This window comes from Heteronotia binoei, chromosome 8 (genome assembly GCF_032191835.1).
Source record: "Heteronotia binoei isolate CCM8104 ecotype False Entrance Well chromosome 8, APGP_CSIRO_Hbin_v1, whole genome shotgun sequence".
NCBI classification, from domain to species: domain Eukaryota; kingdom Metazoa; phylum Chordata; class Lepidosauria; order Squamata; family Gekkonidae; genus Heteronotia; species Heteronotia binoei.
This window is the reverse complement of record NC_083230.1, coordinates 125,873,341-125,944,106: the sequence shown is the minus strand read 5'-3', so window position 1 is coordinate 125,944,106 and position 70,766 is coordinate 125,873,341. Positions and strand designations below refer to the sequence as shown.

The 70,766-nt window shown below is 51.6% G+C and overlaps 3 protein-coding genes across 3 annotated transcripts; all 3 read right to left on the bottom strand.

Annotated features, from left to right (window-relative positions):
* Positions 1-1,744: 1,744 nt before the first annotated feature.
* LOC132576655 (calmodulin-like) lies at positions 1,745-2,066 on the bottom strand. The gene has a single exon (XM_060246024.1). The coding sequence runs from the start codon at positions 1,994-1,996 to the stop codon at positions 1,745-1,747; it is 252 nt and encodes an 83-aa protein (XP_060102007.1). The 5' UTR covers positions 1,997-2,066.
* A 9,627-nt stretch (positions 2,067-11,693) lies between these two features.
* LOC132576654 (calmodulin-A-like) lies at positions 11,694-12,231 on the bottom strand. The gene has a single exon (XM_060246023.1). The coding sequence runs from the start codon at positions 12,153-12,155 to the stop codon at positions 11,706-11,708; it is 450 nt and encodes a 149-aa protein (XP_060102006.1). The 5' UTR covers positions 12,156-12,231; the 3' UTR covers positions 11,694-11,705.
* A 9,641-nt stretch (positions 12,232-21,872) lies between these two features.
* NET1 (neuroepithelial cell transforming 1) lies at positions 21,873-61,532 on the bottom strand. The gene is given in 11 exon segments (XM_060246028.1): positions 21,873-24,212; positions 25,125-25,311; positions 30,190-30,360; positions 32,416-32,673; positions 34,142-34,218; positions 36,113-36,209; positions 39,816-39,878; positions 45,175-45,342; positions 50,549-50,589; positions 50,592-50,655; positions 61,440-61,532. Coding segments are annotated over 11 exon segments (1,617 nt in total). The 3' UTR covers positions 21,873-23,814.
* Positions 61,533-70,766: the final 9,234 nt, after the last annotated feature.

Sequence of the window (70,766 nt, the reverse complement as noted above, 5' to 3'; positions counted from 1 at the left end):
TCCCGCCCTCCACTCTGAAGAGTCTCAGAGCGGTTCACAATCTCCTTTCCCTTCCTCCCCCACAACAGACACCCTGTGAGATAGATGAAGATACTGGATTTATATCCTGCCCTTCACTCCAAAGAGTCTCAAAGCGGCTCACAATCTCCTTTACCTTCCCCCCCCCCACAACAGACACCCTGTGAGGTAGATGAAGATATTGGATTTATATCCCGCCCTCCACTCTGAAGAGTCTCAGAGCGGTTCACAATCTCCTTTCCCTTCCTCCCCCACAACAGACACCCTGTGAGATAGATGAAGATACTGGATTTATATCCTGCCCTTCACTCCAAAGAGTCTCAGAGCGGCTCACAATCTCCTTTACCTCCCCCCCCCCCACAACAGACACCCTGTGAGGTAGATGAAGATATTGGATTTATATCCCGCCCTCCACTCTGAAGAGTCTCAGAGCGGTTCACAATCTCCTTTCCCTTCCTCCCCCACAACAGACACCCTGTGAGATAGATGAAGATACTGGATTTATATCCTGCCCTTCACTCCAAAGAGTCTCAGAGCGGCTCACAATCTCCTTTACCTTCCCCCCCCCCAACAACAGACACCCTGTGAGGTAGATGAAGATATTGGATTTATATCCCGCCCTCCACTCCGAAGAGTCTCAGAGCGGCTCACAATCTCCTTTCCCTTCCCCCCGCACAACAGACACCCTGTGAAGTAGATGAAGATACTGGATTTATATCCCGCCCTTCACTCCGAAGAGTCTCAGAGCGGCTCACAATCTCCTTTCCCTTCCTCCCTCACAACAGACACCCTGTGAGGTAGATGAAGATATTGGATTTATATCCTGCCCTCCACTCCGAAGATTCTCAGAGCGGCTCACAATCTCCTTTCCCTTCCTCCCCCACAACAGACACCCTGTGAGGTAGATGAAGATACTGGATTTATATCCCGCCCTCCACTCTGAAGAGTCTCAGAGCGGCTCACAATCTCCTTTCCCTTCCTCCCCCACAACAAACACCCTGTGAGGTGGGTGGGACTGGAGAGGGCTCTCACAGCAGCTGCCCTTTCAAGGACAACCTCTGCCAGAGCTCTGGCTGACCCAAGGCCATGCTAGCAGGTGAAAGTGGAGGAGTGGGGAATCAAACCCGGTTCTCCCAGATAAGAGTCCGCACACTTAACCATTATCACCAAACTGGCTCTCCAAACAAATATCACACGCACATTTTTGTTAGGATTCTTTATACTCTCTTTGCACAGAAAGATAAAATATATATGTATGCACATTACAACATGACTGTGCTAGAAGGAGAGTTTAAAAAAAAAAAAAAGAATAACAAAAGCTGGGAATAACAGTTCCCATAAAACTGGCATAGGGAAAGATTAGGGAATTATTTTTTCGCACCAGTGGGAGAAGGAAACACACATGTACTTTATAAATCACCGGCCACCATTTGCATCAAAGATCAGTTTCCCTGGAGAAAATGGCCACTTTGGAAGGAAGACTCCAAGGCATTGTAGTTCGCTGAGTTCTCTCTCCTCTCCGGATCCTGCACTCCTCAAGTCTCATCCCCCAAATCCCACAAATTCCCCATTCCAGATTTGGCAACCAGACTCTGTCTGCTCTCCATATTCTCCTCCCTCTGTCTGTTCCCTCTGTTCTTTCCCCCACACTCTGGATCAAAAGTTTCCTGGGAATGGAGTTTGTGTCTCCTGTACAGTTGCCAAGTACCTCAACGTGTCTTGGCCTTCACAGCTCCGTCATCAGCCTCAGGAACTCCTGGTAGTTCACTTTCCCGTTCCCGTCCGCATCGACTTCCTCGATCATGGCCTCCATCTTCTCGTCCGTGAACTTCTCCCCGAGATGGATCAGAACGTGCTCGAGGGAGCGCAAGGCCTTCCCCAGCTCCTCCGGGGTAATGTTCCCGTCGCCGTCTTTGTCGAAGTGCGAGAAGGCCTCTTTGAGGACGGCGATTTGTTCTTCAGAGAGCTCGTGAGCCATGCTGCCTTCCCAAGTCCCTCACCTGGCTTTGTTCTTCTTCAGAACATCACAGACTCATCCCCGGGAAAACAGGAAGGACTCGCACGTGGCGGGGAAGGGACGCATGAACATTCCACGCCCTTTGTGGCTTCAGGCTTGGATTTGGTTCCTTTGAGGAGAAGCTGCTCGAAGAAGAGAAGCCATGACGTAAGCTGGGCTGGAATGGCCTTGGGTCAGCCATAGCTCTGGCAGAAGTTGTCCTTGAAAGGGCAGCTGCTGTGAGAGCCCTCTCCAGCCCCACCCACCTCACAGGGTGTCTGTTGTGGGGGAGGAAGGGAAAGGAGATTGTGAGCCGCTCTGAGACTCTGTCCTTGAAAGGGCAGCTGCTGTGAGAGCCCTCTCAGCCCCACCTACCTCACAGGGTGTCTGTTGTGGGGGAGGAAGGGAAAGGAGATTGTGAGCCGCTCTGAGACTCTTTGGAGTGGAGAGCGGGATATAAATCCAATATCTTCATCTACCTCACAGGGTGTCTGTTCTGAGGGAGGAAGGTCAAGGAGATTGTGAGTCGCTCTGAGACTCTTCGGAGTGGAGGGCGGGATATAAATCCAATATCTTCATCTACCTCACAGGGTGTCTGTTGTTGGGGGGGGGGAAGGTAAAGGAGATTGTGAGCCGCTCTGAGACTCTTCGGAGTGGAGGGCGGGATATAAATCCAATATCTTCTATCTTCTTCTTCTTCTTCTTGCAGGGTTGCCTGGAAAGCTCCAGGATCTGTCTTCAGCCTCTCTACAGCCTCAGAACCATCTAGCAGGTGGAATCACCCGTTGGTTGAAGCTTCCGTCTCAAAGTCTGTCTGATTTTGTGGCGTGAGGACCTCACTGTGTGCTGAGCACGGTTGTTGTTTTGTAGGGTCAATGTGCTGTTTGTTTTGCAGATCTTGCCACTTAACCCAGTGCAAATAAAAAAGTCAGATTCCAGTCCAATAACACCATCATGTTTTGGGACTAGAATGTTCCTGGGAGTTCTACCAGAGACTATGCTGAACTCGAGGCTCCAAAGCAAAAGCCACCTAGAGGTGGCCAATCAGGAGTCAATGGGCCAGTACTGCACCTAGAGTTAAGAGTTGTTGGGTTTTGAGGAGGGGGGCACAACCTAGACTGGGTCACAAAATCTCCTCTCGATCTAGGGTTGCCAAGTCCAATTTAAGAAATATCTGGGGACGTTGGGGGTGGAGCCAGGAGACTTTGGGGGTGGAGCCAGGAGACATTAGGGGTGGAGCCAAGATCAAGGCTGTGACAAGCATCATTGAACTCCAAAGGGAGTTCTGGCCCTCACATTTAAAGGGACGGCACACCTTTTCAATGCCTGCCTTCCATAGGAAATAATGAAGGATACAGGGACCTTTTGGGGCTCATAGAATTGGACCCCCTGGTCCAATCGTTTTAAAACTTGGGGGATATTTTGGGAAGAGGCACTAGATGCTGTACTGAAAATTTGGTGCCTCTACCTCAAAAAACATGCCCCCCAGAGTCCAAGATACCCGCGGATCAATTCTCCATTATTTTCTATGGGAACAAATCTCCATAGGGAATAATAGAGTTCCCAGCAGACATTCCCCTCCCCTCCCCCCGCTTTCTGACGACCCTGAAGCGAGGGGAGGGCCTCCAAACCGGGGGATCCCCTGCCCCCACCTGGGGATTGGCAACCCTATCTCGATCCCCGGCCCTAAGGAGGCCAGGCTCATGATAACTAGAGCCAGGGCCTTTTCTGTAGCGGCCCCACGCTGGTGGAAGGAGTTGCCGGAAGAAGTTAGGGCCCTGCGAGAGCTCATGCAGTTCCGCACGGTCTGTAAGATGGCACTCTTCCACCAGGCATTTGCAAACTAGATGACTGGCCACTACAGTCCTCGAGAAACATCCGGCCCACCTCTTGCAGAGGAGAGGCAGTTTGGTGTAGTGGTTAAGCGTGCGGACTCTTATCTGGGAGAACCGGGTTTGATTCCCCACTCCTCCACTTGCACCTGCTGGCATGGCCTTGGGTGAGCCATAGCTCTGGCAGAGGTTGCCCTTGAAAGGGCAGGTGTGGTGAGAGCCCTCTCCAGCCCCACCCACCTCACAGGGTGTCTGTTGTGGGGGAGGAAGGTAAAGGAGATTGTGAGCCGCTCTGAGACTCTTCGGAGTGGAGGGCGGGATATAAATCCAATATCTTCATCTACCTCACAGGGTGTCTGTTGTGGGGAGAAGGTAAAGGAGATTGTGAGCCGCTCTGAGACTCTTCAGAGTGGAGGGCGGGATATAAATTCAATATCTTCATCTACCTCACAGGGTGTCTGTTGTGGGGGAGGAAGGGAAAGGAGATTGTGAGCCGCTCTGAGACTCTTTGGAGTGGAGGGTGGGATATAAATCCAATATCTTCTTCTTCTTCTTCTTCTTGCAAGCTGTTCTATAGCAGCATTGGAAAGGACCCTCTAAGACTCGCCTATAGAGAACAGAAATCTTGGTTGAAGGAGGTGGGGATGTTTAGCCTGTAGAGGAGGTGGCTGAGAGGTGATATGATCACCATCTTCAAGTACTTGAAGGGCTGTCATATAGAGGATGGTGTGGAATTGTTTTCTGTGGCCCCGGAAGGTAGGACCAGAACCAAGGGGTTGAAATTAAATCAAAAGAGTTTCCGGCTCAGCATTAGGAGAAACTTTTTGACCGTTAGAGTGGTTCCTCAGTGGAACAGGCTTCCTCCTTGGGAGGTGGTGGGCTCTCCTTCCTTGGAGGTTTTTAAGCAGAGGCTAGAGGGCCATCTGACAGCAGTGAAGATCCTGTGACTTTAGGGGGAGGGGTTTGTGAGTTTCCTGCATTGTGCAGGGGGTTGGACTAGATGACCCTAGAGGTCCCTTCCAACTCTATGATTCTATGATTCCAAGTCTGATTGTAAGATCATAGCATCGAAATGTTAATTTTTATGTTTTTAAATTGTTTTATGGTGTTTATGCCCTACGTCAGGGGTGGCCAACGGTATATCTCCAGATGTTTTTTTGCCTACAACTCCCATCAGCCCCAGCCAGCATGGCCGATGCCTGGGGCTGATGGGAGTTGTAGGCAAAAAACATCTGGAGAGCTACCATTGGCCACCCCGTCCTATGTTATACCCATGCATACGCATGAGCATGTGAGCCGCCCTGAGCCCGTTTCGGCGGGGAGGGCGGGATATAAATGGAAGTAAATAAATCTGGAGGGAGGGAGGAAGGACGTTGGCCCTGGGTTTCAGTCTTGTTGCTGATTTCACTAAATAAAGCAGAGCTGTTTTACTGCATTGTGTCTTGAACCCAGCACTTAATAAACACCTTAGAGACCAACAAAATTTGGGGGGGGGGGGGATATGAGTTTTTAAGAGTGCTGTGAAGAGGAAAAGGACTTCCCCATAGGATTGCCAGGGTCTGACTCAAGAAATATCTGGGGAGTTTGGGGGTGGAGCCAGGAGACTTTGGGGGTGGAGCCAGGAGCAAGGGTGTGACAAGCACGATTGAACTCCAAAGCAAATTCTGGCAATCGTTTTTAAAGGAACTGCATGCCTTTTAAATTCCTTCCCTCTGTTTAGTAATAATGAAGGATAGGGTGACCTTCTTCTGGAGTTCACAGAATTGGACCCCCGGTTCCAATCTTTTTGAAACTTGGGGGGTATTTTGGGGAGAGGCACCAAATTTTCAGCGTTGCTTCTGGTGCCTCAGACGCAATGCTGAAAATTTGGTGCCTCTACCTCATCAAACAGCCCCCCTAGAGCCCCAGATCATTTCTCCATTATACTGTATGGGAATCTGTCTCCACAGGGAATAACGGAGCGCCTAACAAACATTTCCCTTCCCCCCCAATTTCTGATGACCCTGAAGTGAGGGGGGCCTTCAAACCAGGGAGGGAGGGAGGGAGGGAGGAAGTGTGGAGAAACGCCATCTGAGTTAATGGTGGTGCTTGGTTGCAAGGGAACATGAAACTGCTAAGGCAGGCTTTGTGGCCTAGCCTTCCCTTCACTCCCTCCTCCCTTCCGGAGTTAAACCATCAACTCTAGGGGGAAAGCCTCCTAGAGGGGCAGGAAGTTCTTTTTTTTTATTGGAGTGAGGCGGGAAAAGTTCAGTTCTCGGCTGGCCCTCAAGGAGAGAGGTTGTCAGTCTGTGGGCTCCTGACTGTGGGAGAGGCCTTCTCAAGAGGGAGAGGAGGTGTGGACTCCAGGCAGTCAAACCGAGGAAGTCACCCACAAGGCAGGGCAAGTTTAAACCAGGGACGGGAGGATGCATTTAAATCCACCTTTTATTTGTCCTTCTGGTTGCTGTTCAGGTGCTGTGCTAAACTTTTACATGCAACTGCTTTTGTTTTTTTCTTTTCTTTTTCTCTTCTAATTAAATATTTTTACTGTTTTGAATGCTGGCAGTCAAACTTTGTACCACATAGATCCCCAACACGCTGCTTTATGAAGGAGGCCCCAGGGAAAGGGGGAAGGCCTGTAGGATAAGGTGCCAATCCTCCAGGGGTTCCCCGAAGAAGTGCTGTGTTCTCTGTGATACCCAAGTACAGGGTGGCAAAAAACCTTGAGGCCTGGCCTCAGAGCTGGCGAGGGGGATTGGGAGTCCTGTTCCTCTCAATCCGAACCCCTAGACTGAGCAGGTGCTGGCAGCGAGCCCAAGTGGCCGGAGGAGAAATAGCTCCCTCCAAAAAGGGGAACGGGGTCTGGTAGGCAAACCAGGGCCGTTCCGTCACAGGAAGGAAGGAAGGAAGGAAGGAAGGAAGGAAGGAAGGAAGGAAGGAAGGAAGGAAGGAAGGAAGGAAGGAAGGAAGGAAGGAAGGAAGGAAGGAAGGAAGACTAATAGATGGGAGGACGGAGAGGTGGAAGGAAAGCAACCTTAAATTCATTCTCCAAGCCACCAGCTGGCTTGGCTAGGAGAAGTGATTTAAAGAGAGTAATGCCTTCTTCTTCAAGCCAGCCGATGGGGTGGTGGAGGCTTCAAGAGCCACACAATAAGTGTGAAGGAGCCACATGTAACTCCCGAGCCACAGTTAGGTAGGCTACCCCTGCCATATATCTATGTATAATATGGTCTTCTACTAAATCAGACCAGGGGTTTTTTTGTAGCAGGACCTCCTTTGCATATTGGGCCACACACCCCTGATGCAGCCAATCTTCCTGGAGCTTCCAGCAGGCCCTGTACGAAGAGCCCTGTAAGGAATTCTAGCAGGACCTCCTTTGCATATTAGGCCCCACCCCCTGATGTAGCCAATCCTCCTGGAGCTCTCAGCAGGCCCTGTACGAAGAGCCCTGTAAGGAATTCTAGCAGGACCTCCTTTGCCTATTAGGCCCCACCCCCCTGATGCAGCCAATCCTCCTGGAGCTTACAGCAGGCCCTGTACGAAGAGCCCTGTAAGGAATTCTAGCAGGACCTCCTTTGCCTATTAGGCCACACACCCCTGATGCAGCCAATCCTCCTGGAGCTTACAGCAGGCCCTGTACGAAGAGCCCTGTAAGGAATTCTAGCAGGACCTCCTTTGCATATTAGGCCCCACCCCCTGATGTAGCCAATCCTCCTGGAGCTCTCAGCAGGCCCTGTACGAAGAGCCCTGTAAGGAATTCTAGCAGGACCTCCTTTGCCTATTAGGCCCCACCCCCCTGATGCAGCCAATCCTCCTGGAGCTTACAGCAGGCCCTGTACGAAGAGCCCTGTAAGGAATTCTAGCAGGACCTCCTTTGCCTATTAGGCCACACACCCCTGATGCAGCCAATCCTCCTGGAGCTTCCAGCAGGCCCTGTACGAAGAGCCCTGTAAGGAATTCTAGCAGGACCTCCTTTGCCTATTAGGCCACACACCCCTGATGCAGCCAATCCTCCTGGAGCTCTCAGTAGGCCCTGTACGAAGATTCCTGTAAGGAATTCTAGCAGGACCTCCTTTGCCTATTAGGCCACGCCCCCTGATGCAGCCAATCCTCCTGGAGCTTCCAGCAGGCCCTGTACGAAGATTCCTGTAAGGAATTCTAGCAGGACCTCCTTTGCCTATTAGGCCACGCCCCCTGATGCAGCCAATCCTCCTGGAGCTTACAGCAGGCCCTGTACGAAGATTCCTGTAAGGAATTCTAGCAGGACCCCCTTTGCCTATTAGGCCACACCCCCCTGATGCAGCCAATCCTCCTGGAGCTTCCAGCAGGCCCTGTACGAAGATTCCTGTAAGGAATTCTAGCAGGACCTCCTTTGCCTATTAGGCCACACCCCCTTGATGCAGCCAATCCTCCTGGAGCTCTCAGTAGGCCCTGTACGAAAAGCCCTGTAAGCTCCAGGAGGATTGGCTACATCAGGGGGTGTGTGGCCTGATATGCAAAGGAGTCCCTGCCATAAAAAAAGCCAGAATCAGACCATTAGTCCATCAAGGTTAGTATTGCCTACTCAGGCTGGCAGCAGCTCTCCAGGGTCTCAGGCAGAGGTCTTCCTCAACACTTCCTACTTGGTCTTTTTTACTGGAGATTCCAGGGATTGAACCTGGGACCTTCTGCACGCCAAGTGGAGGCTCTGCCACTCCGCCATGGCCCATTCCCCTGAGCGACAGTTCCTTCTGTCTGACCCCACAGGTTCTTTACTTACTCAGACATGCCCCTGGCAAACACCAGGTGGAATGTGGTTCTGCCAGTGTCACCGATCTGGGAACTCGCTGCCCAGAACCTTCTGAAACCTGCTTGACTTGCTGTCACATCAGGAGTAATTAGCAGGTGGAATTCATTGCTGCAGGAAGCGGCAGCAGCCACAAGCATAGACAGCTTCAAGAGGGGATTGGAGAATCTTCTGGAGCAGAGGTCTATCCGTGGCTATTAGCCACAAGGTGTAGATGGAATTCAGTCTGAGGCAGGGATGCTCTGTCTTCTTGGTGCTTGGGAGGCAACAGTGGGAGGGATTCTGGAGTTCTGGCCCTACTGGTGGACCTCCTGATGACACCTGGCTTTGGCCACTGTGTGACACTGAGTGTTGGACTGGATGGGCCACTGGCTTCTATCATGTTCTTATAGATGGAACACTCTGTCTGGAGCAATGATGCTCTGTCTTCCTGGTGCTTGGAGAGAGGCACAGTGGAAGGGCTTTTGGAGTTCTGATATTGCTGGTGGAGCTCTTAAAGGCCCCCTGGGTTTTGGTTTCTGTGTGACATGGAGCGTTGGACTGGAAAGGTCATTGGCCTGATCCAACATGGCTTCTCTTATGTTCTTATGTGACACAGAGTGTTGGACTAGATGGGCCATTGGCCTGACCCAACGTGGCTTCTCTTATGATCTTATGTGACACAGAGTGTTGGACTGGAGGGGCCATTGGCCTGATCCAACATGGTTTCTCTTATGTTCTTATGTGATAAGGAGTGTTGGACTGGATGGGCCATTGGCCTGACCCAACATGGCTTCTCTTATGATCTTATGTGACACAGAGTGTTGGACTGGAGGGGCCATTGGCCTGATCCAACATGGCTTCTCTTATGTGATAAGGAGTGTTGGACTGGATGGGCCATTGGCCTGACCCAACGTGGCTTCTCTTATGATCTTATGTGACACAGAGTGTTGGACTAGAGGGGCCATTGGCCTGATCCAACATGGTTTCTCTTATGTTCTTATGTGACACAGAGTGTTGGACTGGATGGGCCATTGGCCTGATCCAACATGGCTTCTCTAATGTTCTTATGTGACACAGAGTGATGGACTGGATGGGACATTGGCTTCATCCAACATGGCTTCTCTTATGTTCTTATGTGACACAGAGTGATGGGACTGGATGGGCCATTGGCCTGATCCAACATGGCTTCTCTTATGTTCTTATGTGACACAGAGTGTTGGACTGGATGGGCCACTGGCCTGATCCAACATGGCCTCTCTTATGTTCTTATGTGACACAGTGTTGGACTGGATGGGCCACTTGCCTGATCCAACATGGCTTCCCTTCTGTTCTTATGTGACACAGAGTGTTGGACTGGATGGGCCTAATATGCAAAGGAGTTCCTGCTGCACAAAAAGCCCTGCTGAGGAGGGGAAGATTTGGAGAGGGGAGAGACTTCAACGGGGTATCCTTAGGGTTGCCAGATTCTTCCCAGACACTGGTGGGGGATGGGATGTAGAGTTGCCAGATCCAGATTGGAAAACTCTATAGTGTATTGGCTTAACACTGCACTAAACAGTGATCAGGGGTCGATTTTCCTCTACTGAAACCAATTTGCTCCATACCCTTGATTTTCCAGACATCCATAAATTGAGTTTATTGGCCTGAAGTTGCCCTTTCAAGGACAGCTCTGTGAAAGCTGTGGCTGACCCAAGGCCATTCCAGCAGCTGCAGATAGAGGAGTGGGAAATCAAACCCGGTTCTCCCAGATAAGAGTCCTTGCACGTAACTGCTACACCAACGGGGTTGTTGTGAGAATAAAAAAAAGAAAGGGAAAAGCATGTATTCCACTATTAGAGGAAGCGTGGGATTCAAACGTGCTAGATAAGTAAGTTAGGAGACTGTGCTTTGAGCTGGGAAGTTGCCGCTTCAAATCTCATCTCAGCCACAATCTCACACATTAGCCTTAGACCTTTTCTTTCAGCCTCATGATTCTTATCCATCAGCCACACGTCAGGATAACAATTCCAGCCTCTACACTGCCTCTTTTCCCTCCCTCCGCGATTCGCTGGCTTCCCTCCTTTGCCACTGCCTCTCCCTGCCTCCTTCCCCTCCCTCCACAATTCGCTGGCTTCCCTCCTTTGCCACTGCCTCTCCCTGCCTCCTTCCCCTCCCTCCACAATTCGCTGGCTTCCCTCCTTTGCCACTGCCTCTCCCTGCCTCCTTCCCCTCCCTCCACAATTCGCGGGCTTCCTCCCTTTGCCACTGCCTCTCCCCACCTCCTACTCCTCTCTGCGATTCACTGCCTTCCCCCCATGGCCACTGCTTCTCCCTGCTGCTGGACATGAGAGCAGGCAGGGCTGTGAAGGGGCTGCAGGAAGAGTGGCTTGATAAAATTTGTGAAGCATGTGTTGAACAAGAAAATAACGACATAAATGCAAAGAATATAAGAAGTCTTGCAGGGCTCCTATTCAACCCAGCTTGTCTGTCTCCAAAATGGACAACCGATTCGACAAGGATGTAACATCTGTTACTCATCCTTCATCTCTTATGACCTCAGAATTGTTCATTCCTTTATTCTCCTCGGTCAAATTTTGGATTGTAACTGCTTCGGGGGGTCGACGAGTTGCAAACTTTGCAATGTTTGCCACTTTGCAAGGGCGAAGTTGATTTTGCAAAGCCCCACAGACTTTAATGGCACAGGGCTCATAAGTAATAGCAATTTATTCCACACTATTTCATCAGGCAATCAGTTAGATCCCTTTCGTTTGACCCACTCAAAGCTTGCCTCTAATTAACCGGGTTTTTCATTTTTTGCTTTTCCCCCCCTTAAAATGATATCAAATTGGTGGGTAGCAAACCTCTTCTTTGAAGAGGGCTTTTCTCCTGGAAGAATTGGGTAGGAATACCTCTCCCTGGAGGATACCAGCTTTGACCCATGAACCAAAAAGCCCGCCCAGGTTTTGAACAATTATTTTACCTACATGCAAATCGATGCAGATTTAATCAAAGCGTGAACCGACTGACTGATGCAAATGCAACGGGTTAACTTTGTCAGAAGGAAGGAAAGCCCCCCCCCCCCAAGAAATTTTTAAAAATTGGTACCTAGATGACATGACACTAGGAGGGTCCTCTACTTCTCCGTCATTACCCTCACGAACTCTTCGTAGTTCACTTTCCCATCCTTATCCACATCGGCCTCCTTGATCATCTCGTCCACCTCTTCATCCGTCAGTTTCTCCCCGAGGTTGGTCATAACGTGTCTCAGCTCTGCTGCGCAGATGTAACCATTCCCGTCCTTGTCGAACACCCGGAAAGCCTCGCGGATTTCCTCCTCGCTGTCCGACTCTCGCGTCCTCTTGGCCATCAGGGCCAGGAATTCCGGGAAGTCAACGGTGCCATTGCCGTTGGCATCGATCTCACTTATCAGGCTCTGCAGTTCGGCCTCGGTTGGGTTGTGCCCGAGAGACCGCATGACGGTGCCCAGTTCCTTAGTGGTGATGGCCCCGTCGCCATCCTTGTCAAAGAGAGAGAAGGCCTCTTTGAACTCTGCGAGCTGTTCCTCTGATAGATGGCGAGCCATGTTGCCGTCTCCGATCTCTCGCACCGCTCCGTTTGTCTCGAGAACACCGCAGCCTCGTTATCCCTGCCAAAACAGGAAAAACTGGCAGGGAAAGAGAAAGGATTGGAGGCCGCCAACCCACACCCTCTTCATGGCCTAAGGCCTGGAGATGAAACCTCCTCTGTGGTGATGAAATAGGGGAGAGGATTAGACTTGATTGTTGTTGGGTTCCCAGAGGCAGGGAGCGCCCCTTAGACAATATGTGGCTCTTCTGGAGCCCTAGAAAGGGATAGAAAGATGGGTGGGTTCATCACGCTCTGTGTCTGTGTTGAGTGACATGACAACACGGTGTTGCACCATGGGTGGTTTCTTCATGCGACAAATGCACGTTTCAGCAAGTTTCGTTTGTTGCGCAGGATCTAGAGGTCAGAGGCTTTATGCTTCTGTGGAAAAGTTTCTTGGCACCTTTATTTTACCATTTTGGGGAGGGAATCGTTTCCCCCAGCTGCTAATGCAGGTGTGGCTACGGAGCAGTGTTCCCTCCAAGCTGAGTTAGTGTGAGAGCTAGCTCACAGTTTTTTAACTTAACATAAGTGAAGACATGTTGGATCAGGCCAACTGCCCCTCCAGTCCAGCACTGTGTCACATAAGAGAAGCCATGTTGGATCAAGCCAATGGCCCATCCAGTCCAATACTCTGAGTCACATAAGAGAGTCATGTTGGATCAGGCCAATGGCCCATCCAGTCCAACATTCTGTGTCACATAAGAACATAAGAGAAGCCATGTTGGATCAAACCAATGGCCCATCCAGTCCAACATTCTGTGTCACACAGTGGCGAAAAACCCAGGCGCCATCACGTCTCCAGCTACGTTCTCTTAATGATGACTCACAATTTCTATTATTGAGACAGACTTTCATAAGGACTTTTGCTAGGAACTTCATTATATTTGGTATAACTGTTGCAATATGTTAGTCAATTTGTCACTATAACCTGTGGGTTGTGTTTATAGATTCTCTCATTTTAATTACCTGGAAGTTGGCAACCTTAAGTCCCTCTCTTCCCCAAACCCTGCTTGGGGAGAGCCAGTTTGGTGTAGAGGTGAAGTGCGAGGACTCTTATCTGGGAGAACCGGGTTTGATTCTCCACTCCTCCACTTGCAGCTGCTGGAATGGCCTTTGGTCAGCCAGAGCTCTCTTATCTTGGAGAACCGGGTTTGATTCCCCACTCATCCACTTGCAGCTGCTGGAATGGCCTTGGGTCAGCCAGAGCTCTCACAGGAGTTGTCCTTGGAAGGGCAGCTTCTGTCAGAGCTCCCTCAGCCCCACCCACCTCACAGGGTGTCTGTTGTGGGGGGAGAAGCTATAGGGGGTTGTAAGCCACTTTGAGTCTCTGATTCAGAGAGAAGGGCAGGGTACAAATCTGCAGTCTTCTTCTTCTTTGTCCAGGATCCACCCCCATCCCCAAGTCTCCAGGTGTTTCCCAACCAGTGGCAACCTGCAGAGTAGAAATCACAGGGCTACAATCTGCCATTTCCATTTCTCTCCTGGTGGCCCTTCCCATGGGCCACAGCATCCTGGTTTATGTTCACTCTAAGCCAGGGGTGGGGAAAAGTGGCTCTCAGGTGTTTTGTGTCTACAACTCCCATCAGCCCCAGCCATTGGCCATGCTGGCTGGGGCTGATGGGAGTTTTAGGCAAAAAACACCTGGCGAGCCACTAGAAGAAGAAGAAGAAGAAATTGGATTTATATCCCGCCCTCCACTCCGAAGAGTCTCAGAGCGGCTCACAATCTCCTTTCCCTTCCTCCCCCACAACAGACACCCTGTGAGGTAGATGAAGAAATTGGATTTATACCCCGCCCTCCACTCCGAAGAGTCTCAGAGCGGCTCACAATCTCCTTTATCTCCCTCCCCCACAACAGACACCCTGTGAGGTAGATGAAGATATTGGATTTATACCCCGCCCTGCACTCCGAAGAGTCTCAGAGCGGCTCACAATCTCCTTTACCTTCCCCCCCCCACCACAGACACCCTGTGAGGTAGATGAAGATATTGGATTTATACCCCGCCCTGCACTCCGAAGAGTCTCAGAGCGGCTCACAATCTCCTTTACCTTCCTCCCCCACAACAGACACCCTGAGAGGTAGATGAAGAAATTGGATTTATACCCCGCCCTCCACTCCGAAGAGTCTCAGAGCGGCTCACAATCTCCTTTATCTCCCTCCCCCACAACAGACACCCTGTGAGGTAGATGAAGATATTGGATTTATATCCCGCCCTCCACTCCAAAGAGTCTCAGAGCGGCTCACAATCTCCTTTATCTCCCTCCCCCACAACAGACACCCTGTGAGGTAGATGAAGATATTGGATTTATATCCCGCCCTCCACTCAAGAGTCTCAGAGCGGCTCACAATCGCCTTTATCTCCCTCCCCCACAACAGACACCCTGTGAGGTAGATGAAGATATTGGATTTATATCCTGCCCTCCACTCTGAAGAGTCTCAGAGCGGCTCACAATCTCCTTTACCTTCCTCCCCCACAACAGAAACCCTGTGAGGTAGATGAAGATACTGGATTTATACCCCGCCCTCCACTCCGAAGAGTCTCAGAGCGGCTCACAGTCTCCTTTCCCTTCCTCCCCCACAACAGACACCCTGTGAGGTAGATGAAGATATTGGATTTATATCCTGCCCTCCACTCCAAAGAGTCTCAGAGCGGCTCACAGTCTCCTTTCCCTTCCTCCCCCACAACAGACACCCTGTGAGGCAGATGAAGATATTGGATTTATACCCCACCCTCCACTCCGAAGAGTCTCAGAGGGGCTCACAATCTCCTTTACCTCCCCCCACCACAACAGACACCCTGTGAGGTAGATGAACATACTGGATGTATATCCCGCCCTCCACTCCAAAGAGTCTCAGAGCGGCTCACAATCTCCTTTATCTCCCTCCCCCACAACAGACACCCTGTGAGGTAGATGAAGGTATTGGATTTATATCGCGCCCTCCACTCCGAAGAGTCTCAGAGCGGCTCACAATCTCCTTTACCTCCCCACCCCCGCAACAGACACCCTGTGAGGTAGATGAAGATATTGGATTTATATTCCGCCCTCCACTCAAGAGTCTCAGAGCGGCTCACAATCTCCTTTATCTTCTTCCCCCACAACAGACACCCTGTGAGGTAGATGAAGGTATTGGATTTATATCCCGCCCTCCACTCCGAAGAGTCTCAGAGCGGCTCACAATCTCCTTTACCTCCCCACCCCCGCAACAGACACCCTGTGAGGTAGATGAAGATATTGGATTTATACCCCGCCCTCCACTCCGAAGAGTCTCAGAGCGCTCACAATCTCCTTTACCTCCCCACCCCCGCAACAGACACCCTGTGAGGTAGATGAAGATATTGGATTTATACCCCGCCCTCCACTCCGAAGAGTCTCAGAGCGGCTCACAATCTCCTTTACCTCCCCCCCCCCACAACAGACACCCTGTGAGGTAGATGAAGATATTGAATTTATACCCCGCCCTCCACTCCGAAGAGTCTCAGAGCGGCTCACAATCTCCTTTACCTCCCCACCCCCCACAACAGACACCCTGTGAGGTAGATGAAGATATTGGATTTATATCCCGCCCTCCACTCCGAAGAGTCTCAGAGGGGCTCACAATCTCCTTTCCCTTCCTCCCCCACAACAGACACCCTGTGAGGTGGGTGGGGCTGGAGAGGGCTCTCACAGCAGCTGCCCTTTCAAGGACAACCTCTGCCAGAGCTATGGCTGACCCAAGGCCATTCCAGCAGCTGCAAGTGGAGGAGTGGGGAATCAAACCCGGTTCTTCCAGTTAAGAGAGCTCTGGCTGACCCAAGGCCATTCCAATAGGTGCAAGTGGAGGAGTGGGGAATCAAACCCGGTTCTCCCAGATAAGAGTCCGCACACTTAACCACTATACCAAATTGTTCCCCACCCCAAGCCATGGAGTCTTGTCAGCAAGAATCCCACTTTGTGAGCTACCGGCCTTAAAGGCGTGAGCTGTTGCGTCAATCAGTTTGCTCCGAGTGCCGACATTAGCTACTGCATCGATTGATTTGCTGCATCAATTAGTTTTTTTTTCCTGAGCTGAGACAAAAAATGTGTGAGCTGGAGGTTAAAAAAGGATGATCTAGCTCCCACTAACTCAGCTGCGAAGGAACACTGGTCCTGACCAAGGGATTCTCCAAGGCAGGAGAGAGCCTGGCAAAGCAAGCCATCCCTTCCCCAAACTAGAATGCTTCAAGGGTTGGAACACGTTCCCTATGAAGAAAGGTTGAAACGCTTGGGGCTCTTGAGCTTGGAGAAACGCCGACTGCGGGGTGACATGAGAGAGGTTGACAAGACTGTGCATGGGATGGAGAAAGTACAGAAAGAAGTCCTTTTCTCCCTTTCTCACAATACAAGAACTCGTGGGTGCTCAATGAAATTGCTGAGCAGTCGGGTTAGAACAGATAAAAGGAGGTACTTCTTCACCCAAAGGGGGATTAACACATGGAATTCACTGCCACAGGTGGTGGTGGTGACTGCAAGCATAGATAGCTTCAAGAGGGGAATGAATAAGCATATAGAGCAGAGGTCCATCAGTGGCTACTAGCCACAGCATACTGTTGCATACTGGGGCAGTGATGCTCTGTATTCTTGGTGTTGGGGGGTGGAACAGGGAGGGCTTCTAGCCCCACTGGTGGACTCCCTGATGGTTTCTGGGTTTTTGGCCACTGTGTGACACAGCGTGTTGGACTGGATGGGACATTGGCCTGATCCAACATGGCTTCTCTTATGTTCTTAACCTGGGTTTGTGCTACTATGTGACACAGATGGATGGGCCACTGGCCTGGTCCAACATGGCTTCTCTTCTGTTCTTATGTGACACAGAGCGTTGGACTGGATGGACTGTTGGCCTGATCCAACATGGCTTCTCTTCTGCTCTTATGTGACACAGAGCGTTGCACTGGACGGACTGTTGGCCTGATCCAACATGGCTTCTCTTCTGCTCTTATGTGACACAGAGTGTTGGACTGGATGGGCCACTGGCCTGATCCAACGTGGCTTCTCTTATGTTCTTGTGTGACACAGAGTGTTGGACTGGACGGGCCATTGGCCTGATCCAATATGGCTTCTCTTATGTTCTTATGTGACACAGAGCGTTGGACTGGACGGGCCATTGGCCTGATCCAACATGGCTTCTCTTATGTTCTTAACCTGGGTTTGTGCTACTGTGTGACACAGATGGATGGGCCACTAGCTTGGTCTAACATGGGCTCTTTTCTGTTCTTATGTGACACAATGTTGGACTGGATGGGCTGTTGGCCTGATCCAACATGGCTTCTCTTCTGTTCTTATGAGCTTCAGAGTGTCAGAGCCCCCTCTTTGTCAGATGTAAAAGGTCCTGCCCCCCAAAATCTTGTTGACCCCTCAAAATCTGTTCTATTACAGAACATAACTATCCTTTTAAAAACTCCCAAAAGCTCATAACACCCCCCCCAAAAAAAAATTATTTAAAAACCCTCTTCAGGCGCTACTGGACTCAAATCAAAGAAAATCTGCGCTTTGCCTCTAATGAACATCAGAGATGTTCCGTTCTCCCCGAGGCTAAGTCGGGTCAGGGCCCAGCTAAAACCAAAAGCTGCTAATGATTACCAAAAGTGTGGGGAGAGATATCCCCTTTATGGGATCCACTGGTGTCTTACATACTGTCTGAAAAGCTGATGGCAATCTCAGCAGCTGAGTATGATTAGGCTTCCATTATCCACCCCCACCCCCCACCTTTCGTTATTGTACAATTTTATCCTTGCCAGATGTTTCAAGAGGCGCTTGAGACAGCAGGCCTGAAAAGCCAGATGTCACTTGGAAAAGAACACGCTGGTCGCAATGTTTAAGCAGACAGGATTAAGTTGCGAGCAGTATGCTCCTAGGACGTTTGAAGGTCTACAAGATTATGCATGGGATGGAGAAGGTAGAGAAAGAAGTACTTTTCTCCCTTTCTGACAATTCAAGACCTTGTGGGCATTCAATGAAATTGCTGAGCAGTCAGGTTAGAACGGATAAAAGGAGGTACTTCTTCACCCAAAGGGTGATTAACATGTGGAATTCACTGCCACAGGAGGTGGTGGCGGCTACAAGCATAGCCAGCTTCAAGAGGGGTTTGGATAAAAATATGGAGCAGAGGTGCATCAGTGGCTTTTAGCCGCAGTGTGTGTATGTATCAAAGATTCTACAAACCCTAATGTGTGTGTGTGTATATATATATATACACACACACACACACACATATAAATTATTGGCCACTGTGTGATAGAGTTTTGGACTGGATGGGCCGTTAGCCTGATCCAACATAGCTCCTCTTATGTTCTTGTGTGACACAGAGTGTTGGACTGGATGGGCTGTTGGCCTGATCCAACATGGCTTCTCTTATGTTCTTATGGTCCCCTGTGCCAGCACCAGTCGTTTCCGACTCTGGGGTGACGTTGCTTTCACAACGTTTTCACGGCAGACTTTTTACAGGGTCCTTTGCCCTTGCCTTCCCCAGTCATCTACGCTTCCCCCCCAGCAAGCTGGGGACTCCTTTGACCGACCTCGGAAGGATGGAAGCCTGAGTCAACCTCAGGCCGGCTACCTGAACCCAGCTTCCGTTGGGATCGAACTCAGGTCGTGAGCAGAGAGTTCAGATCACAGTACTGCTGCTTTACCCCTCTGCGCCACGGGACCTTCATGGAAAGGTCGTTAAATTAGAAATTGCTCTTCAAACACCGCTTGAAGGGAAAGCCGAAGCGAAACTGAGTATTCCTACTAAGCTAGGGGGCAGCTGTGCTCAATCGAAACAATTGTCTACCCAGCCCACTACCCCAGCTCTCACAATGGCCAGCAAGAGATCCTCAACTCAGTCATGGGTAGGGTTGCCAAGAAATCTGGGGACTTTGGGGGCGGAGCCAGGAGACATTGGGGTGGAGCCAAGAGCAAGGGTGGGACAACCAAAACTGAACTCCAAAGGGAGTTCTGACCACCCCATTTAAAGGGACTGCACACCTTTTAAATGCTGTCCCTCCACTGGAAATAATGAAGGATAGGGGCACCTTCTTTGGGGGATCATAGAACTGGACCCGCTGGTCCATTCTTTTGGAAACTTGCGGGGGGTGTTTAGAAAAGAGGCACCGGATGCTACGTTACAAATTTGGTGCCTCGACCTCAAGAAAACAGCCCTCCCAGATACCCACAGGTCAATATTCCATTATACCCTATAGGAATTGGGCCCCATAGGGAATAATGGAGTGCCCAGCAGACATTTCTCTTCCCCCTCCCCCCGCTTTCTGATGACCTTGAAGAGGGGGGAGGGCCTCCAAAGCAGGGGATCCCCTGCTCCCACCAGGGAACCCTTGTTAAGGGTGACCTCAGTCCAGCCACTCGGCTCTTTGACGGCACAACAATGCTGCAAGGATAAGCCAGAGAAGACTGCAGATTTATAAACCGCCCTTCTCTCTGAATCAGTCTCAGAGTGGCTTACAATCTTCTTTATCTTCCTCCCCAACAGAAACTCTGTGAAAGAACTCTCATAGCAGCTGCCCTTTCAACCTCTGCCAGAGCTCTGGCTGACCCAAGGCCATTCCAGCAGCAGCAAGTGGAGCAGTGGGGAATCAAACCCGGTTCTCCCAGATAAGAGAGCTCTGGCTGACCCAAGACCATTCCAGCAGCTGTAAGTGGAGGAGTGGGGAATCCAACCCAGTTCTCCCAAATAAGAGAGCTATGGCTGACCCAAAGCCATTCCAGCAGCTGCAAGTGGAGGAGTGGGGAATCAAACCCGGTTCTCCCAGATAAGAGAGCTCTGGCTGACCCAAGGCCATTCCAGCAGCTGCAAGTGAAGGAGCGGGGAATCAAACCTGGTTCTCCCAGATAAGAGAGCTCTGGCTGACCCAAGGCCATTCCAGCAGCTGCAAGTGGAGGAGGGGGGAATCAAACCTGGTTCTCCCAGATAAGAGAGCTCTGGCTGACCCAAGGCCATTCCAGCAGCTGCAAGTGGAGGAGGGGGGAATCAAACCCGGTTCTCCCAGATAAGAGAGCTCTGGCTGACTCAAGGCCATTCCAGCAGGTGCAAGTGGAGGAGGGGGGAACAAAACCCGGTTCTCCCAGATAAGAGAGCTATGGCTGACCCGAGGCCACTCCAGCAGCTGCAAGTGGAGGAGTGGGGAATCAAACCCGGTTCTCCCAGATAAGAGAGCTCTGGCTGACCCAAGGCCATTCCAGCAGCTGCAAGTGGAGGAGGGGGGAATCAAACCCGGTTCTCCCAGATAAGAGAGCTTTGGCTGACCCAAGGCCATTCCAGCAGCTGCAAGTGGAGGAGGGGAGAATCGAACCTGGTTCTCCCAGATAAGAGAGCTCTGGCTGACCCAAGAGAGCTCTGGCTGACCCAGTAGCTGGAATTGAGTGGGGAATGAAACCCAATTCTCCCAGATAGGAGTCCGCACACTTAACTCCTACACCAAACTGGCTCTCTAGAGAGGAGGAGTCCCTTGAAGGCAGCTTGAGATCAGAAGAAACCCATTCGGAGATCCTCAGGGGAAACCCCAAATTGAGAGCGGTCAGGAATAACTGGGATGAAAGCTAGGAGATCCACAAAAGGGTCTCTCACATCCATGGAGAAGCAGCTATGGTCCACAGATTTATTTCCTTCATTTATATTCCACCTCTCTCCCTGAAGTGACTCAAGAATGGGGGGACATCTGATCCTGGTGGTGGACCTTCTGATGGCCCGTATGATCAGAGCAGTGAACCTCCTGAACGTCATAGTTGTGATAGAGAGCGTTGGCCTAGATGGGCCATTGGCCCACCAAAGGGTGATTAACTCATGGAATTCACTGCCACAGGTGTGGCAACTACAAGCATAAACAGCTTCAAGAGATTAGCCACGCAGTATAGATGGAACTGTCTGAGGCAGTGATGCTCTATATTCTTGGTGCCTGGTGGTGATGGGAGGCAACAATCAGAGGGCTTCTAGTGTCCTGGCCCCACTGATGGAATCTGGTTTTTTTGGCCACTGTGTGACACAGACTGGATGAGCCATTGGCCTGATCCAACATGGCTTCTCTTATGTTCTTGTGACACAAAGTGTTGGACTGGATGAGCCATTGGCCTGATCCAACATGGCTTCTCTTATGTTCTTGTGACACAAAGTGTTGGACTGGATGAGCCATTGGCCTGATCCAACATGGCTTCTCTCATGTTCTTATGTGACACAGAGTGTTGGACTGGATGAGCCATTGGCCTGATCCAACATGGCTTCTCTTATGTTCTTGTGACACAAAGTGTTGGACTGGATGGGCCATTGGCCTGACCCAACATGGCTTCTCTTCTGTTCTTATGTGACACAGAGTGTTGGACTGGATGAGCCATTGCCTGATCCAACATGGCTTCTCTTATGTTCTTCTGCGACACAGAGTGTTGGACTGGATGAGCCATTGGCCTGATCCAACATGGCTTCTCTCATGTTCTTCTGCGACACAGAGTGTTGGACTGGATGAGCCATTGGCCTGATCCAACATGGCTTCTCTTATGTTCTTATCCAACACGGCTTCTCTTGTGTTCATAGATCTTGAGTAAGGATATCTTCTGTCTGGGGCTGTGGTTAAATTTAAGTTTTGCAAGTTTCCCTTGTGGGAACTAAATGCCGAACCCAACCCCAGTTGTAATCCCAGTCTCCGCATTAAGAAAACACCACACGAACATTTGCTGACAAGTGTTTAATTGTACTCCGGTATGGACACTGTACAGATCTTTACAGAGAACGAACCACTTTGCTTTGGTTGTCGTCTATTTACATTCGCTTTCCAGAACCGCACCGCGCCACCATCTCAACGTGCCGTCTTTCCCCTGGGGACAATTTTGGTTGCGCTTGAGGGGTTCCCCTTCTTAGGTTCTGGCGTTAACTAGCTCAGGGCCATTTGCTGCTATTTCACCCCATCGAGAGAAGCGGCCCTTCCCTAAGCATGGGCTTCCCCTCACAAAAACTGCAAGTAAATAGACTTTTACCGTTTCCCTCTCCCCGCTCATCTTTCACTACCTCCTCCCACACACCCTTCTTACGACATACCTCTGGGCTTTCCTCTCTGGCTCCCAACAGCATAGGCCATGCCACGGCCTACCCAACAACTTTTCATCCCTTTACGCTCTCCATGATCTGGTTTCTCTCTGCCTAAGCCTTCCGCGACGTTCCTAGAACCTCTCTGCCCTGTCCACCGCTGTTCACTTTCAGTAGTTCAGAGGACGCAAGCCCGCTCTAAGCAGGCTGGCTGTGGTCATCTCCAATGCTACAAACGGTAGAGCCTCCCGTTGGCTCGACTGTTAAAAATTGCCACTTGCCGATCCGAAGGTTTCCCCTGTGCCTTTAGAGAGGGGAGGTCTCATGAATTGGCTCCTCCCTCTCACATGGCACAGTCGCTCTGGACCAATGGGAAAAGGGGGACTTGGCTCTACCGTTTCTCACTGGCTCAGGAGTTTTATGGCTTTGTTTCACTCGGTGAAAGTTTGGAATTGGCTTTTAAATATACACAACAAACTGGCATACACACACCATCAAGTACTTAAAGGGGAAGGAGGGGGGGAAAGAGATCCCACACAGAGAAATATACTGACAAAGTACAAAAAGGAAATGGCCACAAACTTATTCAAATAATAGTAATAATAATAATAATAATAATAAAAAAAAGATTACATACCAGGCAGGTAGTCACAATTCACACAAGGAATGTACAACAACAAATTTTTTTTTTTTAAAAAGGAGATTCAGAATTCCAGTCAATAAAACAGAAAACCTGCTGAACGTAGGAGTCTCCTCTGAAGAAAATACAGGCTGCAAGCCTTCAGGCCACTTCCTCTAGAGTAATCATATTGGCTTTCATTAGACTGCTCCAGATGAAGCAGTTCATTAGCCATCTTATGGTCACGCTACCTTATTCTGGGAGCTACAGAATACTCAAATTTTAAATACTCAAAGCCTGGGCTTTTTTTTTGGTAACAGGAACTCCTTTGCATATTAGGCCACACCCTCCTGACGTAGCCAATCCTCCTGGAGCTTACAGGGCTCGTCTTACGGGGCCTACTGTAAGCTCCAAGAGGATTGGCTACGCCGGGGCTGTGTGACCTCATATGCAAAGGAGTACCTGCTACCAAAAAAAGCCTTGCTCAAAACTGATTGGGGATGGGGTGGGGGAGAATCGGTTTTCTTCCGATGCTCTGCCATCTTTGCAAAACTAACATGGGAAGCGTGGCTGTTTCTTGGGGTCACGTGACCACCGAAGCCTGCTCCAAAACGCTCCCCCCCCCCTCCCCGAAATAATACCGTTTGACACTTCGAAGAACTCTGTCCGGAATCTTCGGCTACAATGCGATTTAACTCCTCCAAAGGGGGAGGGGGAAGGGAAAAAAGAATCACGATCCTTAATTCTTTTTTTTTCTCTACCAGAATCAGACTCCAGTTCAACAACGGTCGCGGAGAACCGTAGCTGCCGTAAAAAGAAAAAACAAAACAAAACAAAAATACACGGGAAACCCCAAAAACAAAAATAACGTGTTTGCAGAAGAGCAGTCCCTGCCGTTCTCACATTACAGGAAAGAAAATGTACACTTTTATTTATAAATAAACAGTGGGGCGGAGGCCTCCGGAGGGGCTCACACCAGAGTCTCTTTCCGTTTCCCACTCATCTGGGCCTTCTCCCTCGTCCTCCGGAGGCCCGAGTGTATCCGGAAGGGCCTGGCAGGCTTGGGCTCCTCGGCTGTGTCCATTCCGGAGACGCACTCTGCGCCGTTCTCGTCCAGCTCCATGTGGGAGAGCGAGGACTGCCGCCTCTGGATTTTGGCACTGGACACGGCGGGGCCGTTCTCTTCCGCCTCCTCGCTGAGCTCCGGCAGCTCTTTGAGCTCCGCAGGGGCCACAGCTGACTGGTAGGGGGCGATGGCTGAGCGGACGCAGTTCAGCCACTGCTGCTTGTGGAAGATGTCGTTGGCCTGGAGCGTGTGGGACTGGCCCGGGGAAGGGTCTCGGATGCGGACCCGGAAGATGTTCTTGGCTGCGAGCAGGAGACACAATGTCAACGTAAGTGAAGGTTGATTTTAGCTAGAAGTTTTCATGTAAGCCTCCGAGTTTCATTCACATCATCTGAACATAAAGAGCCCTGCTGGATCAGACCAGTGAAGGTCCATCTAGTTCAGCCTCCTGTCTCACACAGGGGCCAACCAGTTCCTCTGGAGGGCCAACAACAGGGCAGAGAGGCTGAGGCCTACATAAGAACATCAGAAGAGCCCTGCTGAGTCAGACCAGGGAGGGTCCATCTAGTCCAGCCTCCTGTCTCACACAGGGGCCAACCAGTTCCTCTGGAGGGCCAACAACAGGGCAGAGGCCAAGGCCTTCAGAAGAACATCAGAAGAGCCCTGCTGGATCAGACCAGTGAGGGTCCATCTAGTCCAGCCTCCTGTCTCACACAGGGGCCAACCAGTTCCTCTGGAGGGCCAACAACAGGGCAGAGAGGCTGAGGCCTACATAAGAACATCAGAAGAGCCCTGCTGGATCAGACCAAGGAGGGTGCATCTATTTCCTCTGGAAGGCCAGTGTCGGAGAAGAGAGGATAAGGCCTTCCCCCTGACTTTGCCTCCTGGCTCTGGGATTCAGAGGCTAAATGCCTCTGTAGAGGTTCCCTTTAGTCACAACCCATTTGCTGTTAGCTGTAGGACGGCAGGCCCGATCTTATCAGATCTAAGCAGGGTTTCGCTGTGGTCAGCATTTGGAAGGGAGGCCACCAGGGAATCCCAGGGTCACGATGCAGGCAACGGCAAGCCCCCTCTGAAACGTCTCCTGCGTTGAAATGCAACTTGACAGCGAGAGAAAGAGATGGAGAAGAAGAGACGGACCCTTCTCAGTCTTCGGCTCCAGCACAGGGAAACCGAAGGGAGGGGAGAGAGAGGGAGGCGGATTTGCTTCCTACCTTTATCGGAATTGCCAAACGCGCCCCGGAAGGAGCCTCCCATCTTCACATCGCCGTCTTGCAAGTCCTCCAGCACTAGGTCCTGGACAGGTAACGGCTGGCGGTACACCTGGTAAGAGTGGCGCTCGTTGCGGGTGACGGGCCGAGTCAAAACTAAGATGTCTTGGAAGAGGAAGACGTAGAGTTTCTAGAGGGGGAAAAGAGAGAGAGAGAGAGAGATCTGGGTGAGCACCTGACTCAGTGACTCTGGCCAGTGAACAGGTAACCTGGTGTTGTGACCAGCATTCCGAATAATGGGATTTGCAATAGAGCAACTGATTATCTGCCAGATGCTGAAGCTCGAATCCTTTGGCCACCCAATGAGAAGGGAACGCTCACTGAAGAAGATCCTGGTGCTGGCAAAGACCAAAGGCAAAAGAAGAAGGGGACGGCAAAGGATGAGACGGCTGGACAGCGTTACAGATGTAACAAAGACGAATTTGAGCAGACTTTGGAGGGTGGTGGAAGACAGGGGGGCCTGGCGTGACTTGGTCCAGGGGGTCGCCAAGAGTCGGACTCGACTCTGCGACTGAAGAACAACGATTAAGTGCATACCAGAACCGATGTTCCCTCTAAGCTGCAGAGTCTTGTGAGCAAAAATTCTACTTTGTGAGCTACTGACATTAAAGTTGTGAGCGACTGGCACTGTTAGCTCTTGCATAAATTATTGTGCTCTGGGGGCCATTTTTCCTGAGCTAAGACAAAAACGTGTGAGCTGCAGGCTAAAAACCTGTGAGCTAGCTCACGCTAACTCAGCTTCGAGGAAACACCGACCAGATGGTATTGTAGGCAAGAAGATGATGATATTGGATTTATATCCCACCCTCCACTCCAAAGAGTCTCAGAGCGGCTCACAATCTCCTTTACCTCCCCCCCACCCCCACAACAGACACCCTGTGAGGTAGATGAAGATATTGAATTTATATCCCGCCCTCCACTCCAAAGGGCCTCTGAGCGGCTAATAATCTCCTTTACCTTTCCTCCCCACAACGGACACCCTGTGAGGTAGATGAAGATATTGGATTTATATCCCTCCCTCCACTCTGAAGAGTCTCAGAGCGGCTCACAATCTCCTTTCCCTTCCTCCCCCACAACAGACACCCTGTGAGGTGGGTGGGGCTGCAGAGGGCTCTCACACCACCTGCCCTTTCAAGGACAACCTCTGCCAGAGCTATGGCTGACCCAAGGCCATTCCAGCAGCTGCAAGTGGAGGAGTGGGGAATCAAACCCGGTTCTCCCAGATAAGAGTCCGCACACTTAACCACTACACCAAACTGGCTCTCCAGTTTGGCAAAAACCATTTGGAGAGCTACCGTTGGCCACCCCTGGCTTAGAGTACACGGAGACTGGGGACAGCTGAGCCCCAAAGCTTTTAGGCCAAGTCTCCCCAGTGCACAATAACATGAATTCATCTATATTATGCCCCTTGGTGCTACTGAAAGGTGGACGAAAATGAACACCCCCTCTGGACTTCAAACAGGGAGGGGGGCAAAGCTGCTACAACAGGGTCCCCCCAAGCATTTTTGAGCCTGGGGGCATTTCAGAAATTCTGACAAAGAATAACGCCACAAAATGGCCGCTGCAGGAGGCAGAACCAGCCACAACATGGCTGCCGGAGGAGGAGCCAGCCAGCCACACGACAGCCTTGTTCGCGCAGTGAAGATCCTCTCGGCTGTTGCCCGAACAAGGCTTTTAAAGCCTGCACAGTCAATCAAATCCACCAACGGCCAATCAGAAGCCTTACTGAGCAAAAGCCCCACCTGGCCCCTCCCACTTCGGCGGGCCCTAGGAAAGGGGATGGCTGGCGCCATGGCGTCCACGGGCACCATGCTGAGGACCCTGGTATTACACAGCCTAGCCAGGCAAGACTGCGACCATTCCTATGCGAACGTCTTCTATTGTCAGGTTGTGCCAGAATTTCTATTGGGGGCGATTCTCTTTATGAAAATGGCCATATTGGATCAAGCTAGTGGCCCATCCAGTCCAACACTCTGTGTCACATAAGAGAAGCCATATTGGGTCAGGCCAATGGCCCATCCAGTCCAACACTCTGTGTCACATAAGAACATAAGAGAAGCCATGTTGGGTCAGGCCAGTGGCCGATCCAGTCCAACACTCTGTGTCACAGAAGAACAGAAGAGAAGCCATGTTGGATCAGGCCAATGGCCCATCCAATCCAACACTCTGTGTCACAGAAGAACAGAAGAGAAGCCATGTTGGGTCAGGCCAGTGGCCGATCCAGTCCAACACTCTGTGTCACAGAAGAACAGAAGAGAAGCCCTGTTGGATCAGGCCAATGGCCCATCCAGTCCAACACTCTGTGTCACAGAAGAACAGAAGAGAAGCCATGTTGGGTCAGGCCAGTGGCCCATCCAGTCCAACACTCTGTGTCACAGAAGAACAGAAGAGAAGCCCTGTTGGATCAGGCCAATGGCCCATCCAGTCCAACACTCTGTGTCACAGAAGAACAGAAGAGAAGCCATGTTGGGTCAGGCCAGTGGCCCATCCAGTCGAACACTCTGTGACACAGAAGAACAGAAGAGAAGCCATGTTGGATCACGCCAACAGCCCATCCAGTCCTTCATTCTGTGTCGCATAAGAACATAAGAGAAGCCATGTTGGGTCAGGCCAATGGCCCATCCAGTCCAACACTCTGTGTCACATAAGAACAGAAGAGAAGCCATGTTGGGTCAGGCCAGTGGCCCCTCCAGTCCAACACTCTGTGTCACATAAGAACAGAAGAGAAGCCATGTTGGGTCAGGCCAGTGGCCCATCTAGTCCAACACTCCGTGTCACACAGTGGCCAATATGTGTGTGTGTATACACACACACACACATATATACACACTATGGCTAATAGCCACTGATGGACCTCTGCTCAATATTTTTATCCAATCCCCTCTTAAAACTGTCTGAGTTTCCAGCTTCTACGTTCTGAGCGGCAGCACCAGCCCAGCCCTTTGAGCGCGGCTGCGTCAAGACTTCAAACCGCCGACGGTTGGCTTTGGCTCCAGGAGGTTGCGTGCCTGGAAGACTTCAGCGCCTGCATTACATCACCGGGAATGCTCAGGAAATCCTTTCCGAACAACTGCGCAACGCATGTCATGCTCGCCACGGTAATTTTAAGCTCGTTATTTCACAACCTCCCGAAACCTGGACGGAGGCCAGCCCTGCTTTTAAGTCTCCAAAGGGGCTGTCTGGTCCAGGGGCTTTTCTTAATGGGTTCCTTCAAACCCCAGCCCCAAAGCAGGCGCCAGGAGGCTGTGAAGAGAGAGGAACTCCGAATCAGACCTTTCTCTTTAAAACAAAATCGGAGGAAGAAGAAGATGATATTGGATTTATAGCCTGCCCTATACTCCGAATCTCAGAGCGGCTCACAATCTCCTTTCCCTTCCTCCGCCACAACAGATGCCCTGTGAGGTGGGTGGGGCTGCAGAGGGCTCTCACAGCAGCTGCCCTTTCAAGGACAACCTCTGCCAGAGCTCTGGCTGACCCAAGGCCGTTCCAGCAGCTGCAATGGAGGAATGGGGAATGAAACCCGGTTCTCCCAGATAAGAGAGCTCTGGCTGACCCAAGGCCATTCCAGCAGCTGCAAGTGGAGGAGTGGGGAATCAAACCCGGTTCTCCCAGATAAGAGAGCTCTGGCTGACCCAAGGCCATTCCAGCAGCTGCAAGTGCAGGAGTGGGGAATCAAACCCGGTTCTCCCAGATAAGAGAGCTCTGGCTGACCCAAGGCCATTCCAGCAACTGCAAGTGGAGCAGTGGGGAATCAAACCCGGTTCTCCCAGATAAGAGAGCTCTGGCTGACCCAAGGCCATTCCAGCAGCTGTAAGTGGAGGAGTGGGGAATCCAACCCAGTTCTCCCAAATAAGAGAGCTATGGCTGACCCAAAGCCATTGCAGCAGGTGCAAGTGGCTGACCCAAGGCCATTCCAGCAGCTGCAAGGGGAGAAGTGGGGATTCAAACCCGGTTCTCCCAGATAAGAGAGCTCTGGCTGACCCAAGGCCATTCCAGCAACTGCAAGTGGAGCAGTGGGGAATCAAACCCGGTTCTCCCAGATAAGAGAGCTCTGGCTGACCCAAGGCCATTCCAGCAGCTGTAAGTGGAGGAGTGGGGAATCCAACCCAGTTCTCCCAAATAAGAGAGCTATGGCTGACCCAAAGCCATTGCAGCAGGTGCAAGTGGAGGAGTGGGGAATCAAACCCGGTTCTCCCAGATAAGAGAACTCTGGCTGACCCAAGGCCATTCCAGCAGCTGCGAGTGGGAGTGGGGTATCAAATCCGGTTCTCCCAGATAAGAGAGCTCTGGCTGACCCAAGGCCATTCCAGCAGGTGCAAGTGGAGGAGTGGGGAATCAAACCCGGTTCTCCCACATAAGAGAGCTCTGGCTGACCCAAGGCCATTCCAGCAGCTGCAAGGGGAGAAGTGGGGAATCAAACCCAGAGAAGAGTCCACGCACTTCACTGCTACCCCAAACTGGCTCTCCAAGAAGTAAGTAAAGGTATTTAGGGGGAAGTATTTGTGAAGTCCCTGCATTGTGCAGGGGAGTTGGACCAGATGACCCTGGAGGTCCCTTCCAATTCTATGGTGCAGGATCTTAATATACGAAGGTCACTCTTTCCCAAGAAGTGGTATCGGAACATGTTCTCGAGCATTTCAACCTTCCACCAGGGGCTGCCTTAACTGGGTCACTAGGTTCCCCCCACCCACACACAACTGGTGTGTGTGTGTGTGTTGGGGGGGAACTTAACAGCAACAAGGGGAGGCCCACTCCGAAACTGGCAGCAACATAACTTCTGGCACGCAACGGAAGTTATGTCGCTGGCAATGCTGGCCTAGGTCCCCCCCCACCCCGCTGCCATGAAGGCCCTGCCCCCTGCCGGTCAGCTGACCGGCAGCAGGGGGCGTGGTCTGGGGGATCCCCGCCCCCACCCCCAGCGAGAGGCTAACCATTCTGAGCTCCGACCGCCTCGGGAAGCCTTGATGTAGAGAGGGCAGGGCTGGCGTCACCGAAAAGAGAAACTTACGTGGCCGTTCTTGTTCTTCAGCTCCCCGTGGCACAGAAGCACCTTGCTGGATTCAATCCGCGGGTCTTTCTGCTTCTCGTCGAGGTATTCCAGCTTGTCGACGTAGTACTGGCACTCCGACTCCCCTTTCTTCAAGTTGATGTCAGACAGGACCCCCTGGATTATGGAGATCTACAGAGGACGGAAGCCACGAGTCAAAACCGCTGGAAGGTTTCCCCGCCTCTCACTGTTCAGATGGTAAACGCGGCATGCAGTCTCAGATCGCAATAAAGGCAAGGAAAAGAGTACCGCTTGGCTGAATGCCACACGTTTAATATGGTTTCCAAACCTCGCTGCTCTGAATCAAGTCGGCTCGGCCCGCCATCTTTCAGAGCACCACCTCTTGCCACCATCACTGACGCGCAACCCAACGAAAGCTCTCCTATGGAAAAGCGATGCCGTGCACTTGCCCAGCTCGCACTGATTTAAAGGAGGGTGTGCAAAAGTACTTCTTGGCGGGTTATGACTGCATATCCAGATGTGCCGGCCTCCCACTCTAACGCCCTTGTCTGTGACATCTGAAATCAGCTGCCTCGCTGGTGAATGAAGTCAACATCAAGAAGAGCCCTGCTGTATCAGACCAGGGAGGGTCCATCTAGTCCAGCCTCATGTCTCACACAGAGGCCAGCCAGTTCCTCTGGAGGGCCAACAACAGGGCAGGGAGGCCGAGCCTTCATAAGAGCATCAGAAGAGCCCTGCTGGATCAGACCAGGGAGGGTCCATCTAGTCCAGCCTCATGTCTCACACAGAGGCCAGCCAGTTCCTCTGGAGGGCCAACTGGGTATGGAGGTCGAGGCCTTCCCCTGAGAAGAACATCAAAAGAGCCCTGCTGGATCAGACCAGTGAAGGTCTATCTAGTACAGCCTCCTGTCTCACACAGTGGCCAGCCAGTTCCTCTGGAGGGCCAACAACAGGGCAGAGAGGCCGAGGCCTTCATAAGGACATCAGAAGAGCCCTGCTGGATCAGACCAGGGAGGGTCCATCTAGTCCAGCCTCCTGTCCCACACAGGGGCCAACCAGCTCCTCTGGAGGGCCAACAACAGGGCAGAGAGGCCGAGGCCTTCATAAGAACATCAGAGGAGCCCTGCTGGATCAGACCAAGGAGGGTCCATCTAGTCCAGTCTCCTGTCTCACACAGAGGCCAGCCAGTTCCTCTGGAGGGCCAACAACAGGGCAGAGAGCCGAGGCCTTCATAAGAACATCAGAAGAGCCCTGCTGGATCAAACCAGTGAAGGCCCATCTAGTACAGCCTCATGTCTCACACAGTGGCCAGCCAGTTCCTCTGGAGGGCCAACTGGGCATGGAGGCCGAGGCCTTCCCCTGAGAAGAACATCAGAAGAGCCCTGCTGGATCAGACCAGTAAGGGTCCATCTAGTCCAACATCCTGTCTCACACAATGGCCAACCAGTTCTTCTGGGGCTCCAGCAACAGGGCACAGACACCGAGATCTTTCCCAGATGTTGCCTCCTGTAACTGAGCTTCAGGGGTTTACTGCCCGTGAATGTGGAGTATTCTCTTAGCCCCCATGGCTAGAAGTCACTCAGACATCTCCTCCTCTGTAAATCTGTCTAAGTCCCTTTTAAAGCTGGCTATTCTTTTGGCCATCACTACATCCTCCATGCTATACAACCACCACACCATGTGAGCGGAGGGCATTTCCATTTACAGTCTGCCCATTTCAGTGATCAAATAAACTTAATGAAGAACAAACCTGTAGATTTATATCCCGCCCTTCCGCCTGAAGTAGAGTCTCAGAGTGGTTTACAATCTTCTTTATCTTCTTCCCCCAACAGACACCCTATGAGGTGGGTGGGGCTGAGAGGGCTGTCACAGCAGCTGCCCTTTCAAGGACAACTCCTGCGAGAGCTATGGCTGACCCAAGGCCATTCCAGCAGGTGCAAGTGGAGGAGTGGGGAATCAAACCCGGTTCTCCCAGATAAGAGAGCTCTGGCTGACCCAAGGCCATTCCAGCAGCTGCAAGTGGAGGAGTGGGGAATCAAACCCCGTTCTTCCAGATAAGAGTGCACACACTTAACCACTGCACCAAACCGGCTCTCTTAATGACTCCCTTGAGAACTGCTATTTCATAGAGAAGGCTCACCAGTAGATTTGAGACCCCTTAATTTCAAAGCATTTATATCCACACCCTTGAAGTTCACGATGGATAAAACCCAGAGAGCCACTTACGGCTTCTTCCAGAATCTGGACATCCAGGTGGTCGTTGGGCGTGTGCCTGAGGATCTCTTTCAAGAGCAGGGGGTATTTCACCAGACGACTCCGCGGGATGTCCAGAAAGCTCCACAGGTCCAGCTTGCGGCTGAAGGGAGACTCGAGGCAGCGCTGGAGGAAATCCTGGACTCTCCGATCTTGCTTCTTCTGGTCCAGCAGGGCCTTTGCTGCCAACTGATTGCTGCAGTAGGCTTTGTAGGCGTTCAAACCTGGGAGCTGCAAAAAAAACCAACCCCAAAACATCTGTTCATGGCTCCCTTGGAAGAAGAAGAAGAAATTGGATTTATATCCCACCCTCCACTCCAAAGAGTCTCAGAGCGGCTCACAATCTCCTTTCCCTTCCCCCCCGCCCCACAACAGACACCCTGTGAGGTAGATGAAGATATTGGATTTATATCCTGCCCTCCACTCCGAAGAGTCTCAGAGCAGCTCACAATCTCCTTTGCCTTCCTCCCCCCCCCCCCACAACAGACACCTTGTGAGGTGGGTGGGGCTGGAGAGGGCTCTCACAGCAGCTGCCCTTTCAAGGACAACCTCTGCCAAAGCTCCGGCTGACCCTAGGCCATTCCAGCAGCTGCAAGGGGAGGAGTGGGGAATCAAACCTGGTTCTCCCAGATAAGATAGCTCTGGCTGACCCAAGGCCATTCCAGCAGCCGCAAGTGGAGGAGTGCGGAATCAAACCCAGTTATCCCAGATAAGAGTTCACACACTTCACCACAACACCAAACTGGCTCTTTCTGGTAGCAATGAATGAGTCAGGCAGTTTCCTTTTTCCTGAATGGGGTGCGCTTTACAGTCTTACGGGTGAGGTTTTTGAGGAACTGCGCTCATTCAGCTGGGGGAAACGGTAGTGGGAAGATGGAAGAAAGCACAACTGGAGAAGTAAATATACACACATATATAAGTCACTGTGTGACACAGCGTATTGGACTGGATGGGCCATTGGCCTGATCCAACATGGCTTCTCTTCTGTTCTTATGTGACACAGAGTGTTGGACTGGAGGGGCCATTGGCCTGATCCAACATGGCTTCTCTTCTGTTCTTATGTGACACAGAGTGCTGGACTGGATGGGCCATTGGCCTGATCCAACATGGCTTCTCTTCTGTTCTTATGTGACACAGAGTGCTGGACTGGATGAGCCATTGGCCTGATCCAACAGGGCTTCTCTTCTGCTCTTATGTGACACAGAGTGTTGGACTGGATGAGCCACTGGCCTGATCCAACGTGGCTTCTCTTATGTTCTTATGTGACACAGAGTGTTGGACTGGATGGGCCATTGGCCTGATCCAACAGGGCTTCTCTTCTGTTCTTATGTGACACAGAGTGCTGGACGGGATGAGCCATTGGCCTGATCCAACAGGGCTTCTCTTCTGTTCTTATGTGACACAGAGTGTTGGACTGGATGGGCCACTGGCCTGATCCAACATGGCTTCTCTTCTGTTCTTCTGTGACACAGAGTGTTGGACTGGATGGGCCACTGGCCTGATCCAACATGGCTTCTCTTCTGTTCTTAAGCACCTGATGCTCAAGTTCTCAAATTATTAGGCAGCGCAGAGCCTTACATACAGCAGAAGTGGTTTAGGCCTGAAATTATCAAGTCTGCGACACAAACCCAACTTGGGCAGCCTGCACCAGGCTCCCCCCGAACAGGCGAGAGAGAAGCAGCCCCCAGGAATGACTCACCCACTTCACAAGAATGGGTCCGATCTGCTCCACCGTCCCGTCCGGTCTCGTCGCTTCGGCCAACCTTGCCAGAAAGTCTGCAAGGTAAAAACGGAGGGGGGGTGTTGGCTTGAGTTACAAACCGCTTGAGTTACAAACCAAGAATTCTGCGTTCCCAAAGGCAAGGCCTGCCGATCCAAAGCCCCACAGAAGGACCCCGAAAGCTCTACCTACAGGATCCCGGGACTGCAAACCTCAAAGAACCCCCTACCCTGTCTATCATTTATTTATTTTAGTACATTTCTATTCCGCCCATTCCCCGTAGGGCTCAGGGCGGAAGACAACATATAATAAAACAATACAAATACAATACAAACATTTTATAAACAGGCAACTCGCCAGCACGCAGATGCCCATGACATCATGAGATTATGCATGGGATGGAGAGAGTAGAGAGAGAAGTCCTTTTCTCCCCTTCTCACAATACAAGAACTCGGTGGGCATTCGATGAAATCACTGAGCAGTCAGGTTAGAACGGATAAAAGGAAGTCCTTCTTCACACGAAGGGTGATTAACATGTGGAATTCACTGCCACAGGAGGTGGTGGCGGCTACAAGCATAGCCAGCTTCAAGAGGGGATTGGATAAAAACATAGAGCAGAGGTCCATCAGTGGCTATTAGCAACATGCCTTCTCTTATGTTCTTATGTGACACAGAATATTGGGCTGGAAGGGCCATTGGTCTGATCCAAGATGGCTTCTCTTATGTCCTTATGTGACACAGAATGCTGGACTGGAAGGGCTGCTGGCCTGATCCAACATGCCTTCTATTATGTGACACAGAGTGTTGGACTGGATGGGCCATTGGCCTGACCCAACATGGCTTCTCTTATGTTCTTATGTGACACAGAGTGTTGGACTGGAAGGGCCACTGGCTTGATCCAACATGGCTTCTCTTATGTTCTTATGTGACACAGAGTGTTGGACTGGAAGGGCCACTGGCCTGATCCAACATGGCTTCTCTTTTGTGACACAGAGTGTTGGACTGGATGGGCCACTGGCCTGATCCAACATGGCTTCTTTTGTGTTCTTATGTGACACAGGGCGTTGGACTGGATGCGCCATTGGCCTGATCCAACATGACTTCTCTTATGTTCTTATGTGACACAGAGTGTTGGACTGGAAGGGCCACTGGCTTGATCCAACATGGCTTCTCTTATGTTCTTATGTGACACAGAGTGTTGGACTGGAAGGGCCACTGGCCTGATCCAACATGGCTTCTCTTTTGTGACACAGAGTGTTGGACTGGATGGGCCACTGGCCTGATCCAACATGGCTTCTTTTGTGTTCTTATGTGACACAGGGCGTTGGACTGGATGCGCCATTGGCCTGATCCAACATGGCTTCTCTTATGTTCTTATGTGACACAGAGTGTTGGACTGGAAGGGCCACTGGCTTGATCCAACATGGCTTCTCTTATGTTCTTATGTGACACAGAGTGTTGGACTGGAAGGGCCACTGGCCTGATCCAACATGGCTTCTCTTTTGTGACACAGAGTGTTGGACTGGATGGGCCACTGGCCTGATCCAACATGGCTTCTTTTGTGTTCTTATGTGACACAGAGCGTTGGACTGGATGGGCCACTGGCCTGATCCAACATGGCTTCTCTTATGTGACACAGAGTGCTGGACTGGATGGGCCACTGGCCTGATCCAACATGGCTTCTCTTATGTTCTTAAGCGACACAGAGTGTTGGAGTGGATGGGCCATTGGCCTGATCCAACATGGCTTCTCTTATGTTCTTAAACCTGTTCGGGGACCTGATGTGGGCCAAGCACTCTTCCCGAGTGTAGCCTACCTCTCAGAGATGTTGTGAAGATAAAATGAGGCACGCAGAACTGTGTATTAACCCGAAGAATGTCCAAGATAGGTAGGAAGGCGTTCTTTACAGTATTGTTTGCGACACAACAAAACAAAATGCCCAAGCCTTACCTTCGTGCAGAGGGATGTAGGAATCCAAGTCACCGAAAATGTGGGTGAGCTCTTCCTCGGACATGATGGATAGCTTCAGCATGGGATCGTGGTAGGCCTGTCGAACGAAGAGCGACAAAACGTCAAGGATGGGACATGGCAGTGCAGCCGCACAGGCTGGATGCTGTTTTGTGCGCCGCAGTTTCCGCCTCCAAAGACCAGCTGATGCCTCTGAGGGAATCAAACGGTACAGCTTCCTCGGGGCTGCATGAGGAATGTTGGTGAAGGGCGTTTGTGGAAACGGCTTGTATCGCTGGTAGCTACGATCCCTCCAGGATGAACAGCATGGAAAGATCCCGGGGACATGTGAAGCTGCCTCACACTGAATCAGACCCCTCTTGGTCCATCGAAGTCAGTCTTGTCTACTCAGACTGGCAGCGGCTCTCCAGAGTCTCAAGCTGAGGTTCTTCACGCCTGCTTGCCTGGACCCTTTTCAGTTGGAGATGCCGGGGCTTGAACCTAGGACCTTCTGCTTACCAAGTGGATGCTCTACCACTGAGCCACTGTCCCTCCCCTGACTGGCAGCGGCTCTCCAGGGTCTCAAGCTGAGGTTTTTCACATCTATTTGCCTGGACCCTTTTTAGTTGGAGATGCCGGGGATTGAACCTGGGACCTTCTGCTTACCAAGCAGAGGCTCTACCACTGAGCCACTGTCCCTCCCCTGCTGTCCAGGGTCTCAAGCTGAGGTTTTTCATGCCTGCTTGCCTGGACCCTTTTGAGTTGGAGATGCCGAGGATTGAACCTGGGACCTTCTGCTCACCAAGCAGATGCTCTTCCACTGAGCCACTGTCCCTCCCCTGACTGGCAGCGGCTCTACAGTGTCTCAAGCTGAGGTTTTTCACACCAATTTGCCTGGACCCTTTTCAGTCGGAGATGGCAGGAATTGAACCTGGGACCTTCTGCTTACCAAGCAGAGGCTCTACCACTGAGCCACTGTCCCTCCCCTGCTGTCCAGGGTCTCAAGCTGAGGTTTTTCACGTCTATTTGCCTGGACCCTTTTTAGTTGGAGATGCCGGGGCTTGAACCTGGGACCTTCTGCTTACCAAGCAGGTGCTCTACCACTGAGCCACCATCCCTCCCTTGACTGGCAGCGGCTCTCCAGGGTCTCAAGCTGAGGTTTTTCACACCTATTTGCCTAGACCCTTTTCAGTTGGAGATGCCGGGGCTTGAACCTGGGACCTTCTGCTTACCAAGCAGAGGCTCTACCACTGAGCTACTGTCCCTCCCCTGCTCTCCAGGGTCTCAAGCTGAGGTTTTTCACACCTATTTGCCTAGACCCTTTTCAGTTGGAGATGCCGGGGATTGAACCTGGGACCTTTTGCTTACCAAGCAGAGGCTCTACCACTGAGCTACTGTCCCTCCCCTGCTCTCCAGGGTCTCAAGCTGAGGTTTTTCACACCTATTTGCCTGGACCCTTTTCAGTTGGAGATGCCGGGGCTTGAACCTGGGACCTTCTGCTTACCAAGCAGAGGCTCTACCACTGAGCTACTGTCCCTCCCCTGCTCTCCATGGTCTCAAGGTGAGGTTTTTCATGCCTATTTGCCTAGACCCTTTTCAGTTGGAGATGCCGGGGATTGAACCTGGGACCTTTTGCTTACCAAGCGGATGCTCTACCACTGAGCCACTGTCCCTCCCCTGACTGGCAGTGGCTCTCCAGGGTCTCAAGCTGAGATTTTTCACATCTACTTGCCTGGACCCTTTTCAGTTGGAGATGCCGGGGATTGAACCTGGGACCTTCTGCTTACCAAGCAGCTGCTCTACCACTGAGCCACCGTCCCTCCCCGGGAGAAACGATGATCGAAAGGAAACAACCAGAAAAAGGTCCTCCTGCAAGGTAGTTTCAGAGGGCCACCCTGCCGGTGTAGAACAGCTGGGTTCAACTCCGACAAGATTTTGGAAGGACAAGCTTTCAAGAGACGAAGCTATCCGATGAAGGGAGCTATTACTCTCAAAAGCTTACGCCTCAAAACCCTTGCTGGTTTCTAATGTGCTGCTGGACTCGAATCCAGCACTTCGAAGTATGCCGACTTGGGAGTTCTCAGGAGTCTTCAGAGAGGATACAGCGAGGGTGCCAAACGTACAGGCGTAGGGGGCCGAATCAGGCCCCCGGAGGGCCCCTATCAGGCTCGCAAGGAAATCTGCTTCCTTCTCCCTCTCTCTCGCTTCCTTCAGTTATCAAAGGCTGTTAAATAAAATACTGCAAGACTGCTAATCTTTTAAACATGTTTTCTTTAGGGTTTTTTTTTAAAAGTCTTTAATTGTGTTTGTCTGTGTCTTTTATAAAGTTTCTCTCTCTGCTACCTGGCATTACATTTCATGACACGCGTGCCCTGGCCTGACAAGGTCTCGTTTATGTCAAATCCGGCCCGAGTTCGACACCCCTGGGTTACAGGACTCTAAACCAGCTGTCAAATATGGAGCACATTTTCCCACAAACACACCTCGGGAGGTGGCGGGCTCTCCTTCCTTGGAGGTTTTGAAACAGAGGCGGGATGGCCATCTGACAGCAATGCGGATCCTGTGAATTTAGGGGGAGGGGTTTGTGAGTTTCCTGCACTGTGCAGGGGGTTGGACTAGATGACCCTGGAGGTCCCTTCCAGCTCTATGGAGAGCCAGTTTGGTGTAGTGGTTAAGTGTGCGGACTCTTATCTGGGAGAACCGGGTTTGATTCCCCACTTCTCTACTTGTACCTGCTAGCATGGCCTTGGGTCAGCCTTAGCTCTGGCAGAGGTTGTCCTTGAAAGGGCAGTTGGTGTGAGAGCCCTCTCCAGCCCCACCCGCCTCACAGGGTGTCTGTTGTGGGGGAGGAAGGGAAAGGAGATTGTGAGCCGCTCTGAGACTCTTCGGAGCGGAGGGCGAGATATAAATCCAATATCATCTTCTTCTATGATGCTATATTCTATTAGGAAGAATGTCCTGACCATTAGAGGGGTTCCTGAGTGGAACAGGCTTCCTCCTCGGGAGGTGGTGGGCTCTCCTTCCTTGGAGGTTTTTCAACAGAGGCTGGATGGCCATCTGACAGCAATGAGGATCCTGTGGATTTAGGGGGAGGGGTTTGTGAGTTTAGAGCAGTTCCTCAGTGGAACAGGCTTCCTCCTGGGGAGGTGGTGGGCTCTCCTTCCTTGGAGGTTTCTCAACGGAGGCTAGAGGGCCATCTGACAGCAATGAAGATCCTGTGAATTTAGGGGGAGGGGTTTGTGAGTTTAGAGCGGTTCCTCAGTGGAACAGGCTTCCGCCTTGGGAGGTGGTGGGCTCTCCTCCCTTGGAGGTTTTTCAACAGAGGCTGGATGGCCATCTGACAGCAATGAAGATCCTGTGACTTTAGGGGGAGGGGTTTGTGAGTTTCCTGCATTGTGCAGGGGGTTGGACCAGTTCAGGGGTGGGAGACAGTGGCTCTCCAGATGCTTTTTTTTTGCCTACAACTCCCATCAGCCCCAGCCATTGGTCATGCTGGCTGGGGCTGATGGGAGTTGTAGGCAAAAAAAAAAAAAACATCTGAAGAGCCACTGTTCCCCACCCCTGGACTAGATGATTCCATGTTAAAAGCACAACGGAACTCTCCCCTTTAGAAGGTCTGCGGCTCAAGCCAGACCACAGTGCAGTTTCAAGAGGATGCATGCAACGCAGGGAGTGAGCGAACTGGGACGGGGGAGAAGAGACCCACCTTTCTGGCGAGCTTCAGGTCTTCAATCAAATCCTGCTCACCCCGGGAGAGTTCATAGATCGCCTAGTGAGACAACAAAGATGGGGGACCTTTTTTACAATGCCATTTCACCAAAAAAACCCCAAACCTCTATTTTATTTTATTTATTTTTTGCTATATTTCTATCCCGCCCGTTCTATGCAGACTCAAGGCGGCTAACGGCATAAAAGGCACAACAACAGACAATATCAAAACAATCAAACAAAATCACAATGGTGCTATTTCAGTTATTCAGGCGGATCATATAATATTTCCCTTCCTCGGTGTGTGCAGATCTCAGGGCAGTTAGTACTGCAGCGCGATAGCTCCAGACGCGGTGGCAGCCCTCTGTTACGTCTCATCCAAAACAGTTCAGTCTCGAAGACCCTGCAGAAGTGTGGTAAGTCCCGCAGGGCCTTGATGGCATCTGGGAGGGCGTTGCAGAGTGTTGGGACTACGACTGAGAAGGCTTTTGCTCTGGTAGAATTAAGCCCAAGATGGAATTTTGCCAAGGGATAGGCAAAAGATTTTGGGAACATGTGGGGCAAGGTGATCCCGCAGATAGGTAGGTCCTAGGCCGCATAGGGCTTTGAAGGTTAATATGAACATATATGAAAATATGAAGCTGCCTTATACCAAATCAGATCCTCGGTCCATCAAAGCCAGTCTTGTCTACTCAGACTGGCTGTGGCTCCGCAGGGTCTCAAGCTGAGGTTTTTCACGTCTAGAGTTGGAGATGCCAGGGATTGAACCTGGGACCTTCTGCTTACCAAGCAGATGCTCTACCACTGAGCCACCGTCCCTCCCCTGACTGGCAGTGGCTCTCCAGGGTCTCAGGCGGAGGTTTTTCACACTTACTTGGCTGGACCTTTTACAGTCGGAGATGCCGGGGATTGAACCTGGGACCTTCTGCTTACCAAGCAGAGGCTCTACCACTGGGCTATAGCCCACTTCATGGCTCTCCAAGGTCTCAAGCGGAGGTTTTTCACACTTACTTGGCTGGACCTTTTTCAGTCGGAGATGCCGGGGATTGAACCTGGGACCTTCTGCTTACCAAGCAGATGCTCTACCACTGAGACCTCTTCAGGGTCTCAAATGGAGGTTTTTCACACCTATTTGCCTGGATCCTTTTAGTTGGAGATGCTGGGGATTGAACCTGGGACCTTCTGCTTACCAAGCAGATGCTCTACCACTGAACCACAGTTCCTCCCCTGCTCTCCAGGGTCTCAAATGGAGGTTTTTCACACCTATTTGCCTGGACCCTTTTGAGTTGGAGATGCCGGGGAGTGAACCTGGGACCTTCTGCTTACCAAGCAGATGCTCTACCGCTGAGCTACCGTCCCTCCCCTTGAATACCAGAATCTTGAGATGGATTCGGTACGCAACAGGCAGCCCAGTGAAGCGCTCTCAGCACAGGCATCTCCCAGCTTATACATCTCCCAGGTTCTGCTGTTCCAACCCCACAGAGCATTAGCTGTTCCACAGCCTAGTTACACTGAGGTAGCAGTACGAGAGTCAACCCGGTCCAACTCATATTGGTGCAGCCGTTTCGGATCAGGAATCTGGCCCCTCCACAAACCCAACACCCCCCCCCCCCCGAGAAGGCCTAACTGCTGACTTGCAACTCCCCACCTGGACGTAACAGCCAAACAAGAGGGGGGAAGGCGCCGGTTATTGCTGAGAAAAGTACACACGACACAAAAGGTTCTGAAGCCAGGACTCCAGGCCAAGTTAAATATTAGGGCTTTTGTACTTCGACTCACGTTGTACGACAACGTGAAATACTGCACTAACTCCAAGGGGAGGAACCTTCGCTCTTCTAATTACCCACTTCGGTCAGAGATGTTTACTGAAACGCTTCCGTAAAAATTAACCCTAAGCCTTCACAGTGCCGTCACTTGCTTCTTCTGCCCAGCTCAGCGAGAGGGGCTCAGTTGCTTTGATACTGGCCTTTTGGAAAGACGGGAGTTGAGAGTTTACACGGAGGTGAACTTGGGAAGTCGTGGCTTCCGACTCACACGAGAGCTTAAGGCCACGGTTTCCAACTCCCATGTGCTGGAAGACACGATTCTGCACCACAGACGTTTTAACGTGTGGGTTCAAGCTGGGACAACTTTTATACTGTACTAAGACGGTTGCATCCAAAATAAACAGGCCCCTTAAAGACTAACGGTTATATGCAGTTCCCTTGTTTTCCATAAACCTATGGCTATTAGCCACACTGTATTATTGGATCTGTCTGGGGCAGTGATGCTCCGTATTCTTGGTGCTTGGGGAGGGCATAGTGGGAAAGCTTCTGGAGTTCTGGCCTCACTGGTGGACATGATGGCGCCTGGGTTTTTTTTGGCCACTCTGTGACACAAAGTGTTGGACTGGATGGGCCACTGGCCTGATCCAACATGGCTTCTCTTAAGTTCTTATGTGACACAGAGTGTTGGACTGGAGGGGCCACTGACCTGATCCAAAATGGCTTCTCTTCTGTTCTTATGTGACACAGAGTGTTGGACTGGAGGGGCCACTGGCCTGATCCAACATGGCTTCTCTTCTGTTCTTATGTGACACAGAGTGTTGGACTGGATGGGCCATTGGCCTGATCCAACATGGCTTCTCTTAAGTTCTTATGTGACACAGAGTGTTGGACTGGAGGGGCCACTGGCCTGATCCAACATGGCTTCTCTTCTGTTCTTATGTGACACAGAGTGTTGGACTGGATGGGCCATTGGCCTGATCCAACATGGCTTCTCTTCTGTTCTTATGTGACACAGTGTTGGACTGGATGGGCCATTGGCCTGATCCAACATGGCTTCTCTTCTGTTCTTATGTGACACAGAGTGTTGGACTGGATGGGCCATTGGGCTGATCCAACAGGGCTTCTCTTATATTCTTATGTGACACAGTGTTGGACTGGATGGGCCATTGGCCTGATCCAACATGGCTTCTCTTATGTTCTTATGTGACACAGTGTTGGACTGGATGGGCCATTGGCCTGATCCAACATGGCTTCTCTTATGTGACACAGAGTGTTGGACTGGATGGGCCATTGGCCTGATCCAACATGGCTTCTCTTATGTGACACAGAGTGTCGGACTGGATGGGCCATTGGCCTGACCCAACATGGCTTCTCTTATGTTCTTATGTGACACAGTGTTGGACTGGATGGGCCATTGGCCTGATCCAACATGGCTTCTCTTATGTGACACAGAGTGTTGGACTGGATGGGCCATTGGCCTGATCCAACATGGCTTCTCTTATGTGACACAGAGTGTTGGACTGGATGGGCCATTGGCCTGATCCAACATGGCTTCTCTTATGTGACACAGAGTGTTGGACTGGATGGGCCATTGGCCTGACCCAACATGGCTTCTCTTATGTTCTTATGTGACACAGTGTTGGACTGGATGGGCCATTGGCCTGATCCAACATGGCTTCTCTTATGTGACACAGAGTGTTGGACTGGATGGGCCATTGGCCTGATCCAACATGGCTTCTCTTATGTGACACAGAGTGTTGGACTGGATGGGCCACTGGCCTGATCCAACATGGCTTCTTCTTATGTTCTTAGCCTGTTCAAATTATATTTTCTTCTAAGCACCAGACTATTGTCTGCTGGATACCTGGGAATATTTTTCCAAGGAGCAGGGATGCAGTTACACAAAGAGTGGGGCATTTGAGGTAAGTCTAGGATTGGAGGAATACCCAGCAGAGCAGAACTTCCGCCTCCTGGACACTGATGCCCCTTCTCCAAACACCTGCCCGCAAACACACCTGGCAAAACCATGAGGGCCAGAAACACTGATTCTTTCTCCCCCTCGAAAAGAAGGCCAAGATGTCAAAAAACTCAAATCTAGTCCCTGTCCCAGACATTAGCCAAGAAACTGTACCAGGCAGGGGTTTTGTAGCAGGAACTCCTTTGCGTATTAGGTCTCACACCCTTGATGTAGATTTATACCCCGCCCTTCTCTCTGAAGCAGAAACTCAGAGCGGCTCACAATCTCCTATATCTTCTCCCCCCCACAACAGACACCCTGTGAGGTGGGTGAGGCTGAGAGGACTCTCAAAGCCTCTGCCCTTTCAAGGACAACCTCTGCGAGAGCTATGGCTGCCCCAAGGCCATTCCAGCAGCTGCAAGTGGAGGAGTGGGGAATCAAACCCGGCTCTCCCAGATAAGAGAGCTATGGCTGACCCAAGAGCATTCCAGCAGGGGCAAGTGGAGGAGTGGGGAATCAAACCCAGTTCTCCCAGATAAGAGAGCTCTGGCTGACCCAAGGCCATCCCAGCAGCTGCGAGTGGAGGAGTGAGGAATCAAACCCGATTCTTCCAGATAAGAGAGCTCTGGCTGACGCAAGGCCATTCCAGCAGCTGCAAGTGGAGGAGTGGGGAATCAAACCCGATTCTTCCAGATAAGAGAGCTCTGGCTGACCCAAGGCCATCCCAGCAGCTGCGAGTGGAGGAGTGAGGAATCAAACCCGATTCTTCCAGGTAAGAGAGCTCTGGCTGACGCAAGGCCATCCCAGCAGCTGCGAGTGGAGGAGTGAGGAATCAAACCAGATTCTTCCAGATAAGAGAGCTCTGGCTGACCCAAGGCCATCCCAGCAGCTGCGAGTGGAGGAGTGAGGAATCAAACCCAGTTCTCCCAGATAAGAGAGCTCTGGCTGACGCAAGGCCATTCCAGCAGGTGCAAGTGGAGGAGTGGGGAATCAAACCCGGTTCTCCCAGATAAGAGAGCTCTGGCTGACCCAAGGCCATTCCAGCAGCTGCGAGTGGAGGAGTGAGGAATCAAACCCGGTTCTCCCAGATAAGAGAGCTATGGCTGACCCAAGGCCATTCCAGCAGCTGCGAGCGGATGAGTGAGGAATCAAACCTGGTTCTCCCAGATAAGAGAGCTATGGCTGACCCAAGGCCTTTCCAGCAGCTGCAAGTGGAGGAGTGGAGAATCAAACCCAGTTCTCCCAGATAAGAGAGCTCTGGCTGACCCAAGGCCATTCCAGCAGCTGCAAGTGGAGGTGTGGGGAATCCAACCCGGTTCTCCCAGATAAGAGAGCTCTGGCTGACCCAAGGCCATTCCAGCAGCTGCAAGTGGAGGAGGGGGGAATCAAACCCGGTTCTCCCAGATAAGAGTCTGCCCACTTAACCACTACACCAAACTGGCTCTCTTTGTATATTAGGCCACACACCAGTGACGTAGCCAATCCTCCTGGAGCTGACAGTGGGCTCTGTAAGAATAGCCCTGTAAGCTCTTGGAGGATTGGCTACATCAGGGGAGTGTGGCCTAACAGGCAAAGGAATTCCTGCTACAAAAAAGCCAGGCGTCCTGTTGCCTTGCTGGCAAAAGCCCACCCACCTCTTGGCGCTTGATCTCTTTGGCGCTCAGCGTTTCTTTCATGTTAACATCCAGTGTCTCGGACCACAGCACGCTGTTCCTTCTTTTGGGAGGCGTCGGGGCGGCCGACCGGCTGCAGGGCTTCTGGGGGCACCCTGGGGATTTGCTGTCGCTGCGGAGTGAGAAGGACTGTGGGAGGGAACAGAAAGAGAAAAAAAACAGCGGTTATGAACAGCGACAAACCGTCGGGACTCTAAAGCGCTTCCCACAGATGCTTTGCAGCTGTTCTTCCAAGGGGCCTTTTGCGTTAACCCTCCCCGGCGATACCAGCGGCACGATCGTGGAACAAGGACGGGCCTTTGTACACAAACAGCGACGAGCTGAAGCCCTGGCCAATGTAACTTACGGGGCAGTGAAGTGCCTATGAAATCTACACCATCTGTGACCCCCCCACCCCAACAGCCAGCTTAACGTTGCCTGCGAGGGATTTAACCAGCCTACAGTTTGCGGGGCCTGCTGGGAACTGCCAAAGCAGAACAAAAAAACCAGAGTTCTCACATGCCCAGCGGGATGGGATGGGTGGATTACGTGCCGCCATAGCTAGCAAGAACACCACCGCCCTCCACTTCTCTTAAGTGTTCTTCCCCTTGGCCATCTTCCCTGGCATCCTTCTCTCCCTTTATCCCTTACTGCAGGGGTGGCTAACGGTAGCTCTCCATATGTTTTTTTGTCAGCATGGGATGACCATGCTGGCTGGGGCTGATGGGAGTTGTAGGCAAAAAAAACATCTGGAGCGCTACCGTTGGCCACCCCTGCCTTACTGCCTTCACCCCCCCCCCCTTTTCTCAAGAGAAATCATTCTCCAGAGGCGGGTTTTCATCTGATGGAGCCTACTCTGCAAGAACTAGGTATTGTATATCCGTCCCCACACGCTTGTTCAGCTAACCTCTGCCATTCCTCTCGCACGCTTGAAAATTATTTGAATGGGATGTAATTATTTGAAAATCATTTCCTAGAATAAACTCCATTAATTTAGCCAAAGGATTTTCCAGCGGTCCATCTCTGCAAAAAATTAACAGAGATCCCGCTTTACCTCACCTTGCGTAGACTTGCCGTGTTGAGCTAAGAAAGTAGAGGAAGGAGGCCTGTTCTCCCTTTCTCACAATACGGGAACTCGTGGCCGTTCAATGAAATTGCTGAGCAGTCAGGTTAGAAGAACGGATAAAAGGAAGTCCTTCTTCACCCAAAGGGTGATTTAACATGTGAAATTCACGGCCACAGGAGGTGGTGGCGGCTACAAGCATAGCCACCTTCAAGAGGGGATTGGATAAAAATATGGAGCAGAGGTCCATCAGTGGCTATTAGCCACAGTGTATTGTTGAAACTGTCTGGGGCAGTGATGCTCTGTATTCTTGGTGCTGGGGGAGGGGGGGACAAAGTGGAAGGGCTCCTAGCCCCACTTATGAACCTCCTGATGGGACTTGAGGGGGGGGATGGGCCACAGTGCGACACAGAGTGTTGGACTGGAGGGACCACTGACCTGATCCAACATGGCTTCTCTTATGTTGTTACGTGACACATAGTGTTGGACTGGATGGGCCATTGGCCTGATCCAACATGATTTCTCTTCTGTTCTTATGTGACACAGAGTGTTGGACTGGATGGGCCATTGGCCTGATCCAACATGGCTTCTCTTATGTTCTTATGTGACACAGAGTGTTGGACTGGATGGGCCATCGGCCTGATCCAACATGACTTCTCTTCTGTTCTTATGTGACACGGAGTGTTGGACTGGATGGGCCATTGACCTGATCCAACATGACTTCTCTTCTGTTCTTATGTGACACAGAGTGTTGGACTGGATGGGCCATTGGCCTGATCCAACATGGCTTCTCTTATGTTCTTATGTGACACAGAGTGTTGGACTGGATGGGCCATTGGCCTGATCCAACATGACTTCTCTTCTGTTCTTATGTGACACAGAGTGTTGGACTGGATGGGCCATTGGCCTGATCCAACATGACTTCTCTTCTGTTCTTATGTGACACAGAGTGTTGGACTGGATGGGCCATTGACCTGATCCAACATGGCTTCTCTTCTGTTCTTATGTGACACAGAGTGTTGGACTGGATGGGCCACTGGACTGATCCAAAATGGCTTCTCTTCTGTTCTTATGTGACACAGAGTGTTGGACTGGATGGGCCACTGGACTGATCCAAAATGGCTTCTCTCATGTTCTTATGTGACACAGAGTGTTGGAATGGATGGGCCATTGACCTGATCCAACATGGCTTCTTTTATGTTCTTATGTGACACAGAGTGTTGGACTGGATGGGCCATTGGCCTGACCCAACATGGCTTCTCTTCTTTTCTTACGTGACACAGAGGGTTGGACTGGATGGGCCATTGGCCTGACCCAACATGGCTTCTCTTCTGTTCTTATGTGACACAGACTGTTGGACTGGATGGGCCATTGGCCTGACCCAAAATGGCTTCTCTCATGTTCTTATGTGACACAGAGTGTTGGACTGGATGGGCCATTGACCTGATCCAACAGGGCTTCTATTCTGTTCTTAAGAAATGTTCATATTCCCCAATAAAAAGTTGGTTGAGGTGGTAACAAAAAAAATTTTTTTTTGGGGGGGGGGTGCTTACTGGTAGCCTTCTATCCAAAAGACATCCGACCCGCAACTGTCCCTCCCGATTCCTCCGCTGGCCCCCTCCTCCCCTGGCCGAGGTCTGGGTTAATTTTAAGAGGGCTGGCTGTGAATCCAGTTTCAAGGACATAAATAGCGTAATTCGACCTCGCCTCTCTAGTGACATTAACGAGCCTCTTGTTGGGGCCTGTAATGGAGCTCCCAGCCGGGTCCAGACCCAGCAGCGTTTACACAGTTGGGAGAAGGGGGGGGGGGGCTTATCTGCCGTAACAGGCCTTTTCTGATGTCAGGCTCTTATTATGAACAGCGGGGTAACCTCAGAAGGAAGCGCTGGCGGCAGCTTCTTGGCACGGGTCTCCCAAAGGCGGGCAGGGGCGGCAGACGTCTGTCCCATGCAGAGGGGGCTGGCCTGATATGCAGTCGTTCCAAACGGAGATGCTATAGGCCTGGGGCCCGGCCCACTCAATTCGCGTACGAACAGCTCGCAAAGCATGCAAGAGGCAAGCAAAACGCGGCACTCGAAACCTTTTTTAGGTTTGCACGGAACGTTGGGGGGGAAAGGTAGTTGGGACAACAGGCTCCAGGAGACGCGGCAAGGGTCAGAGATCCTGTGGCAGGCAAGGGACGCTGCAGAAAAAGCCGACTTCTGCACCTGGAACAAAATTCCACATTTGTGCTCAACGCTAGTGCTTCCCCCCCCCCCGGCTATAGTGCCTAGGAGTTTGAAGTAGAAGGAGACGCCTGCAGATTTATACCCTGCCCTTCTCTTTGAATAAGGGACACAGAGCGGCTCACAATCTCCTACATCTTCTCCCCCAACAACGCCACCCTGTGAGGTGGGTGGGGCTGAGAGGGCTCTCCCAGCAGCTGCCCTTTCAAGGACAACCTCTGCCGGAGCTACGGCTGACCCAAGGCCATGCTAGCAGGTGCAAGTGAAGGAAGAAGAATTGTAGATTTATACCCCGCCCTTCTCTCTGAATCAGGGACTCAGAGCGGCTCACAATCTCCTACATCTTCTCCCCCCACAACAGACACCCCGCGAGGTGGGTGGGGCTGAGAGGGCTCTTAACAGCAGCTGCCGTTTCAAGGACAACTCTGCGAGAGCTAAGGCTGACCCAAGGCCATTCCAGCAGCTGCAAGTGGAGGAGTGGGGAATCAAGCCCGGTTCTCCCAGATAAGAGTCCCCACACTTAACCACTACACCAAACTGGATCTCCATCAGACTCACAAGGTCCAGAAATTTGTCCCCAGCCTTCCTGTTAAAGGCCTACATTAACACAGCGGGGCTACGGCTCATCGGCAGAGCATCTGCTTGGCATGCAGAAGGCCACAGGTTCCATCCCCGACACAGAATCATAGAGTCGGAAGCGACCTCTAGGGTCATCTAGTCCAACCGCCCCGCACAGTGCAGGAAACGCACAAAACACCTCCCCCTCGAACATCTCCTGTTCAAGGGTTTGGCAGTAGGTAAAGCGACAGACGTCTGCGTAACACCACAGGAAACACGCCCCCCCCCCCCCCCCGGGTAAGACAAGAGTAACGGTGATGGACTGAGGGTCCGATTCAGCATAAAGCAGTTTTGTGTGTGTTCGTGGGTTCCCAGTCCTGCAAGAACTGCCAGATTCTCGCCATCGCTATTCCCAGTGCGCCCTGATCAAGGCGGCCTGGGCGAGCTTGATCTCATCGGTCCTAGGGAACTAAGGAGGGACGCCCCTGGTTAGCGCTCCGGAAGGGAGGCCACCAGCAAAGGCCAGGGTCGCTACGCAGAGGTAGGCAACGGCAAAAACCACCTCTGAACATCTCTTCCCTTGAAAACTTTACACAGGGGTGTCAAACATGCGGTTCGGGGGGCCGAATCAGGCCCTCAGGCAACTGGCTGTCGTCTGCTTCGTTCTCCCTCTCCCTTGCTTCCTTCTGCATCCCAGCTGGCTTTGCCAAGCTTGCCCAATCGCATAGGAGCTACAGAACTCCCGAACAAAACCTCTTATTTGCAGCATTGGCTGAGGATCCTCCCTTGGGGAGGAAGTGGCGGGGAGAGCTTTCTTTGCCAGGCTCCCCCAATCGCACAACAGAGCTACTGAGCCAAGCCTCTCTTCCTTCTATTGGTTGAGGCTCCTCCCCCCTCCTAGTCCCCTGGGAAAGAGCCAGAGCTTCCTTTGCCCAGTTCCCTGGATCCGATTGGGAGAAATACAATGAAAGCACCTTTAAGACCAATGAGTGCTAACGTCTTAAGCATAATTTAAGGGATTTCCCGCCCCCCCACCTTTAATTGCATTTGTCTGTGTCCTTTAAAAAGTTTATATCTTGGCTACCTAATCTTAAATAGGAACACACATGACCCAGCCCGACAAGGTCTCATTTATGTCAGATCCGGCCCTCATAACAAATGAGTTCGACAGCCCTGCCCCTACAGGGTCACCATAGGTCAGCCGTGACTTGATGGTACTTTCTACCACCTGCCCTGCCCTGGATGGCTCGGGCTAGCCTGATCTCATCAGATCTCGGAAGCTAAGCAGGGTCATCCCTGGTTAGTACTTGGATGGGAGGCCACCAAAGAAGGTCCAGGGTTGCTGCGCAGACACAGTCAGCGGCAAACCACCAATGTCTGTCCCCTTGCCATGAAAACCCTACGGTTGCTGTTAAGTCACCTGTGACCCGACAGCACGCTTTCTACCCCCACCAACTCCCAAACCCTGCTGCTGACCCTAGATGCCCAACACCCATCTCCTGTTTCTTACCTGTATTGTCTGCCCAAATCGACGCACTGCACCATTTCTTACGGAGAAATCAGGTTTGCCAAGGAGGTGACCCGAGCCAGAGGTCGGACGCGTTTATTGCTGGGCTCCTGCAAAGAGATAAGAGAGTAAGTTGAACCAACCGGTTTGAGGCTTTAGTGTGTCAATCAGAGTCCAGGCGGCCAGGAAGTGGTGGGGAACACGGGCAGGCGTGAAAATAACATGGGAGAGGTACCCTGTTCAAAGCTCAGAGGCCTCTTCCAGGCCAACTACCAGGCTTAAGCTCTCACATTATAACCAAGTGACCAACAGGCTGCTCTCATAAGAACATAACATAAGAATGTAAGAGAAGCCATGCTGGATCAGGCCAGTGGCCCATCCAGTCCAATACTTGGTGTCATACAGTGGCCAAAAAAATCAGGTGCCATCAGAAGGTCCACCAGTGCGGCCAGGACACTAGAAGCTGTCCCACTCTCCCCCCCCCCCCCCAGCACCAAGAATACAGAGCATCACTGCCCTAGACAGAGAGTTCCATCTATAAGAACATAGGAGAAGCCATGTTGGATCAGGCCAATGGCCCACCCAGTCCAACACTCTGTGTCACACAGTGGTCCAAAAAACCAAGTGCCATCAGGGAGTCCAGGACACTAAAAGCCCTCCCACAGTTGCCCACCTCCCAAGCACCAAGAATACAGAGCATCATGTGCCCCAGACAGAGAGTTCCATCTATAAGAACAGAAGAGAAGCCATGTTGGATCAGGCCAATGGCCCATCCAGTCCAACACTCAGTGTCACAGAAGAACAGAAGAGAAGCCATGTTGGATCAGGCCAATGGCCCATCCAGTCCAACACTCAGTGTCACAGAAGAACAGATGAGAAGCCATGTTGGATTAGGCCAGTGGCCCATCCAATCCAACACTCTGTGTCACAGAAGAACATAAGAGAAGCCATGTTGGATCAAGCCAGTGGCCCATCCTGTCCAACGCTTTGTGTCACAGAAAAACATAAGAGAAGCCATGTTGGATCAAGCCAGTGGCCCATCCTGTCCAACGCTTTGTGTCACAGAAGAACATAAGAGAAGCCATGTTGGATCAAGCCAGTGGCCCATCCTGTCCAACGCTTTGTGTCACAGAAGAACATAAGAGAAGCCATGTTGGATCAGGCCAGTGGCCCATCCAGTCCAACACTCTGTGTCACACAGTGGTCTAAAAACCCAAGCGCCATCAGGGAGTCCATCAGTGGGGCCAGGACACTAGAAGCACTCCCACTGTTGCCACTCCCACACACAAGCACCAAGAATACAGAGCATCACTGCCCCAGACAGAGAGTTCCAACAATACCCTGTGGCTAATAGTCACTGATGAGCCTCTTGAAGTTCAGGTGAGCCAAAAGAAGGGACAGCAAAGTCCACCACAGGCAGGGCAAACAAGGTGCCTTTCAGAATGTTTTCTGCTCGTCGGCAGGCATGAAGCAGAAGCTGTGTCTCTCCCCCCTCCCCATCACACATGGGAAAAGAGATACAAGCAGGGGTGGAATTCTAGCAGGAGCTTCTTTGCCTATTAGGCCACGCACCCCTGATGTAACCAATCCTCCAAGAGCTTACAAGGCTCTTTTTGGGAGATGCAGGGATGGTGGCTCAGTGGTAAAGCATCTGCTTGGTAAGCAGAAGGTCCTAGGTTCAATCCCCGGCATCTCCAACGCAAAAGGGTCCAGGCAAATAGATGTGAAAAACCTCTGATTGAGACCCTGGAGAGCTGCTGCCAGTCTGAGTAGACAATACTGACCTTTCTGGGAGCGACGGTAGCTCAGTGGTAGAGCATCTGCTTGGTAAGCAGAAGGTCCCAGGTTCAATCCCCGGCATCTCCAACTCAAAAGGGTCCAGGCAAATAGGTGTGAAAAACCTCAGCTTGAGGTTTTGTAAGCTCTTGGGAGGATTGGCTACATCAGCGGTGGCGTGGCCTAATATGCAAAGGAGCTCCTGCTAGATTTCCACCCCCGGATACAAGCACGGACAAAAGAACAAGAGGGACCCAGCTGCCTCTGTTCTGAAACGCACAAGTGCGCCTCTCTCAGGCGGATGTGCAGGGAAAGGCCGCCCCAGCGCGCTCCACTCTCCCTTTGCCTTTCAGAGAAAGAAGACACCCCCGCAAGGGGAACCCCACTGCAGCCGGATAAGCCAACAGCACTGCAAGTACCTCTAGAAGCAGCGTGATCTCAGCACTCCAACGCTCTTGCAATGGAAGATGCTCGACTCAGAATGAAACAAACAAGCGTGCTCTATTATTGTATGGGGGGGGGGAGGAGAATAGGACTTCAAGGACCCACAACAAAAGAGACACAGGATGCTAAAAATATCCTTGTGTTTGTGCCCAGTCAAGGGCTGCGTCATCCGTTGCCAAGTTTCAAGAGTCAGCGCTCCTGCACAACTCTTGGCCGAACCCATCAGCCGCGCTTCAGAGTTGCAAAAACCAAAGATCTCCCTTCTACTTTCTCAAGACCGTGATTTCCTGTGACCTCAGTTCCCTTCTTTGCCTTGGGCTCCAAATCTCTCCCCCCCCCCTCAATTTCTCAATTCCAGTCAGTTCTTCACTTCCCCTCTTTCGCTTTCATTTTGTGCTCACTGAAACTGTGATCTCTTCGCTGGGTCCCTGGGACTACTTTTGTTTTGCATTGCACCAGAGAGACGGTGTATCGCTTGCGACGGGCGTGGCTTTTCTGTGCGACTAAAACACCAGGACAGATTTTACGCTACTTCTTTAAGTAGATCAAGAGGGGTAGCCGCGTTCATCGGCTTGCAGCAGCGGAAAAGGGCAGCGACGGCTCTCGCCGAGTTGTCCTTGAAAGGGCAGTTTTTGTCCAAGCTCTCTCAGCCCCACCCACCTCACAGGGTGTCTGTTGTGGGGGAAGATGATAAAGGAAACTGTAAGCCGCTCTGAGACGGATTCAGAGAGAAGGGCGGAGTATATATCTAAGGTCTTCTTCTAAGATGGGCTCCTTAAACAAGAGAGCGCACTAGCATCTGAAAGGCTACCATCTGTGGCAGGGGAGGAGAGTTTCATGAGTCACTGAAGAAGTGAACAGTGACTCCCAAAAGCTTGTCCTCTGCCGCAGATTTTGTTAGCCTTCAAGGTGCTATTGGACCCTCGCTCTTATTTAAGGAACTTGTCTCAGAAGAAGACGACCGTAGATTTATACCCCGCCCTTCTCTCTGAATCAGAGTCTCAGAGCGGCTCACAGTCTCCTTTATCTTCCTCCCCCACAACAGACACCCTGTGAGGTGGGTGGGGCTGAGAGAGCTCTGACAGAAGTTGCCCTTTCAAGGACAACCTCCGCCAGAGCTATGGCTGACCCAAGGCCATTCCAGCAGGTGCTGGTGGAGGAGTCGGGAATCAAACCCGGTTCCCCCAGTTAAGAGTCCGTGCACTTAATACTACACCAAACTGGCTCTTACACCAAACTAGCTCTCTGACCACTGAAGGAGCACGGAAGGTACTCAGCGCAGGCTTTTGGAATGGTCCATTTTTGTTCAGCACCCTACAAGGAATCTACCTCCCCACCCCCAATGAGATATTTCGGGTCCAGTAGATATCACTGCCACAGGAGGTGGCAGCGGCTACAAGCATAGACAGCTTCAAGAGGATAAGCACATGGAACAGAGGTCCATCAGTGGCTACTAGCCACAGGGTATTGTTGGAACTATCTGTCTGAGGCAAGTGATGCTCTGTATTCTTTGTGCCTGGGGGGGCACAGTGGGAGGGCTTATAGTCACACTAGTAGACCTCCTGATGGCACCTGGGGTTTTTTTGGCCACTGTGTGACACAGAGTGTTGGACTGGATGGGCCATTGCCCTGATGCAACATGGCTTCTCTTAAGTTCTTACATAACATAGAGTGTTGGACTGGAGGGGCCATTGGCCTGATCCAACATGGCTTCTCTTATGTGACACAGAGTGTTGGACTGGAGGGGCGATTGGCCTGATCCAACATGGCTTCTCTTAAGTTCTTATGTGACACAGAGTGCTGGACTGGAGGGGCCATTGGCCTGATCCAGCATGGCTTCTCTTAAGATTTTACGTGACACAGAGTGCTGGACTGGAGGGGCCACTGGCCTGATCCAACATGGCTTCTCTTATGTTCTTATGTGACAGAGTGTTGGACTGGATGGGACATTGGCCTGATCCAACATGACTTCTCTTATGTTCTCCTTAAAAAAACTTTGAAATGCTGAAGAAAGAAAAGATGTGACTACCTTCCCTAATGGTCCCCGGGTGCAAAAAGCACTGTGAAAATGAGAACGGGAGGAGGATGTTTCTGGGAAGTGAATAAACCAGAGAAGGAGAAATGGTCAGATTCTACTGTCCTGTCTAGGAGCACAGCACTCAGGAGCAGAGGGCAGAAATGCGGGGCTGCCCCATTAAGATACCAGGAAACTTTCAGCAGTGATGTCATGGATTCCTCAGAAGTGGGGGGGGAGGGGTATCGCAAGGGAAGTAGGAGGCTGGCTTTATTTTTAGAGTGAACGGGCTAAACTGATGCAACCAGGATTGCTGTTTCAGCACAGCAACAGCCAAGTCACACGGCTTAATTCACAATTTCGTGTCTTTCCAGCTTACTCCGTCAAGCCTGGCGGGTAACGAGCTGGACGGCAAGTCTGGGAAAGTCTCGAATGAACCCCAAGCTCTGCTCTTAGATGTTGCCCACTCTTTCTGTCCTGTCCCCGTAAAGGGGGGCGCAGCCGTGACCTTCTGGGGAGGGCTGCTGGGAGGATAAAGCCCTTCGGCAAAACGACAACCGTTAGACCAAGGGTGGCAAGAACTGTGGCTCTTTCACATATATTGTGTGCTTCTCGAATCCCCCACCACCCTGTCGGCCAGCTTGGAGAAGAGGCATGTCTCTCTTTAAATCACATCGCCAAGTCGGCTGGCGGCTTGGACAATGTATTTAAAGTTGCTTTCTTTCCACCTCTCCCCCCCAATCTATTGGCCTGCCGTCCTTCCCTGCGGCTCTCGAACACCTGACATTTATTCTAGGTGGCTCTTGTTAAGCAACTTTGGCCACCCCGCGCTAGACCAAATGCAGCGGTTAGTAGTCAAGGCGCTTAGGTACACACCACTGATTTATTTACTTTATTTATAACCCACTTTACTCCCCGATGGGGACCCAAAGGAGCTCACGTCATTCTCCTCTCCTCTGCTTTATCCCCACAACAACCCAGCCAGGTAAGTTCGGCTGAGAGTGCTTGACTGACCCAAGGTCACCCAGCCAGCTTCCATGGCAGAGTGGGGATTCGAACCTGTGTCTCCAAGCCCAAAGCTTTAACCTCACCGCCACAATGGCTCCCATTTGCTTACTGTAAGATATTTTGTTGTGTTTTGGCGGTTATTTCATTTTGTTGCGCGCAACTGATGTACAGATAGAACTTGGAGGACCATAAATGAAGCAAGTTAGGAAGAAGAAGAATTGCAGATTTATACCCTGCCCCTCTTTCTGAATCAGAGACTCAGAGCGGCTTACACATCTCCCTTATCTTCTCCCCCCACAACCGACACCCTGTGAGGTGGGTGGGGCTGAGAGGACTCACAGCAGCTGCCCTTTCAAGGACAACCTCTGCCAGAGCTATGGCTGACCCAAGGCCATTCCAGCAGCTGCAAGTGGAGGAGTGGGGAATCAAACCCAGTTCTCCCAGATAAGAGCCCGCACACTTAACCACTAAACTGTTTAAATGGCTCTCTAGAGAGAAGAAGGAGCACCTTGAAGGCAGGATTAGATCAGAAGAAACCCATCTGGAGATTCTCAGGGGCAACCTCAAATTGAGAGCGGTCAGGAATAACTTGGATGATGATGAAGTGCAGATTTATACCCCACTCTTCTCTCTGATTCAGAGTGGCTTACAATCTCCTTTATCTTCTCCCCCCACAACAGTCACCCTGTGAGGTGGGTGGGGCTGAGAGCTCTCTGACAGCAGCTGCCCTTTCAAGGGCAACTCCTACGAGAGCTATGGCTGACCCAAGGTCATTCCAACAGCTGCAAGTGGAGGAGTGGGGGAATCAAACCCGGTTCTCCCAGATAAGAGAGCTCTGGCTGACCCAAGGCCATTCCAGCAGCTGCAAGTGGAGGAATCAAACCCCCCAGGTAAGAGTCTGCACACTTCACCACTACACCAAACTGGTTCTGAGAGAGCTCTCCCAGAAGCTGCCCTTTCAAGGACAGCTCTACAAGAGCTAGGGCTGACCCAAGGCCCATTCCAACAGCTGCAGGTGAAGGAGTGGGGAATCAAACCCAGTTCTCCCAGATAAGAGTCTGAGCACTTAACCACTACGCCAAACAGGCAAGTCCCAACAGTTATAAGAACAAAAGCGGGGCTCTTAAATCCCCTGCCCTGAGATCCATCCCACAGCTGTACTGCAGCAAAAACTAAAACACAGCTCGGGTTAAGCCGGCGTGGCGAAAAAAAGATGGAACCGAAACACGACGGAGAAGCTGTAGCCTCTTTGGTTTGGCAGGAGCTATGTCAGCTGGCCATCTAGCTCTCCAGTCTGCCAAGGTTCAATGACACAGCGCATACACAACCCGAGGTCCAGCACAGACGCTCGCTGCTAATGTGGTGTGCCAAATATGCAATATTCAACAAGGCTCGGCAGAGAACATCATTTTCCCATCCAGGACAGGTAGCGAACACAAAGGGACCGCCTCCCTCCTCAACGGGGGTTTTTATAAATTGCCATTCGCCACACACAAGGACTAGGATAAAAGGAAGTACTTCTTCACCCAAAGGGTGATTAACATGTGGAATTCACTGCCACGGGAGGTGGCGGCAGCCACAAGCATAGCCACCTTCAAGAGGGGTTTAGATAAAAATATGGAGCAGAGGTCCATCAGTGGCTATTAGCCACAGTGTGTGTGTATGTATACAATTTTTTTGCCACTGTGTGACACAGAATGTTGGACTGGATGGGCCATTGGCCTGATCCAACATGGCTTCTCTTAGGCTAGATTTTGAGGCAGATACAGACAGAACTGAATGTATCTTTTGCTTTCTTTTGGGGGAGAGGGACAGAAGTAGAAATCTTTCCCCACCAACTTTTTAAGTTTTAGAGAAAGAACTACGGACAAGTCCTCCAAGCGCCCAACTGCGAGGAAAGGGGTTACTAGTAAAATCTATGCATTACGAAAATGTTAACTGTTGCTTACAGATCCGATTTAACTCTGTAATTGGATTTTCCAATAATGTTTTTGGGACACCACCAACTAGACCCCTTCTTGGTTTCCTGCGTGTGGATTACTGGCTCTCCCCTCCAGGCTGGTGGTCCTAGTTCATGCAGGAATAAATTCAGACTAAAATACTTCAAAAAAGTATTTTTAGACTCCTTGGGCAGAAGGTTTTTTCCCCCAGGTGCCAATGGGCTCCAACGTTGTTCCACTGCTCCAGACCAACACGGCTACCCACCTCAGCCTAACAGATTTACTGAAGAGCCAGCTCCTCCTGGGATACAGCAAGTTCACCCACAGACCTTTGACTCTTGAAAGCTTATATTCTCAAATTCCTGTTGCTCTCTAAAGTGCTATGGGACTCGAATCTAACCACAGAGCTCCTCTGACTGAAGGTTATGGTCTCTCTCTGTTTTGGTGCCTCAGCTGCCGTTTAACCCCCAAAGGGCTAGAAGGGGCTTGACCTGTGAAGTTTCACGACAGGTGTGAACACAACCGAGAAGCTACTGCTGTCTTTCCCGAAGAAATGCACCAGCTGGCCTCTGAAAAGGATCCCATTAGGCACAGGATCATAAGGATTTCTACCCCATACTCTGACTTCTAGGGTCTCCTTTTGCCAAGTTTGGATGCCCCTCTGAATGCCACATACCCGCTCCTCCAAAACAGCAGCCACTCAGAAAAGTTAACAACTTCCTTTAAGTCACAGCAATGCCAAATCCAAGGGTAACGAGCGCCAGAAACCATTCTGATGTAACGCAACGCGCACTATAATTCAGCCTTCGAGCTTTCTCCACTCGACCATCGTATCTGGCACATCAGCACAGCTGCCTTGTTGAAGCCCCGAGAGGTGGCGTTAAAATCCACAGGCTGGAAACACTAAGCCTGCAGGCTCTAAAGTAACACAAGAGAGTTTCCTTACAGATGCTCCTCACCCCAGGATCAAGATTCCTATAGACAACAGAGCAACTTAAAGAGCCAAAGAGAAACATAAGGAGGGCTTACAGAGAGAAATATCTTCAAATTGGCTTTCAGCTGGGTCGCTGGGTCTTCTCTGCTTCTCACGCGTGTCTTGCACACAACACTTGAAGCCTCAAGATTATAAACTAGTTAAAGCAGAACTATTGAATCATAAGGAAACCCACGCCGGCAGGGTTTCCGGACAGGATGTTCTATGTCACCGGTTATTGCTTCGGGGAGATTTGACTTCTCAGCTCTCGTGACACCGGGAAGATACCTGAAGGCAGCGCATCTCAAGATGTATGATGCGCTTCCATCACGTGTCGCATCACACACGCAGGTAATTATCCTGTAACGAGGCTAATTTCCACAGCAGCCTACCTAAGGTGTTATTAATGGGAACCCATGCCTATGTACTGCGTGAGCCGTGAATATTGGCTTTGGGTTTATGTAAACGAGTAGGCTTATTGACAATTACGGAGGCGACTCACATAATGTAAGCTTGCTGCACTCCTGCAGTTATTATACACCGGAATGCTGCATGACGACTTGGACCAGGGATGGCCAAGCTGCGGCTTGGCCTTTTCACACATATCGTGTGGTTTTCGAAGCCCCCACCGCCTCAATGGCTGGCTTGAAGAAGGCATTTGTCCCTTTTAACCAAGTCTTCCAAGTCAAGCCAGCCAGAGACTCGGAGAATGCTTTTAAAAGTTGCTTTCTTTCCATGTCTCCCTCCCCCCCCCCAATCGATTTCCCTTCCTCTCCGTCTGTCTTATGGCTCTCAAACATCTGACGTTTATTCTGTGTGGCTCTTACATTAAGCAAGGCTGGCCACCCCTGAACTTGGACGATTTTGAGTCTTCACCATAACACAATGTATATTGATGCTACAGAACAGGAGAGGAAACTATAAATTCAGAGCAAGGGAGAAATGATGGGGGGGGGGGGAGTTGAGAGAGAGAGAGACTCTGACTAATGTGCCTGTCTTTAAGCGCCATAAATGGAAAGCAGAAGGGGAGGAAAGTCAGACTTCTCAGGGTTTGAAATGTTTTCCGCTGTGACAAGAAGAAGCCACAGGTTTATACACAGAGATGGCAAAAAAACCAGCAGTTTTTTTTCCCCCCAAAGGCGACCTTCTCTCGAAGCTCCTGTTTTATGCATTTATATCTAACCAGGTACAGCACCAGAAAGCCGCCCCCCCCCCCCGCCAGCGACTCCCGGAGCCCCCAAGTCAGCAACGGAGAAGGCGTGCTTTCCAAGCTCTGCAGAGTTTCCTTGCGCAGGAAAAGGCAGGAGAGGCGACCTTGGCAGAGGATGAAAAGCCTGCAGAGCTGCCTGGCGCAATTGCACATTTCCTCAGCCCGGTTATTAACGAGAGGGAGAGAGCCCCCCTTCCCCTCCCGCAAAAGGCTGCGTTAAGAAGAGGGCTGCAGATTTATACCCCGCCCTTCTCTCTGAATCAAGAGACTCAGAGCGGTTTACAATCCCCTATATCTTCTCCGCCCTCCCACCACAACAGACACCCTCTGCGGGGTGGGTGGGGCTAAGAGAGCTCTGACAAAAACCGCCCTTTCGAGAACAACCTCTGCGGGAGCTCTGGCTCACCCAAGGCCATCCCAGCAGCTGCAAATGGAAGACAGGGGACTCCAACCCGGTTCTCCCAGATAACGAGTCCGCGCCTACGCAACCACCACACCAAACTGGCACAGCTGCCCAACAGTTTCCAGCGAGAAGATACTGGATTTATATCCCGTCCTCCACTCCCAAGAGTCTCAGAGCGGCTCACAATCTCCTTTCCCTTCCTCCCCCCCCCCACAACAGACACCCTGCGAGGTGGGTGGGGCTGAGAGAGCTCTCACAGAAGTTGCCCATTCAAGGAGAGTCTCAGAGCGGCTCACAATCTCCTTTCCCTTCCTCCCCCACAACACACACCCTGTGAGGTGGGTGGGGCTGAGAGAGCTCTCACAGAAATTGCCCATTCAAGGACAGAGTCTCAGAGCCGTCTACAATCTCCTTTCCCTTCCTCCCCCACAGCAGACACCCTGTGAGGTGGGTGGGGCTGAGAGAGCTCTCACAGAAGTTGCCCATTCAAGGGCAGAGTCTCAGAGCGGCCTACAATCTCCTTTCCCTCCCTCCCCCACAACAGACACCCTGTGAGGTGGGGGGGGGGGGCTGAGAGAGCTCTCACAGGAGTTGCCCATTCAAGGACAGAGTCTCAGAGCCGCCTACAATCTCCTTTCCCTTCCTCCCCCACAACAGACACCCTGTGAGGTGGGTGGGGCTGAGAGAGCTCCCGCAGCAGTTGCCCTTTCAAGGGCCGCTCGGCGAGAGCTCTGGCTGACCCAAGGCCATTCCAGCAGGTGCAAGTGGAGGAGCGGGGAATCCAACCCGGCTCTCCCAGATAAGCGTCCGCGCACTTCACCACGACACCAAAACCGGCTCTCCGTCGAGGCCGACGCGAGCCACCGGAGGGCGAGCGAGCCGAAGCCCAGCGACCTTGGGCTCTCCTCTCTCCACCCACCGGTTGCTCACCTTTGCGCGGGCGTTACTCTCCGCGGCGGCGCCGCCTACTGGGCGCTCCGCTTCCCCTGCTCCAACCCGAGCCGCGCTCCGGCGCCCTCCAGAGAGCAACCCCTGGCCCCGTCTGCCCGGCAGCAGAGCGCCGCTTGCGGGACGAGCCGCGAGGGCTTGGGGGGGTTTCCGAAGCGGCGCCCCCTGCCGCCCTTACCTCTTGCTCGCGGAAGGAGGGGTTCTGCGCGTCGATCACCCGGATAGTCCTCTTAATGGGGAGCAGCCCCCCGGCGTCATCGTGCGCCACCATAGCCCTGTCCGCTGCCTCGGGGCTGCCGCGGCTTAAATCCACCGGTCGGCTGCGCGGCGCCGCTTGGAGTCACGGCGTTGCCAGCGCCGCACCATAGCTCCGCAAGGTGGATCGGCAGCCCGCGCTCACTGCGGCTGCAGCCGCCGGCCACGCAGTCCTAGAGGGGCTGGGCGGGGCCTCCCTCCGCTCCCGAGCCCATTGGCTGGCGGGACGGCCTCCGGCCACGCCCACCCCGGCTCAGGTTGCTGGCTGCCGCCGCCCAGCCGCCGGCGACTGCGCCCTTGGCGTTTTTACGCACGTGGGCGCGCTCGCTTGCTCCGCCTCCGCCGGCCGTTCCTTGATCCTGGCGTGCGAGAAAGCGTGCGCGGCTGGAGCCGGCCTTGGCTCAGCCAAAAGGCTTTGCAGCTCTCCCGAGCCCCTGGTTGCTGGAATGAGCCCTGTTGAATTTGTGGCAGTTTTGACTCTTGCCTTTAAGGAAGGAAAGGTCCCCTGTGCAAGCGCCAGTCGTTTCCGACGTTGCTTTCACAGCGTTTTCACGGCAGACTTTTGACGGAGTGGTTTGCCCTTGCCTTCCCCAGTCATCGACGCTCCCCCCCCCCCCACCCAGCGAGCTGGGGACTCATTTGACCGACCTCGGAAGGAGGGAAGGCCGAGTCGACCTCGAGCCGGCGACCTGAAAACCCAGCTTCCGCCGGGGATCGAACTCAGGTCGTGAGCAGAGCTTAGGACTGCAGTACTGCAGCTTTAACACTCTGCGCCACGGGGCTCTTTAAGACCAGCGTTGAATTCTGGGTATGAGCTTTCCTGTGCATGTAGGAACGTTTACGCCCCAAATTAAAGTTTGTTGGTCTTTAAAGGTACCGAGGGAATCAAAACTTTGTTCTAGTCCCTCCTGGAGCAGGGAAGATAACAAAAAAAACACCAAATGTATTTCTTTCTTTCTTTTATATCTCAATTCTCTCCCCAAGGGGGGCACAGAAAATGGCTTCATGTAATTCCTGTTCTAGACACACAACAGCCCTATGAGGTAGTAGAGGCTGAGCAAGTCTGCCTGGTCCAAGATCACCAAGTGGGTTTCCATGACAGAGTCGGGGTTCAAACTGGAGCTTCCTAGAACCTAATCTGACGCTCTGTGATTCGAACCACTACGCCAGGACCAAAGAGTGCATTTGCCTGAATTCGGCAGGAAAAAGAAATCAGCCTCCATGCTATGCATTCTAGTTATAAAAAGAATCCTATTGAGGGTAAAACTCCTAGCTCCCTATTTAAGATTGCAGATAGCTGCTCGTTATGTTTGGGAGTCAAGGCCACTGAGGCAGCTCAGTGCAGTTAATTTATAAGGAAGTACACACGGAAAGAAAATACATTTCTTTGAAATTTGGGTGTTGGAGGACAGACTTATGGAGACCGTGGACCACCAAAAAAGACAAATCAGACCAAATCCAGCCTGATCTCTCCTTAGAAGCCAAAATGACTGAACTGAGGCCATTACACTTTGGTCCTATCAGGGTATGGCAAGAGTCATTGGGAAAGACAGATTCAGGCAGGTGGCCATGTCAGTCGGAAGCAACAGAACGAAGTTTGAGTTCAGCGGCACCTCTAAGGCCAAGGTGCCACTGGACTAAAACTTCTTTAAGAGCATAGGAGAAGCCATGTTGGATCTGGCCAATGGCCCATCCAGCCCAACACTCTGGTCGTTTTCGCACTCACCTTCCGCCGGCGCGACCCCCCTCTTCACCGCGCAGGATCTGCGCGGGTTTCGCACTAAACGCTGCGGAGCAGCCAGAAAAGCCGGAAGCTCCCGGCGCAAAAGCCGCTCAAACTGAAACCGCCAAAAAGCAGTTTGGCGTTTGCGCGGCTTTTGCGACGGAGCTTCCGGCTTTTCTGGCTGCTCCGCAGCGTTTAGTGCAAAATCCGCGCAGATCCTGCGCAGTGAAGAGGGGGGTCGCGCCGGCGGAAGGTGAGTGCGAAAACGACCTCTGTGTCACATAAAAACCTAAGAGGAGCGACGTTGGATCTGGCCAATGGCCCATCCAGTCCAAAACTCTGTGTCACATAAGAACATAAGAGAAGCCATGTTGGATCAAGCCAATGGCCCATCCAGTCCAACACTCTGTGTCACATAAGAGAAGCCATGTTGGGTCAGGCCAATGGCTCATCCAGCCCAACACTCTGTGTCACATAAGAATGTAAGAGAAGCCACGTTGGATCAGGCCAATGGCCCATCCAGCCCAACACTCTGCGTCACATAAGAGAAGCCATGTTGGGTCAGGCCAATGGCTCATCCAGCCCAACACTCTGTATCACATAAGAATGTAAGAGAGACCACGTTGGATCAGGCCAATGGCCCATCCAGTCCAGCACTCTGTGTCACATAAGAGAAGCCATGTTGGGTCAGGCCAATGGCTCATCCAGCCCAACACTCTGTGTCACATAAGAATGTAAGAGAGACCACGTTGGATCAGGCCAATGGCCCATCCAGCCCAACACTCTGCGTCACATAAGAGAAGCCATGTTGGGTCAGGCCAATGGCTCATCCAGCCCAACACTCTGTATCACATAAGAATGTAAGAGAGACCACGTTGGATCAGGCCAATGGCCCATCCAATCCAACGCTCTGTGTCACATAAGAACATAAGAGAAGCCATGCTGGATCAAGTCAATGACACACCCAGTCCAACACTCTGTGTCACATAAGAATGTAAGAGAAGCCATGTTGGATCAAGTCAATGACCCACCCAGTCCAACACTAAGAACATAAGAGAAGCCATGTTGGATCACGCCAGTGGCCCATCCAGTCCAACACTCTGTGTCACATAAGAACATAAGAGAAGCCATGCTGGATCAAGTCAATGACACACCCAGTCCAACACTTTGTGTCACATAAGAATGTAAGAGAAGCCATGTTGGATCAAGTCAATGACCCACCCAGTCCAACACTAAGAACATAAGAGAAGCCATGTTGGATCACGCCAGTGGCCCCTCCAGTCCAACACTCTGTGTCACTTAAGAACATAAGGGAAGCCATGTTGGATCAGGCCAGTGGCCCATCCAGTCCAACACTCTGTGTCACTTAAGAACATAAGAGAAGCCATGTTGGATCAGGCCAGTGGCCCATCCAGTCCAACACTCTGTGTCATTTAAGAACATAAGAGAAGCCATGTTGGATCAGGCCAGTGGCCCATCCAGTCCAACACTCTGTGTCACATAAGAACATAAGAGAAGCCATGTTGGATCAGGCAATGGCCCATCCAGTCCAACACTCTGTGTCACATAAGAACATAAGAGAAGCCATGTTGGATCTGGCCAATGGCCCATCCAGTTCAACACTCTGTGTCACATAAGAACATAAGAGAAGCCATGTTGGATCAGGCCAGTGGCCCACCCAGTCCAACACTCTGTGTCACATAAGAACATAAGAGAAGCCATGTTGGATCAGGCCAGTGTCCCATCCAGTCCAACACTCTGTGTCACATAAGAACATAAGAGAAGCCATGTTGGATCAGGCCAATGGCCCATCCAGTCCAACACTGTGTAACACAGTGGCCAGAAAACCCCAGGTGCTATCAGCAGGTCCACCAGTGAGGCCAGGACACTTAGAAGCCCTCTCACTTTCCCCCCCTCCCAAAAAGCACCAAGAATACAGAGCAGAGAATCCCATCAATACCCTGTGGCTAACAGCCACTGATGGACCTCTCCTCCATCTGTTGATCCAGTCTATTGGAAAAGACAATCGTCCTAGGGAAAGCTGAAGGCAGCAGAAGAGAGGAAGACCCAACCTGACTGAGATGGACTGATTCTGTAAAAGAAGCCGCGGCCCTGAGAGCCGCTGCTAAGAGTAGGATGTTTTGGAGGAAGCGAATTCGTAGGGTTGTAAACATCAGAAGCGACTTGACGGCACTTAACACACAAGATTACGCAGCGCTCTCTGGTTTAGAATCGTAGAACCGGAAGGGATCTCCAGGGTCCATCTAGTCCAACCCCCTGCAGGAGATTCACGAGCGCCTCCCACCCCACGCCCCAGTGACCCCTGCTCGAGGCCTTGCTTCTTGCATGCAAATTTCAAGATGTTCAACGGCCCTTAGAAACAAGGGCTCCTAGGAAAACCTCGGGTGGTGTTTACTTAGAAGTAACACGCCCAAGCGTCAGGTTGCAAATACGTGAGGGGAGGTGCTCCTGTACCTTTAACTGTAGGAGAGGATGAGCCTTCAGGTGCTGCTTATCAGATACTGGCGAAAAGAGCCTCACCTGCTGCAACAGACCCCTGCCTGACCCCGATTAAAGACACCCTGTCCCCAAGATCTCCTGCTCGCCAACCAATCACAATGAGTCAGGGGCTCTGCAGCTGATCTGGTGAAACAAAAGGAGCCAGGACAGAAGTCTGAAAAAGCAAGCGGTGATTCAGGAAAGCTATCCTGCAGTAAATGTTAATCTTGAAGGTGCTATTGGTCTCTGGCTCTTTGCTGCTGCTGCGAACACACAAATGCAGCAGCCCGGTTTGATCTAAAGGAGGGACGGTGGCTCAGTGGTAGAGCATCTGCTTGGGAAGCAGAAGGTCCCAGGTTCAATCCCCGGCATCTCCAAAAAAGGGTCCAGGCAAATAGGTGTGAAAAACCGCAGCTTGAGACCCTGGAGAGCCGCTGCCAGTCTGAGAAGACAATACTGACTTTGATGGACCGAGGGTCTGATTCAGTATAAGGCAGCTTCATATGATCAAAGCAGGGGTGGCCAAACTGTGCCTCTGGAGCTACACACGTGGCTCTTTCACACATATGGCGTGGCTCCCAAGGCCCCCACTGCTCCATCACCTGGCTTGGGGAAGGCATTTGTCTCGCCAGTTTGGTGTAGTGGTTAAGTGGGCAGACTGCGTTTGATTCCCCACTCCTCCACTTGCAGTTGCTAGAATGGTCTTGGGTCAGCCAGAGCTCTCTTATCTGGGAGAACCGGGTTTGATTCCCCACTCCTCCGCTTGCACCTTCTGGAATGGCCTTGGGTCAGCCAGAGCTCTCTTATCTGGCAGGACCGGGTTTGATTCCCCACTCCTCCACTTGCAGCTGCTGGAATGGCCTTGGGTCAGCCAGAGCTCTCTTATCTGGGAGAACCGGGTTTGATTCCCCACTCCTCCACTTGCAGCTGCTGGAATGGCCTTGGGTCAGCCAGAGCTCTCTTATCTGGAAGAACCGGGCTTGATTCCCCACTCCTCCACTTGCAGCTGCTGGAATGGCCTTGGGTCAGCCAGAGCTCTCTTATCTGGGAGAACCGGGTTTGATTCTCCACTCCTCCTCTTGCAGCTGCTGGAATGGCCTTGGGTCAGCCATAGCTCTCTTATCTGGGAGAACCGGGTTTGATTCCCCACTCCTCCACTTGCACCTGCTAGCATGGCCTTGGGTCAGCCATAGCTCTCTTATCTTGGAGAACTGGGTTTGATTCCCCCCTCCTCCACTTACAGCTGCTGGAATGGCCTTGGGTCAGCCAGAGCTCTCATAGGAGTTGTCCTTGAAAAGGCAGTTTCTGTCAGAGCTCTCTCAGCCCACCCACCTCACAGCCAGTTGGATGCCAGTTGGTTAAGTGTGCAGACTCTTATCTGGGAGAACCGGGTTTGATTCCCCACTTCTCCACCTGCAGCTGCTGGAATGGCCTTGGATCAGCCGGAGCTCTGGCAGAGGTTGTCCTTGAAAGGGCAGCTGATGTGAGAGCCCTCTCAGCCCCACCCACCTCACAAGGTGTCTGTGCTGGGAGAGGAAGATAAAGTAGATTGTGAGCCGCTATGAGATTCAGAGTGGAGGGCAGGATATAAATTCAAAATCATCATTATCTTAAATCACTTCTTCAAGCCAAGCCAGCTGGCAGCTTGGGCAATGCATTTAAAGTTGCTTTCTTTGCACCTCTACTTCCCTCCCCCATTTGCCTTTCTTCCTTCTTTTCTCAAACATCTGACGTTCATGTCTTGCGGCTCTCAAACATCTGATGTTTATTCTATGTGGCTCTGACATTAAGCAATACAAGAACTCGTGGGCCTTCAATGAAACTGCTGAGCAGTCAGGTTAAAACTGAAAAAAGGAAGTCCTTCTTCACCCAAAAGGTGATTAACATGTGGAATTCACTGCCACAAGAGGTGGTGGCGGCTACAAGCATAGCCATCTTCAAGAGGGGATTGGATAAAAATATGGAGCAGAGGTCCATCAGTGGCTATTAGCTACAATGTGTGTGTGTTTATATTGGCCACTGTGTGGCACAGAGTGTAGGACTGGAGGGGCCACTGGCCTGATCCAACATGGTTTCTCTTATGTTCTTACGTAACACAGAGTGTTGGACTGGATGGGCCTTTGGCCAGATCCAACATGGCTTCTCTTATGTTCTTATGTGATAGAGAGTGTTGGACTGGAGGGGCCATTGGCCTGATCCAACATGGCTTCTCTTATGTTCTTATGTGACACAGACTGTTGGACTGGATGGGCCTTTGGCCTGATCCAACATGGCTTCTCTTATGTTCTTATGTGACACAGAATGTTGGACTGGAAGGGCCATTGGCCTGATCCAACATAGCTTCTTTTATGTTCTTATGTGACACAGAGTGTTGGACTGGAGGGGCCATTGGCCTGATCCAACATGGCTTCTCTTATGTTCTTATATGACACAGAGTGTTGGACTGGATGGGCCATTGGCCTGACCCAACTTGGCTTCTCTTCTGTTCTTACGTAACACAGAGTGTTGGACTGGATGGGCCATTGGCCTGATTCAACATGGCTTCTCTTATGTTCTTATGTGACACAGAGTGTTAGACTGGAGGGGCCACTGGCCTGATCCAACATGGCTTCTCTTATGTTCTTATGTGACACAGAGTGTTGGACTGGATGGGCCACCGGCCTGATCCAACATGGCTTCTCTTATGTTCTTATGTGACACAGAGTGTTGGAATGGAGGGGCCTTTCTTACATAAATATGTAATAGCCCTTTCTTACATAAATATGTCCAGCCGTCCTTTTAACCCCATCTGTAGACATGTTTACTCTGAAGTTTCCACTTAATTCAGTGGAGCTTGCTTCTGGAGAAATGACCACTGCTTTTGGTGTAGTGGTTGTGTATGTTGCTTGGTGTAGTGGTGAAGTGTGCGGACTCTTATCTGGGAGAACCAGATTTGATTCCCCACTCCTCCGCTTGCAGCTGCTGGAATGGCCTTGGGTCAGCCAGAGCTCTCTTATCTGGGAGAACCGGGTTTGATTCCCCACTCCTCCACTTGCAGCTGCTGGAATGGCCTTGGGTCAGCCAGAGCTCTGGCAGAGGTTGTCCTTGAAAGGGCAGCTTCTGTCAGAGCTCTCTCAGCCCCACCCACCTTATAGGGTGTCTGTTGTGGGGGAGGAAGGGAAAGGAGATTGTGAGCCTCTCCGAGATTTGGAGTGGAGGGTGGGATATAAATCCAATATCATCATCTTCTTAATTGGATGCAAGAGCTAGCACGTGCAGTGGCTATACTCAGATTTGAAAGACCCAGGTTCGAATCCTGTTCTACTATGGAAGTGTGTGGGGCTGGTTGGAAGGGAGGGAGGAGGCAGGGAGGGAGGGAAGATGGGAGGGAGGGTGGGAGGGAGGAGGCAAGGAGGGAGGGAGGGAGAGAGGGAAGAGGGGAGGAGAGAGGGAGGGAAGGAGAGAGGGAGGGAGGAGGCAGGGAGGAAAGGAGGAGGCAGGGAGGGAAGAAGGAAGGGAAGGAGGGAGGAGGCAGGGAGGGAGGAAGCAGGGAGGAAGATGGTGGGAGGGAGGTGGAAAGAAAGCAACTTTAAATTTAAATTTATTCTCCAAACCAGTGAAGGGGTAGTGGCGGCTTCAAGAGCCACACAATATGTGTGAAAGAGCCACATGTAGCTCCCGAGCCACAGTTCGCCACCTCTGGCATAGAACATCTCAGCATGTTCCTTCTGATGCCCACAGTCCAAGAGTGGAGTGCTTTATACCCGACAATTCTTCTGCGGCAAAGTAATGCACATTGGGGCCAAAAATCCAAGCTACAAATACAAGTTGATGGGGTGTGAACTGGCAGAGACTGACCAAGAGAGAAATCTTGGGATCGTGGTAGATAACTCACTGAAAAGGTCAAGATGGTGTGCGATTGCAATAAAAAAGGCCAACGCCATGCTGGGAATTATTAGGAAGGGAATTGAAAACAAATCAGCCAGTATCATAATGCCCCTGTAGAAATCGATGGTGCGGTCTCATTTGGAATACTGTGTGCAATTCTAGTCACCGCACCTCAAAAAGAATATTATAGCATTGGAAAAGTGCAGAAAAGGGCAACTAGAATGATTAAAGGGCTGGAACACTTTCCCTATGAAGAAAGGTTGAAACGCTTGGGGCTCTTTAGCTTGGAGAAACGTCAACTGCGGGGTGACATGATAGAGGCTTACAAGATAATGCACAGGATAGAGAAGGTAGAGAAAGAAGTCCTTTTCTCCCTTTCTCACAACACGAGAACTCGTGGACATTCAATGAAATTGCTGAGCAGTCGGGTTAGAACGGATAAAAGGAAGTCCTTCTTCACCCAAAGGGTGATTAACATCTGGAATTCACTGCCACAGGAAGGGGTGGCAGCTACAAGCATAGCCATCTTCAAGAGGGGATTGGTTCAACATCTGGAGCAGAGGTCCATCAGTAGCTATTAGCTACAGCTTATCATTGGAACTCTCTGTCTGGGGCAGTGATGCTCTGTATTCTGGGTGCTTGGGGGGCACAGTGGGGGGACATCTAGTGCCCTGGCCCCACCTTCTGATGGCACCTGGGGGGGTATTTTGGCCACTGTGTGACACAGAGTGTTGGACTGGATGGGCCACTGGCCTGATCCAACCTGGCTTCTCTTCTGTTCTTATACAGAGTGCTGGACTGGATGGGCCACTGGCCTGATCCAACCTGGCTTCTCTTCTGTTCTTATACAGAGTGCTGGACTGGATGGGCCACTGGCCTGCTCCAATGGGGGTTCTCTACTCATGTATCATCCTGGACGCCACTGACATACAACTCTCCCCCCTGCAGAATCCAAGGGCAGAGCTGCAGCATCTTTTCCTGCACCCCCTTGACTGCAAAAGTGAAACGGGGGAAGGGGGAGAACAAGAATCCCTCTCGGATTGCAGGCCGCTTCATCGGCAGCTAAAAATATCACCACCCCAAGCAACTGGTTGGTTTGCTTGCGCAGCTGTGCCGGCCTTGGGCTGAAGGAACCCGCTCGCAATATCCTGACTGCACACT

Coding starts and splice junctions, on each gene's coding strand:
- LOC132576655 (XM_060246024.1), bottom strand. CDS start 1,996: ATGGCTCACGAGCTCTCTGAAGAACAAATCGCCGTCCTCAAAGAGGCC.
- LOC132576654 (XM_060246023.1), bottom strand. CDS start 12,155: ATGGCTCGCCATCTATCAGAGGAACAGCTCGCAGAGTTCAAAGAGGCC.